General features: G+C 35.7%; 3 protein-coding genes across 3 annotated transcripts; 1 reads left to right on the forward strand and 2 right to left on the reverse strand.

Moving 5' to 3' along the window:
• Positions 1-15710: 15710 nt before the first annotated feature.
• LOC107818023 (uncharacterized) lies at positions 15711-18896 on the reverse strand. Its single transcript, XM_016643931.2, has 2 exons — positions 16219-18896; positions 15711-16124 (listed from the first exon to the last, which is right to left on the reverse strand). The coding sequence occupies exons 1-2, from the start codon at positions 17373-17375 to the stop codon at positions 15812-15814; spliced, it is 1470 nt and encodes a 489-aa protein (XP_016499417.1). The 5' UTR covers positions 17376-18896; the 3' UTR covers positions 15711-15811.
• Positions 18897-27848: 8952 nt separating this feature from the next.
• LOC107818022 (fructokinase-like 1, chloroplastic) lies at positions 27849-30595 on the forward strand. The gene is made up of 2 exons (XM_016643930.2): positions 27849-28702; positions 29628-30595. The coding sequence occupies exons 1-2, from the start codon at positions 27935-27937 to the stop codon at positions 30318-30320; spliced, it is 1461 nt and encodes a 486-aa protein (XP_016499416.1). The 5' UTR covers positions 27849-27934; the 3' UTR covers positions 30321-30595.
• A 2577-nt stretch (positions 30596-33172) lies between these two features.
• LOC107818021 (O-fucosyltransferase 19) lies at positions 33173-36918 on the reverse strand. The gene is made up of 8 exons (XM_016643929.2): positions 36183-36918; positions 35495-35567; positions 35334-35404; positions 35150-35238; positions 34926-35058; positions 34488-34720; positions 33926-34402; positions 33173-33831 (listed from the first exon to the last, which is right to left on the reverse strand). Exons 1-8 carry the CDS (start codon positions 36807-36809, stop codon positions 33576-33578), a joined length of 1959 nt encoding a protein of 652 aa, XP_016499415.1. The 5' UTR covers positions 36810-36918; the 3' UTR covers positions 33173-33575.
• Positions 36919-72089: the final 35171 nt, after the last annotated feature.

Raw genomic sequence — 72089 nt, forward strand, 5'->3', positions numbered from 1 at the left:
TTTTTTTTTTTTTTTTTTTTACTGTCGATATATATTATCTTGATCTTGAACCAACGCTGCTCTCACAATTTTCTCCACAAATTTACTATATTAATTCTTAAGTTATTTTCTGGTCTTCTACAAAAAAGTTCATTAATAAAATTAGGGGAAGAATCATGGTACAATATTTTTCCCTACAAAGTTACTACATACGCTAAGCAGATTGCAAGTTGATTCCCTTCCTGAAGATGTTAGATAAGTCCACCTTATTGAAGCTTTCCAGCAGCAACCTGCAAATCCATTATCATATGAGAATTCGTGAATATTATTTTGTGCAAGCATCAATAACATTTTTTGTGAGTAGATGCTAACATCAAGCAGAGTTGATTAAGTTCTCTTGCGATTTTCAGTCCTTATCTTAATCGTGGCTTTAGTCACAGGGTGGTTTATCTCCATATAGTCCTTTTTAATCACTTAAGAAAAGCGAACATTCCCATTATTTGCAATATATTCTTTAATCCCAAGAATGTAAGAATTTCCATGCTAATTATTAATGCATTCAATTTTTTCATCCTCAGTGGAAGAAAAGTTCATAATTGGTTGAACTATTTGTTGGACTTTAAGCCATTGGGCTTTAAAAGAGAAGAAGTGTGAATTGGAAATGGAGGGAAATAAAATGGAGGGAAAATGAAAATTTGAAGAAGTGAATGTAATAGCAGTTCCTATCAATAAAGTGAATGTTTCTTCTTACTTACTTGAGTCGAACACTTTATGGCATTCGCGTTTAGGTCACGTAAACTTCAAAACATTGCGGAAGATGATAAATCTAGAAGTATTGCCAAAATTTGATTGCATTAATTTCAAATGTCAAATATGTGTGGAATCAAAGTATGCTAAGCATCCTTATAAGTCCGTTGAAAGGAATTCAAGTCCTTTAGACTTAATTCACACAGATATTTGCGACATGAAGTCAACACCATCTCGCGGTGGGAAAAAGTATTTTATTACTTTTATTGACGATAGCACGAGATACTGCTATGTTTATTTACTTAATAGTAAAGATGAGGCAATTAATGCTTTCAAGCAATACAAGAGTGAAGTTGAAACATAACTAAACAAAAAGATCAAAATGATAAGAAGTGATAGGGGTGGCAAATATGAATCTCCTTTTGAAGAAATTTGTTTGGAAAATGGCATTATTCACCAAACAACTGCCCCTTACTCTCCACAATCTAATGGAATTGCGGAGAGGAAGAATCGAACATTGAAGGAGATGATGAATGCATTGCTAATAAGTTCTGGCTTACCACAAAACTTGTGGGGGGAAGCTGTACTTACAGCTAACCGGATAATCAACCGTGTACCTCATAGTAAAACACAGTCCATTCCTTATGAAAAGTGGAAAGGAAGGAAGCCTAGCTTGAAATACTTCAAAGTGTGGGGGTGTTTAGCTAAGGTACAAGTTCCTAAACCTAAAAGGGTTAAGATAGGTCCAAAAACGGTTGATTGTGTGTTTATTGGATATGTAACCAATAGCAAGGCATATCGTTTTCTAGTTCATAAATCAAAAAATCCTGAGATTCACATTAATACAATAATAGAATCAGATAATGCTGAATTCTTTGAAACTATTTATCCGTATAAAAAGGAAAGTGAAGTGACCTGCCAAAAGTCAAAACGACCTCGGGAGGAAATAACAGATGGTATGCCTAATGAAGAAAATCCAAGAAGAAGTAAACGTCAAAGGATATCTACTTCATTCGGTCCAGATTTTTTGACTTTTCTGTTAGAAAATGAGCCTCGTACCTTCAAGGAAGCAATGTCTTCCTCAGAAGCACAATATTGGAAAGAAGCTGTCAATAGTGAAATAGAATCTATATTGAGCAACCATACCTGGGAATTGGTTGATCTTCCTCCAGGTAACAAAACGTTGGGTTCTAAATGGATTTTCAAGAAGAAAATGAAGGACGATGGTACTATCGACAAATACAAGACAAGACTTGTTGTCAAAGGATTTAGACAACGAGAAGGTCTTGACTATTTTGACACATACTCGCCGGTAACAAGAATTACATCTATTCGGATGCTAATAGCGTTAGCCGCCTTGTATGGTCTTCAAATCCATCAAATGGATGTAAAAATAGCCTTCTTAAATGATGATCTTGAGGAAGAAATTTACTTGAACCAACCTGAGGGGTTTGTGGTTCCGGGAAAAGAAAAGAAGGTGTGTAGACTTGTTAAGTCTCTTTATGGACTAAAACAAGCACCCAAGCAATGGCATGCGAAATTTGACCAAACAATGTTGTCAAATGGTTTTAAGATTAATGAATGTGATAAATGTGTTTACATTAAGAAAATTCCAAATCATATAGTCATTGTTTGCTTATATGTTGATGATATGCTAATAATGAGCAAAGACATTGCCGACATTCAAGCTACTAAGTGTATGCTTGCTAGTAAGTTTGATATGAAAGACTTAGGAGTTGCCGATGTAATTCTAGGAATTAAAATCCAGAGTACTCCTCAAGGTCTAGCTTTGTCTCAATCACATTACGTGAAAATGGTACTTGAAAAATTCAAACACTTGGAATTTAGAAGTGCAAGGACTCCAATTGACTTAAACCATCATCTTATGAAGAATAAAGGCGAAAGTACGTTTCAATTGGAGTATGCTCGTGTGTTGGGAAGTCTAATGTACATCATGAACTGTACACGACCCGATATAGCTTGTGCAATAAGTAAACTTAGTCGATTCACAAGTAATCCCAACAAGCATCACTGGGTGGCTATGAAACGAGTTCTGGGATATTTGGAGTATACCCAAGACTACGCTTTATACTACAATAACTATCCTGCGGTTATTGAAGGATATAGTGATGCTAATTGGATAACCGGCTCATCAGAAACAAAGTCCACAAGTGGATATGTGTTTACTGTTGGTGGAGGAGCAGTATTTTGGAAGTCTTCCAAACAGACATGTATTGCTCGCTCTACAATGGAATCAGAGTTTATAGCATTGGATAAAGCCGGTGAAGAAGCTGAATGGCTTCAGAATTTTTTAGAAGACATTCCGTTCTGGACGAAACCTGTGGCTCCTATTTGCATACATTGCGATAGTGAGGCTGCAATAGGATGGGCAGGGAGCGTTATGTATAACGGAAAGTCTCGTCATATACGACGAAGACATAATACCGTTAGACAACTACTTTCTAGTGGAATTATCACTATTGATTATGTAAGATCAAAGGATAATGTTGCGGATCCACTTACAAAAGGCTTAACTAGAGAGGGAATTGAGAAATCATCTAAGGGAATGGGACTATGGCCGAGGACAAGTCAATATGGCGGTAACTCTACCTAGAATTTTGGTTGTTCCGAGATCTAGGTTCAAGGAGCTCAAACAAAGTTATGATTGACCGGTTCAACATTGTCAAAATAAAAACTTTGGTCCATTCTCGTGATGAAGACAATGTTCAGTAACAAGGATAGAACTTTACACGTTCTTTAATGATTACCTAAGGTTGATGAGGTATTTATCAAATAATGTCAATCTAAAGGATTACACGTTTAGGAATCACCTATGTAAGTGTGAAGAAGAAGCCGCTTCAATGAGAATTCTGTAAGGCCAATTCTCTACGCACTTATGAAACCAGGCGGTGTTCATGGCTAAAACGAACACAACAATGAGAACCAAAAGATGGTTAAGGGTTGGTTGTGTGACATATGGCTGTCTAGGTATACACTAAAGTTCGATGGTTCAAAGATATCAAATCTACCGATTGACCGAGTATATCCGACATATGTTCACTACGGAAAGTTCAAAGGGAAACCTACTTATCCAGATGCAATTAATCCTTACTTGCAAAATCACATAGCTTTCATCTATGATCTTTCTTGATACAGCCATTCCCATTCATGTGGGGGATTGTTGGACTTTAAGCCATTGGGCTTTAAAAGAGAAGAAGTGTGAATTGGAAATGGAGGGAATTAAAATGGAGGGAAAATGAAAATTTGAAGAAGTGAACTTTTGTCTTGCACTTTGTCCCTCATTGGTGAGGGACAATCACATTTATGTGCTTATATATAGATTCACTTCTTAAAGCTCTTAAAAGGAGTTGAAGAGAATGAACCCTCGCGCCGTTGTCGTCGCTCGCTCAGCTCGGCTTTGGCTTTGGCTTTGGATTTGGATTTGGATTTGTCAAACAATCGATAAGATTATTTTTGGACAAAATTTATTTAATTATTTAATAATTAATTAAATGCCAAATCACTGTTGAACGTTCAGAGGGCCTCGCTGGCCGCAGTTTTGCCGCGATCGCGGTAGAATCACGACAGTCAAATTCAGAGAGGCTTTCTTGCCGCGGTTCGACCGCGATCGCGGTAGAACCGCGGCAGGCCGCGTATTTTCTGAAAAGGCACCTTTCCAGACACATCTTCTGATATTTGCCTATAAATTCTGAGGCAAGGCTGCATCTTCCATATACGAAAAACACTCTAGAAGTTCTTTCTTTCTGAATATACTGCATCCTAATTCGCAGTCTCTCTCTCTCAAATTCGTAAGTGTGTTTTTGCTCCGTTCTTTGAGTTCGTTGGTATCCTGCAGTTTGTATTGCCACTGTTGCAGGAAGGTTTATTCCGTTTTATCCTGGGAGGATTTAATCCATTACCTTGGCAATGTGTGAGGGGGTTAAAATTCCTTAAGGACGCACAAGAAAATTGTGGACTCGGAATATTTCTGATTCTTTACTGTTTTATATATTTCTTTATTCTTCTAACATTTTTCTGATTTTTGTTTCAACTCAGTGACGATCACAGTATTTTAGTGACCTTTTTGATCAGTTTCTGATCAGCCCTGCAATTCATCAACTCTGAATTAAGAGCGTTAATGCAAGCCATTTTTTTGTGGAGATTGTATTTTGGTTGAAAATGTGTAGAAAGTAGTACTTGTGGATAGTACTTAGAGCATAAAGGAGCACTAGAGGAATTCCCAATTGGTTTTATTCTTGATAAGGAGATGCTGCCATTTTTGTCTATGGTATATATACAGTTGCTCAACTTAAGAGGAGAACTGCTTTAAAATGTTCCATTCTTCTTTTGTTCTGCGCTACTTTATATATGCATCAATGTGAGTTTTAAGTTGGTTAGTTGCCTTTGAGCATATGATGTTTATTGACCTTGAGAAAACGTATGATAATGTCCCAAGGGAGGTTCTGTGAAGGATTTGGAGGCTAGCAGCATTCTGGTAACGTACACTAAGGGTGATTAAGGATATGTATGATGGTCTAAACTCGGGTGAGGACTGTGAGAGGCGACTCAGAGCATTTCCCTGTTGTGACGGTGTTGCACCAGGGATCGATTCTTAGACTGTTTTTATTTGCCTTGGTGATGGATGTGTTGTCGCGACACATCCAAGGGGAGGTGCCTTGGTGCATGCTATTTCCCAATGATATAGTATTGATTGACGAGACGTGAAGCGGAGTTAACGCGAGGCTAGAGGTTTGGAGACAAACCTTGGAGTCTAAAGGTTTCAAATTGAGTAGAACCAAAACAGAATACTTAGAGTGCAAAATTCAGTGACGGGACCCATGAAATAGACGTAGATGTAAAGCTTCATGCTCAAGTTATCCCTAAGAAATCTAGTTTCAAGTATCTTGGGTCTATTATCCAAGGTAATGAGGAGATTGACAAAGATGTCGCACATCGCATCGGAGCACGATAAATGAAATGGAGGCTTGTTTTTGGTATTTTATGTGATAAGAATGTGCCACCAAGACTTAAGGTAAGTTTTATAGAGTAGTGGTTCAACCAACAATGCTGTATGAGGCTGAGTGTTGGCCAGTCAAGAACTCCCATGTGCAAAAGATGAAAGTAACATAAATGAGGATGTTGAGATGGATGTATGAGTATACCAGGAGAGATAAGATTAGGAATGAAGTTATCCGAGACAAAGTGGGAGTAGCCTCCTTGGAGGACAAGATGCGAGAGTCGAGACTGAGATGGTTCGAACATGTTAAGAGGAGAAGCATTGAACCTCCCATTAGGAGGTGTGAGAGGTTGGCCATGGCAAGTTTGAAAAGAGATCGAGGTAGGCCTAAGAAGTATTGGGGAGAGGTGATTAGGCAGGACATGGCGCTGATTCAGCTCACTAAGGATATGACCCTTGATAGAAGGGCGACGAGGTTGAGGATTAGGATAAAAGGTTAGTAGGAAATTAAAAGTTTCTTAGTTGCTCACCCATAATCTTAGTAACACGCATATCCCTTCATATTCTCAGATCTTTATTGTGTTATGTAGTTTTGTTTGCCTCAAGTATTGTATTCTTTGTTGTTATTATCCGGTACTACTTAACTTTTGTGTCCCCCTTTTTCTTCTCTCTTCCTTTCTTGCTTTCCTCCTCCTCCTCCTTCTTATCTCCTTATTCTCACCCTTTCCAAGCTGAGGGTCTATTGGAAACAGCCTCTCTACCTTCATTAGGTAGGAGTAAGGTCTGCGTACAGATTACCCTCCCCATATCCCACCTGTTAAGAACACACTGTGTATATTTTTTTTTTGTTGTTGTTAGTCACCTTTGAGCCTAACTTAGCTACAAAATCTAAATTACAAGGTAAGAATTATGTGAGACCACAACAATCTATTTCTTTGACCAATATGGAACAATCAATGGGACAATCTAACCTCCACAGCATGTTCAAGATATTGGACATTTAAAGCGTGAATAATATGAGTGAATGACAGAAGTAGGATACTTTAGTGCTACTATTATTTTTTTATCTCGCTTGCCCAATGGGTGAAATTTTAAGTTTAACAAGTGTGGTCCCTCGCTTGCTCGCAGGTAATACTTTTGACTTTTAACCTTAAAGATTTGCCCATGGGGTACTAGGGGTCAAAATATCAAGATCATCATTTTCAAGGTCATGGGATGTAATTGCCTTGAATGGTATATCATAGAACTTATTGAATAAACCAATAACATGAATGTTCTTGTTTCATAACACTTTAATAAAATGAATCCCGATTTTAACTCAACTCTAAAAGTGCTCATTAAAAATGCTCCTTACGAATAATTTTTCCATTTTAATATAGGACATGTTACCGCTTTTAATGATGGAATCAATCCCACCACATGTCAGTGGTATGAGAGTTAAGTTGTATTTCTTTCATTCCTTTCAGAGACGTATCTAAGATTTCAAGAGTATGGATGGACCATGAGCACCAAAAATCCAAGTTCCCAAGAGGGTATTTGAGAGATGTATTTTTGATTTAAGAAAATTAAAAGTCAAAGAAAGAACTAAAGAAAGAAAAGAAAAAAAGAAAAAAGAAAATGTGTAACCATTAAAAAAAAGGAGATAAAAAAAAGAAACAAAAGAAGTGTGTTTCATTAGAAAAAGCGGCAAGGACATGGGATTCAGTCCTATTTATTACTAACGATTTGAAATAAGAAAGATTACAGGGATCGAACCCCTAACAAAAGAATAGAAGGTGTACCTTCTTACCAGTGAACTAAAGTTCTCATCTAAGCTTGGATTCACCCATGTTAATTTAAATGTTTGAGTTGAAATTCACTGATACTATATATGATTTAGGGAGAGGAGAATGGGTCCACGTGAACAAACCCCATCCTATGTTCATCCGTCCCTAATCCCTTTCCCTTCCATTACAAAAAACCAGGGTAATTGCGGCGGTTTCATTTGCTTATAGTGGCGGTTCAGAACCGCCACAATTGTTATTAATGGTGTCCTACTCACCCGCCATAATCGCTTCCGCCAAGGGGTGTAATACGGTGGTTTTCGTCTAACTACCGCAATATGCAGATAAAACCGCCACAATATGCATTGTTAAGTACAACTGTTTACTTTGTTTATTGTGGCGGTTTGGAACCGCCGTAATTGCTATCCTCTCCCTTTCAAATTATAGCCATTTTATACTGCCATAATTGTAATATTTTAATGTTAACTTTTCAATCCTTTATCCTTTAATTTCTACTGCATAAAATCCATCATAATATGTTATCAAACACCCATCATAATAATTAACATAAATTATAGTTGATACTTAGATAAACAAAATATCATTAAAACATACTCAAAATACACATCACCCAAGATTCAAGTTTAAGGTGCATAGAGTTAAGAGAGTTACTCAATAGTTACAACACAAAAAAACATAGTTCATCCTAACAATAATTACTAATTATTGTTTGCTCCATTTTCATAGTTACTTCCGTCAAAGGATTTTCTAGGCCCAGTTGGTGACAGAACACCATCTCCAACGCCATCTCCAATGCCATCTCCAACGCCATCTCCTAGATTGGGTGCCTGCATAACATAATATTGAAATTGGAGGAACCAAGATTCTAATTCTTTGATATGGGCTGAAACAATATGAGATCATAATTGAAGAAGTGGCTGAAACAACATTGAGGCTTGAGACACCAAAAACTTCAATAGATTTTTTGCTCAACTAAGTAATGTTGAAGACAATAAACAGATGAAGAAGATAGCTACGGTACAATTACAATAAAAAGTATAGGGGTTGGAAGAGTGGAAATAACAACGGAATTTAGGTTGATTTGAAATAGGATCAAGTTCCCAACCTATGTTATAGACTTACAGTTAAATTAGGTTGATTTGAAACAGGAAAATATACTTCATATATAATCACTGCTATGTTGACCATCAACCAAATATACTAACAAGCCACCTGCAACTTACCGTGTTACACATTCTTGAAGCAAACCACCAAAGATTCTCTTTATATAGCCAGTATGATATTGTTTTTACATATTTTCAGCAAATACATCTTCTCTTATACTTAAGCACAAACATTGGATTCAAGCACATAAGTTGAATAATCAAATATATATATAGGACAAAGATATTCAAAGTGAAATTGTTACACTGCTGCAATATATTGAGGAAATAAAAGCAAGTTAACTGTTAGAAACCAAAGAAGTACTATATTTCATATCTAGAAGAGAAGATTACAAGGCCTATTTATAATACTAATTCACCTAATCTATTAGTTGCCATACACCTAATTACACCTACTATACAACTCATATACATGTGCTAGCTATGATGTAGTACATGTGTATACATGTGCTACACAACTTGTATTACACCTACTATACAACTCATATACATGTGCTAGCTATGATGTAGTACATGTGTATACATGTGCTACACAACTTGTATGTCAACACTCCCTCTCAAGTTGGAGCATATATATTGATCATGCCCAACTTGTTACAGATATATTCAACTCGAGCTCCATTCAAAGCTTTTGTGAAAATGTCTCTCAATTGATCTCCAGTTCTAACATGACCTGTAGAGATGAGCTTTTGTTGAATCTTTTCACGAGAAAAGTGACAATCTATTTCAATGTGCTTAGTCCTTTTGTGAAATACAGGATTAGAGGAGATATGAAGAGCAGCTTGATTATCACACCACAACTTTGCTGGCAATGTAGTTTGGAAGCCAACTTCACTTAATAGTTGATGTACCCATACAACCTCACACACAGATTGTGCCATAGCTCTGTATTCTGCTTCCGCACTAGATCGAGATACGACATTTTGTTTCTTACTCTTCCACGAAATCAAGTTTCCACCAACAAAAACGCAATATCCTGTCGTGGATCTCCTATCGGCTTTTGACCCTGCCCAATCTGCATCTGTGAAACACTCAATGTTAGTGTGTTCATTATTCTGATATACTAGACCCCGTCCTGGAGATCCCTTTAGATAACAAAGAATCTGCTCCAGAGCCGCCCAATGCCTGACTGTTGGGGAAGACATAAACTGACTCACAATGCTGACAGAGTATGCGATATCGGGACGAGTTACTGTAAGATAGTTCAGTTTCCCAACCAATCTCCTATATTTCTCTGGATCTTCGAATAACTCACCGTCTTCTTTCACGAGTTGTGTGTTAGGAACCATTGGCATGCTGCATGGTTTAGATCCCAACTTTCCAGTTTCAGCTAACAAGTCAAGAGTATATTTCCTTTGGGACAAGAAGATGCCTTTCTTGCTCCGTGTAACTTCAACTCCCAAAAAATACTTTAGTTGCCCTAAATCTTTCGTCTGAAATTGAGTGTGAAGGAAAGACTTTAGACTTGAAATTCCTGTAATATCACTTCCAGTAATAACGATGTCATCAACATATACTACCAATAAAAGAATACCATCATCAGACTTTTTATAAAATACCGTATGATCGCAATTGCTTTTCTTCATCCCATATTCTAGAACAGCCTCACTAAATCTGCCAAACCAAGAACGGGGACTCTGTTTCAGCCCATAAAGAGATTTTCGAAGACGACATACCTTTCCACACCCCCCCTGAGCAACAAACCCAGGTGGTTGCTCCATATATACTTCTTCCTGAAGATCTCCATGTAGAAAAGCATTCTTTATATCAAGCTGATGCAGAGGCCAATCATAAGTAGCTACCATGGAAATGAATAACTGAAAGCTAACTTGGCGACCGGGGAAAAAGTATCCAAATAGTCGACTCCATAGGTCTGTGCATACCCTTTTGCAACAAGGCGTGCCTTAAGGCGAGCTACTATCCCATCGGAGTTAAACTTAACAGCAAATACCCACTTGCACCCAATAGCTTTTTTGTTAGTGGGCAGATCGGTCAACTCCCAAGTACCATTCTCATCTAAAGCCATCATCTCTTCTATCATTGCATCATGCCAACCTGGGTAGGACAATGCTTCACGAACAGTTTTAGGTATCCTAGCAGAATCTAATGATGCAATAAACGAGCTAGAAGAAGTAGACAAATGGTCATAAGACACAAAAGAAGAAATAGGATAAGTACATTGTCGTGTACCTTTGCGAATGGCAATAGGAAGATCCAAACTAGGATCTAAAACACAGGAGGTTGGATCTACCGACAAAGCAGAAGTAGGTAAAGGATCGGGTTCTGAGGTTTGTTGTCGCCTGGTATACACACTAAGAACAGGTGGCTGCTCGGATGGTCAATCGAGGGAAATGGGTGACTGAGGAAGAGGTGTTGGAGAACTAACTGGATATGTGATAGTGTAGACCAAAGTATCATTTTCTTCCTCAGGACTGTTATAAACATATGAAGAAAAGAACGGATAATTTTCATGGAATGTGACATCGGCAGACACTAAGTACCTTTTGAGATCTGGAGAATAACACCGATAACCTTTCTGAAGACGTGAGTACCCTAAGAACACACACTTAAGGGCCTTTGGATCTAATTTAGTTACCTGTGGACGAACATCACGAACAAAACAAGTACAACCAAATATTTTGGGTTCAATAGGAAATAATGGCTTAGAGGAAAAAAGAATGTTGTAAGGAATATTATCATGAAATATAGAAGATGGCATACGATTTATTAAAAAACAAGCTGTAGAGACGGCATCAGCCCAAAAACATTTTGGCACTTTCATTTGAAAGAGGAGTGCTCGGCCTACCTCAAGAAGATGTCTATTTTTTCGTTCCGCAACCCCATTTTGAGAAGGGGTGTCAACACAAGAAGATTGATGTAGAATACCATTTGTAGCCATATTATCTTTAAACAAATCCGAAAAATATTCTTTTTTCATTATCACTCCTTAAATTACGAACGGAAACATTAAAATGAGTTTTTATTTTAGCACAAAAAGCACAAAAAATTGAAAACAACTCCAAACGATTTTTCATTAAATATAACCAAGTAACACGAGAATGATCATCCACAAAGGTAACAAAATATCTAAAACCAGTTTTAGAGATAATAGGACATGGACCCCAAACATCGGTGTGAACTAACTCAAAAGGTAAGTCGACCCGTTTATTGACTCTAGAAACTTTAGGAAGGCAATAGTGTTTAGCAAACTGACATGACTCACAATCTAAAGAGGAAATACTCTGAAACTGAGGATATAACTTCTTCAAACTAGACAAGGATGGATGACCCAATCGACAGTGTACATCAAAGGGAGACAACACAGTTGAACAAGAAATGGATTTCGGCACCTGTGATTCAAGAACATAGAGACCCCCAGACTCAGAACCTTTACCAATAATCTGCTTCGTTGTAAGATCTTGAAAAAGACAATAATTGGGAAAAAAATGAGACACAACAATTTAGAGTACGAGTAAGTTTACTGACAGATATTAGATTGAAAGAAAAATCAGGCAAATTTAAGACGGAACTAAGGGAAAGAGAAGATGTTGGGTTAATAGTGCCAGACCATAAAACATATGAGGTAGACCCATCAGCTAAAGTAACTGTGGAACATTGGGTATGTGACTGAAAAGTGGAAAAGAGTTTAGAGTTACCTGTCATATGATCTGTGGCACCAGAATCAATGACCCATTTGGATGACAAAGAGAGGAGACACTTAGTGGTTTTACCTGACTCGGGGATAGTATTGATAGGAGGAGATGATGACTGAGATGGTGAAATAGTCTCGGAAGTGGCGATGTTGGCATACTGAGATCTTTTGTTCTTATTCTGAAGCTTCACACAATAACGTATGGTATGACCGAGCTCATGACAATAAAAACATTCAACTTCCCCTTGCTTTAGGTCTCGACTATCGGTACTCCGATTGCGATTACTATGACTCCTATTCTTTTGGACGCGGCTAAGCAGAGCACCACTATCGATCGTGGCTGTCGGACCTGGATGAGACTTTTCAGTACGCAACACTCTTGTAAAGGCCTCTTTCAAAGAAGAGATAGCAGTCCCAGATAAAATCTGCGATTTGGCCCCTTCAAATTTGGGAGAAAGACTAGAAAGGAAACTCATAACCGCCAGTTGTTCACACTGAGCCTGTTGTACCTTCACATCTGGACTAAACGTCAATATAACATTAAGCTCATCATACACCTTCTTAAACTCTGAGAAGTAAGTGGTGAGAGAGCGATCTTGCATGGATGGATGGTAAAATGCCTGACACATATCATACATGCGAGACAAGTTTCCTTTGCTAGAGTACAAAAAATCTAAATAATCCATTAGATCCTTCACATAATCACAATGAGAAACTAGATCATTTACCTCACTGTGCATCGAATTCTTGATTTGGAGAAACAATTTTGCATCCTCCTTTAACCAGACTGATTTAGTCTCATTCTTGGGTGGATCATCAACCAAGTGGTTCTCTTTGTCGATGCTCCGCAAATAGAGACGAATCGTCTTACTCCAATCCATGTAATTGGAACCCATGAACTTATTCTCCGTAATTTTGGACATAACCGGAATGACATCAACGGTAGGTTTCGTTTCAGTCATCTTGCACCCGAATAATAGCAGAATCAAATAGTCAAGAACAGTGCAATGAAATTTGAATAGTGAACAGTGAACAGTGATATTTGAACAGTACAATGAACAGTGCCAGAACAGTGATCTTGGAAAATGAAAGTTGTCAGGAAAAAAAAATTCTGACAGTACCACTTTGGTCAGAATAATGAGTAGAAAAATCTGTAAAGAAGCGGCCGGGGCAAAAAATGGCCGGAAATAGTGAAATAGAATCAAAGCAGCGAAAGACTGTTCTGAACAAAAATAATTCGAACGGGGAAAAAAAAATTCCCAACAACAAACTGATGAAAAAACTTCAATGCTCTGATACCATTTTAGAAACCAAAGAAGTACTATATTTCATATCTAGAAGAGAAGATTACAAGACCTATTTATAATACTAATTCACCTAATCTATTAGTTGCCATACACCTAATTACACCTACTATACAACTCATATACATGTGCTAGCTATGATGTAGTACATATGTATACATGTGCTACACAACTTGTATGCCAACATTAACAAATGGATTATCTACTTATCCACAAAGAAAGTAATTTCTGAAATAAAACAACTTATTATACTCATACACACCTTCAATCCACTATTCTAAGCAACATTTCTATCCAAAAATTTAGGTTCCTACAAGAAGTTAGATCTGGTTGTGCCTAAAACTGTGAAGGAGAAATTCTAAGGCTTGGAAAGATAGTTAGAAGCATCACAGAGTATTCACAATTCCGGTGTTATATCCGGAACACTTGCACAAGGCAGCCACATTGATGTCCAATCTTATTTGATGGATCTCCTAGATAATTTGAAACCAGCCCAGGTTTTAGAATCTCAAAGGTACAGAACATCAACGTCAAAAATGATATAGCTATTTAATGGATACTTTTAGGACTAAAATTATAGATTGGTGCAAGATGAGATGTACCAGCAAGTAGGGTCACTGATGTCTAGAGAACAATTATATGATCTCCTATAGCTACTCTTGAAAAGCAAATGTTTCCTTGAAACTGTTAACTAATCCAAATCCAGGAACAAGTATCCTTTTCATCTTAACTTCCTGTTTATAAAATGACTCAATGCAGCTTATTTAGGGAGCTTGATGTTGATTTAATTGACATAAGTGCAGTGCAGCAATTATATTCCAAACAGATACAGTACAATCACCAGAACAATAGATAATACATGAACAATTGGTCTCCCTTATTGCACATAATGTCATTATCCTGGTGCTAAATATACCAATTTCTAACTAACAACTCAGAAGATACAACCAAGTATATACCATCAGAGAACAATTATCCTGAGTAATGCTACTGTTAAACAAGTTCCATTTGTCACAGTTTCAACGAAGGCATTTGTATCAAAATCGGCCGTTGAAGTACCAGTAGTTGATTGCTGAAGTGCCTCTTCATATGTCAATGCATTAGCTAAACTTGCAGTGAAAACTGAAGAAAGTATCACTAGACCCCCTTGAACTTTTCTTGATAGACCAAGAAAAAATAAAGAGAAGACTTACCTGTGAAGGAGTCGGAAATAAGTGAGCAAACTCCTCGGGGATATTCCTATTTTCATTTGAAATAAGCTTGTTAGCGCATTTAATTGTGCTCTCATATTTGCCATCTCTTGCACCCATTGTGGAGGTGGAGCACTAGTGCTAACTGTGCTCATATAAGAACCACCACCTCGTCTTGATGTTTGCTTGAATACTACAATTGGAACTGCATCCATGCCTAAGCCTCGAACACGACCAGGGTGCTCGGGACCGAAGACTACACCAAGCGCGTCATTCGGTGAAATTTCTGCCCGAGTTTCTGGTCTTTGTCTTCGAATTTCTTCAATTCTTTCCGACACGAGAGACAAAATATAATTATAAAAGCTAAGGATCGAGTCAATGGGTAGATTCTGAAGTGCTGGAATTACTTGTATCAACAATAACTTCATTTCTTTCAATCAAACCAGATAGTGTATGGAAACTCCACAAACCATTTCAACTAAAAATCATATTGGATGCATGATTTATGGAAAAGCCTTTAACATGATAGGAAACCTTAATCTAAACCCATCTTGTCAAATTGAGTAAGCAAATAGTTACTAATGTTGAGAAACTCACTTAAGATATAGACAATCAACAAAATAAAAATCTTAAGAATGAGGGGTTTGCTCAAAAGGGGAATTTTCTCCAGACAGTATGTGCTTCAATAGATACAGATCACAAATGAAGTCTTCATCGAAAACACTCCTATCATGGTGACCTTTCTTCAGATCTGAAATCGTTACAATTGCATAACATCATAATGAAGGAGTAACAGCCCTGGGATTAAACTATATACAGATTCAGGCCTCTGCACAAACACAATATTATGTTCAATAGAAGCACCAGAACATGTTGGAAGCAGATTAATTTCCGTGCAAACATCAGAACATGCGGCTAAAGGTGCATCCGCACATAAGCTTTAAATTCACTACATGAGATTTTGATATAAATATAACAATTAACATAAGTTTTCATGTATTTAATGCATTTTTTATTTAGATTTGCCTTAAATACTCACGTAATGAATGGCATGACTTGTGGACAATTTAGTAACACATATAGATGTGCTTGACGTTTTTCCATAGGTGACAACTCAAATGTTACAGCTCCTAGTCCGTTACCAACTTGTGGGAAAATACTAGATGAATTCGCCGAGCCTCTATCCACCGGAAAATTGTCAACATGACGTGGCCTATTAAATCTTATCTCAATCCCTTCAATATACTGGGAACAAAAAGTAAGAGCATCTTCAGCTAGATATCCTTCAGCTATAGAGCCTTCTGGTTGTGACATGTTTCGCACATAGGATTTGAAGTGTCCCAAATACCTAAACAAAAGACCACTAAATTAGTTGATGGATACAAATTAACATCTATTCTTAAATAACAAGCTCCAATCAAGCAATGAGAAATATTGTTTACCTCTCGATAGGATACATCCACTGACACTGTTGAGGTCCCCCAAGTTTTGCTTCATCAGCTAGATGACAAGTTAAATGAACCATGATTGTAAATAATGTAGGAGAGAATAACATTTCCAGGTGATTCATGGTGATAAAATACCGAGACTGGAGCCTGTCAAGGTCTAAGGGACTTAAGCTTTTGGCACAGAGTTGACGGAAGAACGAACTCAACTCTATTAATACTGCAGTCACCTTGTCTAGTAAAACATTACGTATGGCAATTGGTAACAAGTGCTGCATGAGAATGTGAAAATCATGCCTCTTCATTGACTTGAGATTTTGTTGTTTCAAGTCGACACATCTTGAAATGTTGCTAGCGTATCCATCGGGCATTTTGACATTTTTTAAAGTCTGCAAAAATATGTCTTTCTTAAATCCACTTTTCTTTGTATTTAAAAGAGTGAACAAGGCTGGACGATAGCTTCCATTCTCATCTGCCCAAAGTTCATTCCTTATACCCATTTTTCTAAGATCATTCCGAGCTTTAAGATTGTCTTTTGACTTTTCAGTATCATTGAGCAAAGTATATATCACATTCTCACACACATTCTTCTCAATGTGCATAAGGTCTAGATTATGACGCAACAATTTAGATTTCCAATAAGGAAGATCAAAGAATGTGCTTCTCTTTCTCCACTGTTTCAGTCCATCTTCAGCAATAATTTTTCCTCGAGTTCTTTTACCTTTAGCATTCGACTCAGGTACTTTCTCAAAACTATTATTGATTCCCTCCATTTGTTTCAATATGTCTGACCCTGATAATGCTATTGGTGGCTCCCGTTGCTCTATTTTTCCATTAAAATGGACGCGCTGCAATCTAAACCGATGGCCGCTTTCAAGAAAACGACGATTACCCATGAAACACCATTTTCTACTATGCTTCAGCCGGCAAGAGTCTGTATCAAAGTTACATGTGGGACAAGCAAACTGAGTGTATGTGTTCCATCCAGATAAGTTGCCAAGCCCAGGAAAATTACTAATTGTCCACATCAAGGCTGCTCGCATTTTAAAATTTTCATTCTTTGAAGATTCTAATGTCTGCACTACATCGTACCACAATTCTCTCAACTCTTGGATAAGAGGTTGTAAGTACACGTCAATGTCATTGCCGGGCATTTATTTTCCTGGAATGATCATTGAAAGAATGAATGAAGTTTGTTTCATGCACTCCCAAGGAGGACGATTGTATGGAATAAGAACCACATGCCAAATACTATAGTTTGTTGCCATTGCTCCAAAAAGATTGAAACTGTCACTAGCTAGGCCTAGTCGTACATTTCGAGGATCTACAGCAAAATTCAGGATGAAGCAAGTCAAATGCTTTCCATGCTTGAGAATCCCTTGGATGCCTCATCAATCCATCTTGGTTACCCGCAGAAGAATGCCATCTCATAGACTCAGCAATTTTAGAGCACATGAACAATCTCTGCAGCCTTGGCTTTAGTGGAAAGTAGCGCAAAATCTTTGCGGGCTGCTTCTTTTTATTGTCCTTCCACCTAGATGTCTTGCACTTTTTTCATTCTTGTAAGCCTTCATCTTTCCCAAAATATAACATACAATCATTTGGGCAAGCATGGATGGTATAATTAAGACCAAGTTTGTTGATGGTTTTTTGACCTCATAAAAAGAAATAGGAATTTTGGCATCTTCAAAGTCATCTTTTAACAATTCTAATATCATACTCATCGCTTTGTCAGTCATTCGACACAAACACTTGATACGATACAATTTGACTAGAAAGGACAATTTGGAAAACTTCGTGCACTCTTCATATAACGGTTGATTGCCATCTTCTACCAGCTCATAGAACTGTGCATATTCTTCATTATGCCCTTCATTAAATGCTTCTTCACTATTCATAGGCTCACAAGACACACCAGGCTCATTGACATTGTTCCCTCTGAACCCAAATGCATCGTTAATCATGGTTACCATTTGATCTTGGGGCTGCAGAGTTTCTTCTATGACATGTGTGCTCTGAAACGTTTGTGGCATAGTTGGATTTGATTCTTTACCATGCAAATACCAAACTTTATAATTTTTTGAAAAAGGCTTACAAGTCAGGTGTTCTTCAACTACATTTCTTCTTTGCCACTTGTTAAAATCACATTTCGGACACGGACACTTAATACACGCCCATCAATAGACCCATACTCAAAAGCAAAATCCAGAAATTTTCTAAGCCCATCCGCGTATTCAAGTGTATTTCGTGGTTTGCTAATCCAAGATTTATTAATTGGCATGGCTAGAAAAGAAGATATAAGATAACATCACAATATAAAAATGAAAAAGCTAGTTCATAGCCACTATATGGAAATCAAAAGAATAGTAATCACTTAATCTCACTTTTTAACTTCTGAAGAATAAACGGAAACTAAAGCGAGAAATAAACAAAGAAAAGAACATGTGCAACTTATTCAGGGAAAAACAAAAACTACAACATGCATGAACTATTCATATCGTCAAATTAGTTTTGTTTATACCATCAACATGCATTATTTGATACGTTTTCAGTGAAGTAACTTGTCTTTAGTTCACAAATGAGCAATACTAATATTTTTTCTTCAAATTGTACAGCTAATATCAAATTGACCAAGCAAAAGAAAAAAAAAAAGAGGGATCGTTAACGGATTCAAAATCTAAATCAGTGAAATTCAAACACATTACCTAAATCTGATCTCCTTACATAAAAGCTAAAGGATTTGGGAGAATCGTTAACGTATATAAACGTCTTACATTACAGTGATTTGGGGGAATCACTTGTTTAGAGAGAACGAGAGAGAAGGTGTACAATGATTTGGGGAATCGCTGTTTTGGGGATTTAGTTTACTCTGTTTCGGGTTTTTGAACGAGAGAGAAGGTGTTTGAAATTTTGAATGGATATATTACATTATATTACGGAATAATAACATTAAATGAATTATTAAAAATTTTGTCTAACTAGCGGCGGTTTAGAACCGCCGTAATTGTTAAAAAAATGCCGGTTTTACATTACGCACTAATGGCATCTAGAACGCCGTCGTATTATGATACATATTACGGCGATTTTGTTGAACCGCCGTTATTTAACCGCCACAATAATTCCGATTTTTTGTAGTGTTTTTCTATAGTTTTGGACAAAGTTGGATTTTACGGGATCTTTTGAGCTTAAAACTCAAAAAAAAAAAAGTAGATAACATTGAAAATAATAGATAATGGATGTCCATGCTGAGCCCTATTATATTTATGTATCCTCCATTCGTCTTATTATTTTACAATAGTGATTCCTTATTTTTCATGCATATATAAAGTCTTTGTAACAAATGAAAAAACCACACAATTGAAGGGAAAAAAAAAACTTTTTTACTCTCTATTTTTTATTTATGTTTTACTAGATTATTTTTATTTCATAACAGATACTACTATTTTTTCTTTCTTGGATCTCAATATTCCAAGCCCATAAAGGAAAATACACGTGTAACTTTAGTCAACAAAGGCAAAATTGTTTTGAATACTGTATACTAAGATGTGATTTCTTTGATTTCTTTGCAACATGACATTACTAATGTGCCTGAACTACAAGATATTAATTATTCTAATACTAGTATTTAATATTAATTCCCACAAGACCCAGCATACGGGGAAAATCAAAATATAACATGGCTTATCAAACTTCCTTCTGTTTCTTTCTTGAAATATGTGTTTACCCTCAAAATCGGATAACAATTGAATTTATAAGTGGCTTTAAAGATATGTAGATTGAATTATAAGTAAAGCAAATAATAATAAAGTAAATTCAAACCGTGTGACTTGAATAGTTATAGCCTTGAGAGAATAGATCTCACTCGAACTGAATATGATTTAAATGATATCAAATACAGAAGAACAGTAGTTTGCAGAAAGAAAATAATATTATTAAGCTTTGGGATGCTTGTTACCATATGTATTACAAAGAATCACACCCCCTTTATATAGTAAGGGAGTCCTGCTTTAGGTATAATTCTATAAAAGGTAAGAAATCTCATGATTTGCTAATAAATCGGTCTCTCGTTGATACGTGCCGAGATTCTCGCCGTGATATCCGATCGGTTGCGGATATTTCGGCCTTCCACTATTGGGTCTGATAATGTTTCCTCTGATATAATTATGCCCCGTAGTAATGTTTGGGGTTGTCATTGTATTTATAAAGCAGTACATAAGTGTAAGAGACAAGAATACTCTTATTTAGAAGGGTAATATACAACAATTCCTACGCTAACATGGTAAAAGATATATGTATATTATCACGCCCCCCCCCCCTCCTCCCCCAATCGAGTGTGGGAACATGCGAAGGTTGTCTCAAAGAGTCTTAAATCGATGAGAGGATAGGCCCTTGGTAAGAATGTCAGCTAGTTGGCGCTCCGTTGGAAGATAGCGAACAAGAACCAGAGCTACACGTTCCCGTGCGAAGTGAAAATCATTTGCAAGATGCTTTGTATGGGAATGATATATAGGATTTATCGTAAGATATAAGGCACTTACATTATCACAAAAGATGAGTAGCGCATTAGAGAGAAAAATATGCAAGTCTCGTAGCAGCTGGTGAATCCATAATACTTCAGCCACAATGTGAGCTATGGCACGATACTCAGCTTCGGTACTAGAGTAAGAAACAGTATGTTGCTTCTTAGAAGACTAAGAAATGAGATTTGAACCAAAGAAAACCAAAGATCCAGTGGTAGATCGACGAGTATCAGGACAACTAGCCCAATCAAAACCCGAATATGCAGTAAGAGAATAAGTAGTAACTGGTTTCAACAACAACCCAAAATCGAGAGTACCGGTAATATAACGCAAAATGCGTTTAACATCAGCAAGGTGAGTGGAAGTAGGAGCATGTAAGTGTTGACTAGCTATATTTACCGCAAAGGCAATGTCTGGTCGAGTCAGAGTCAAATATTGTAAAACACCCACTAGACTGCGGTATAAAGTACCATCAACAACAACAGAGTCCTCAATAGTGGCAAATCGAGAAGAGGATGGGGTGGAGACAGACTTGGATTGTAACAAACCAGCACGGTCAAGAATATCTCGAGCATACTTACTCTGAGAGAGATGCAAACTATTCGCCAACCGAATGACGCGAATACCCAAAAAATAATGAAGATCACCAAGATCAGTAATAGAAAAATCAGAGTTAAGTAATCTAGAAAACCAGGATATTTAGTTAGGATCGGAGCCCTTCAGTACGATATCATACACATATAATAACAAGAAAAGATATTGACTACCAGATGAATAAACAAACATAGATGAATCTGCACAGCTATTTTGAAATCCATGTGATAGTAGAAAGGAACCAAACCGACTAAACCATGCACGGGGCGCCTGTTTGAGACCATATAATGCCTTATGTAGTTTGCAAACATAGTCTGGTCGGACAAAATCAATAAACCCCTGTGGTTGCTCCATATAGACAGACTCATGCAAATAACCATTAAAAATGCATTTTTTACATCGAGCTGATGAATAGACCAACCACGAGAAATAGCAATAGAGAGTACTAGGCGTATAGTTGTGGGTTGAACAACAGGACTAAAGGTCTCACCATAATCTACACTAGGTGACTGAGTATAGCCCTTGGCTACCAATCTCGCCTTACAACGATCAAGAGAGCTCATCAGACTTCTGTTTAACTCGATAGACCCATTTACAGCCAACAACATTAATACCAGATGGACAAGGAACAAGAGACCACGTCTGGTTTACAAGTAGGGCACTAAACTCTTCTGCCATCTAGCATCCTTAGCTGCAGAGCTGAAACAAATAAGCTCAACAGGCAAATTAGTCAAAGACATAAAATTAAGAGCATACTGTGGATTTGGTTTAACCACACCACACTTAGATCGAGTAATCATGCGCTGAGCAGAATCAGAGATTGAAGGTGATGGCTCAATAGTGGAGGTGGATATAGGACATGAATCAGTACTAGACAACGGTATGGAAAATGAGTCTAAGGAGCTAGGAGGAAGGGATGATAAACTAGGAGATTCAACAGAAGAAGAGGGGGACACGGAAGTAGTGGTAGAACTAGTAGACTCGGGTGCAATAGGTGTAGGACTAGGTAACGCAGCAGGTATAGGGAGGAGAACACGGGTCACAGAAGGACGAGGAGGTAGAAAAGCAGTACATAAGTATAAGATATAAGAATACCTTTATTTAGAAGGGTAATATACAACAATTCCTAGGCTAACATGGTAAAAGATACATGTATATTATCATCCTCGAGCTTACTCGGAATCGAGATTGGTTCCGGAGTCACGGGCTCGAAGATCTTGGAGACGTATGTTCTGACTTCGTATTTTGGTTCGATGGAACCTGGTATCGATCTTCAATCCATTACTTTTCGGTTCCGATTCGTCACGCAATAGATGAGCCCGATTTCGACCGTATACAATATTCTTTTCCAAAGGAACAGAAGGTTTGAGCTTATCTTGTAATCCTTTTCTTTTGAATACTTTCTACAAAGCCAAGAACGTTGATTATGATCCCATCGATTACGACTATAGAGTAATGGGCCTCTATTAAATTAATTTGACCAAATTAGGATTATTTTTTTTCCGTTTATTTATGCGACGCTCATATTGGAGAGTGGATCAAAGAGAATGATATGTAGATTTTTAGGCTGAGAAGCTATTGAAGTAGTGTAATGTCACCTTAGATAAATTTTATATTGGAGTGAGAAAAAAGTAAATAGTTTAATTAAATATAACACAAGTTGACATGGTAGGCACGCTTTTGAGCTCAATGATAGTGTAGCCCAAGGGATAAAATGGTTTTTTCTTTCTGTAGATACAAAAATCTGGCACTATTTACCAACTTTAATTGGTTTTTTAGATTTTCAAAAAAGTAGCGAGAGTTATTTCAAAAAATATATACAATCAGGTCAAAACATACAACTTGCATATAATTACATATAATTTTTTAATGTATACAATCTGGTCAAAATATACAACTGACATATAACTTTCATATAATTATTTAGTTGTATGTACAAATAAAATACACCGATATATGAAATACATACAACTTAAAAATATATTGTTCTTCTTCCTCTTCGAGTTTTAATGAAATTTCGACCAAAACCAAGTCTAATTTTACCAAACTCCCCTCATGATTAGGGTATAAACTCCAAAGGATATTCTCAATTATTTGCAACAATACTCAATCCAAATAAATAATAATTTTGCAAAATTTAATTTTCAAATTCAAAGTTGTGAAGCTTTTTAATGGTTATTAATGCACATTTTTGATAAATTTTATATTTATTATAAAAAATTATACTCGATGTAGCTAAATTTAGTTTGATATAAAGAAAACTATTCTGGTCAAAAATCAAAAGTGTGTCTTTGTTTGGCTTTACGATTAGGGATTCACGAAACCAAATGCACAATTAACTAGCAATCTGTCGTCAATGGCAGGACACAAACATGAGCTTTTGATTGGAAAAAGAAATAAAAAGTTGAATGTTACACCTACTATAACTAACACTAATAATTCTCTCATTACAGTTCACTAGATCACATGTTCTGTTTTGGAAGAGAGGAGAAGAGAACGAGAAAGATTGGAATCCAAAATGGGAAGATTAGTGGGCGTTTGGACATAAGAATTGTAAAATTTCAAAAAAATTGTAATTTTTTTCAAGTGAAAATGGTATTTGAAAATTTTGTGTTTGGACATGAATATATTTTGAGTTGTTTTTGAAGTTTTGTGAGTGATCTGAGAGAAAATTTTGAAAAATAACTTTTTGGAGTTTTTCAAATTTTCAAAAAATTCCAAAATGCATCTTCAAGTGAAAATTGAAAATTTTATGAACAAATGTTGATTCCGAAAAGAAAAAAAAAAGTAAAAATTTCTTATGTCCAAACAGATTCGAGCCCGTTTGGACATAAGAAATTTTTTCCTTTTTTCCATTTTTTTTTTACTTTTTTTCAAAATCAGCGTTTGTTCATAAAAATTTTAATTTTTACCTGAAGATGCATTTTGGAAATTCTCGAAAATTTGAAAAACTCCAAAAAACTGTTTTTTAAAATTTTCACTCATATCACTCACAAAACTTCAAAAACAACCCAAAATTACATTCATGTCCAAACACAACTCTAAATTTCAAATACCATTTTCACTTGAAAAAAAATTTCACCCTGTTTTAGAATTTTACAATTCTTACGTCCAAACGCTAAGTCTAGTGTCTTACTTTGTATACAGTTGATAAATATAGTTAACATATAAGTTGAATACAAATAACACAATGTCATACTAATATAATAGAGCTTAATGAACAATCGAACAATCACAAAGCCATGCTAATTCAATAGAGTTTCTAGGTCGTCCACTATAATAGCTAGATTGAACATAGCATGGAATCCTTCTGCATCTACAGTGATATTGGAAATTCACTCACTTTTATGCTTCATACGCAATAACCTAGGAAATTTTATTTTATGCCTTACACAACTGACACTGGGTGTGTAAGGTTTTTTTTTTTTTTTTTTTTTTTTTGCAATTTTATGGATTTAGAATTTTATAGACTAAGAGTGTAAAATATGAGTCCACAAATTTATGAGATAAAAAGAGGCCTCGTACCATTAATGGCAATATGGCATACCATAAAGTTTTTCCAACAAGTTAAAAGTGAAGCTTGGTGGTAGCGAAGAAGTCATGATGTTAATGAAGGGTATATTTGTCCACATCTTAAACTTAGAAGGATATTTCTGCAAAACTTTTTTTTTGTTTTGCTAATGAAAGGAATACTTTATATTAAAACATAGTAAGATTAGTTATTACATAACATAGGGGCAGACCACATAGTGATTTTTTCTGATTTGTCTTTATTTAAAACATGTAAAACAAAGTCCGAAGGTGTTTCTCAGAATATTGTGTTATTTCCCTCAGTTGTTGTTGGTTGATTGGAGCATCTATACTTTGTGAAAGTGTCAGCCACAGAGTTGCCTTCCCTATATATGTGAGTTATTTCTTCCAATTCAACAACTCAAAAAGATAAAACTGCAATCATTAAGAAGATGTAAGGCAACTCTATAGCTAAGGCAAAACTTCTAAGGAGGGAAACATCAAAGACCGGCGCGGAAGCAGAAACTGACAGAAAATAGGGCACCATAAGGGATAATATTTAATTTTTGGCCTTTGGGACCAGTCACCTGACCAATTGACAAATCTTCAAGGTCAAAAGTTAGAATTTTTTGCTATGGAATAAAACTTGTTAAGCTTAAAATTTTGCCCATTGGTCAGGTGAACTGCTCCAAAAGTCAAAAGTTCAAGACCAACCGGTCATTTGTGTCATTAACCCACGTGGAAGTGTCATACTTTTGTAAATCAAGGGGCTAGCGCACAAATAGTCATTCTCAGGGATGCTATTTAAAGATTAGTCAATATTTATTTTGTCTTGAAGTTTTAAATTAAAATTTTTAACTTCATGACAATTCAAGATATTTTTGTCCTAAAAATTTAAACTGAAAAACTATAATTCAGGATGCACTGATTAATTCCTAAATAGCAGCCCTTTAGAGTGGTTGTCTGATGTCATTTCTACGCAAATCATCTCTTAACGTGGGGCATTTGCATCTATACCCGTTTTTGGGGTCACCATTTAACTTATACCCGCTTTGCAAAAAAAATTGCAAGCGTACCCACTTTTCGCGTAATTTCAGACATACGAGTCTGAAGTAGCAAAAATTTATGTCTGAAGTTTGAACTTCAAAATGTTTTGCCTGAAGTGTAGCAAAACTTCAGATATAGTTTGGTCTGACTTGCAAAGGCAAATCACGCAAACTTCAGTTCAATAAAACTACAGCATGTTTTGGCTGAAGTTTTTATTTGTAATTGCTGAACTTCAGCATTCTAGTAGCTGAAGCTTTGTTCTGTATTTGCTAAACTTCAGCATGTTTTAGCTGAAGCTTTGTTCTGTATTTGCTGAACTTCAGCATGTTTTAGCTATTTGTGATTGAACTTCAGCATTCTAGGGTTGAAGTTTATTTTGTATTTGCTGAACTTCAGCATTCTTAGAGCTGAAGTTCTAAACAACAATGAATTTAATAAATCATTATTAGCAGCGATTGATTCTGTTCATTTCAAAGATTAAAGAATGAAAAATATTTTCGACATGAAAACAAGTTACTACAGATAAATTAGAACCAAAAACCAATGTGTCTATAAAGCTAAAATATCTAAGAGGTTAAATTATTGTGAATAAGACCAAATTAAACATAATGGGACAAGCAAATATATATGAATCATCAGGCTAGAACGCATAACAAATCTCAAGTTTCAGCATTTAGAAAACGAAGGAGGAGAAGGAGGAGGAGAAAGAGGCCTGAAGTTGTTTAAACAGTGGGTACAAGTTAAAATTTTTTTAAAAAGTAGATATAGGTTAAATGGAGGCGACCAAATAGGATACCCCGCATAATTTTTACCTTAACGTTGGGTAAATATTGTGTGGGGTAGCCACTTTTTACAGTGATATTTACTTTTTATCCAACATTTTTAATGCTTAGCAATAGTAGCCACTAGTCTATTAAAATTAATATGAAAAGACAGTGTTACCCTTTCTAAGTTTTTATGATCGGTGGGATTTTCCTTACTTTTGGGCTTACTATCGTCTTCATTGTCATGGCTGTGATTCGAGTAAGACAAATTTGGCCTCCAAATGAGATTCCTCCGAAGAAAACGTTGCTACTGTCTTACTTTCTCAAGAAGAAAACGTTGCTACTGTTATGTTTGATCTTTAGGACTTTTCTTGTTAGGATAAAGATTGAGGAAAAATAGGTATGTAGCTTAAAAATGTGAGTGTGAAGAAGAGAGAGTTGGAGCTACAAGTTGTCTGAAAAAATGGAGGAGGGTCGTCGAAGTAGGGAGATTATCAGAATTTTAAAAGTTAAGGACACTTGGTCCTGAACTTAGACTAACAAGCTCAAAAGTTAAGGACAATAGGTCCTGAACTTACAGTTACAAGTTCAAAAGTTAAGGACAATAGGTTCTGAAGTCCTGAACTTAGACTAACAAGCTCAAAAGTTAAGGACAATAGGTCCTGAACTTAGGCTAAGAAGCCCAAAAGTTAAGGACCACTTAGACTAACAAGGTCAAAAGTTAAGGACACTTGGTCCTGAACTTACAGTTACAAGTTCAAAAGTTAAGGACATGTAATCCTGAAGTCCTGAAGTTAAGTTCAAAAGTTAAGGACATGTAGTCTTGAAGTCCTGAACTTAGAGTTCCAAGTTCAAAAGTTAAGAACATGTAGTTGTGAAGTCCTGAACTTAGAGTTCCAAGTTTAAAAGTTAAGGACATGTTCAAAAGTTAAGGATATGTAGTCCTAAAGTCCTGAACTTAGAGTTCCAAGTTCAAAAGTTAAGGACATGAGAAGAAGGGTATTTTCGTCTGGGCAGTTAAAATTTATTAAAGTAGTGACTAAAAAATAAAGACATTTTAAACAGTGACTTAAAAGTAAATACATATATTATTAATGGCTAACCATGCACTTCCCCCCTAACGTTGGCTTTGTTGGGCCTAAATTTAATTGCATGAACTCGACCCGACAGGTAAACGAACCACCCAAAAACAACCAGGGTAAATTATCAGAACCCGATAGAAACTCAAAACCTCTACCTCCTAGAGAAATGGATAAACCCTAACACCAAGAAGAAGCCATGGCATCAATCCATTTTCTTCCGCAATCTCTTCCCCATCACTCCCACAATTCACTAACCCACTTCAATTTTTCCTCCATTTTCTTCTCCTCTAAACTTCCCCACAGAAAAAACACACTAAAATGCTCCAGCAATGACCACTCCACCACCACCCAAGAACCCCCTAAACACTCACCTCGTGGCCCCAAAAAATCATCAAGAACAGCTAAAAAAACCTCAAAACCCCAAAAAGATTCAAACTTTGAAACCAACATTGAAAAATCCAACACCCAAATGGAATTGTCAAAAAATGCTGATGACAAGATTGAAAAATATGATGATGGGGTTGATTTTCCATACCCAAACCCACCTTTAGTCATCTGTTTTGGTGCAGCACAAAAGGAGTTTGTGCCAACAGTGAGAGTATCACATGAGCAAATGCACCAAGATAAGTATTCAGAGTGGAAAATGTTACAGTGGAATCCACCTGAATTTGTTAGAGCTCCTGGGGGGCCACCTTCTAATGTTGCTATATCCCATGTTAGGCTTGGTGGTAGAGCTGCATTTATGGGTAAAGTTGGAAATGATGAGTTTGGTCAAGAAATGGTTTTGTTAATGAATAAAGAGAAAGTGCAAACTCGGGCGGTTAAATTTGATGATAGTATGAGGACTGGATGTACTCATATGAAAATTAAGTTTGAGGATGGGAAAATGAAGGTGGAGAAAGTTAAAGAGCCTGCTGAGGATTCTTTGTCTAGCTCCGAATTGAATCTTGATGTGCTAAAAGAGGTAAATTGAGTTTTTTATGGATAGAGTTGTAGTAACATTGTCAAGCATGTTGCTTTTTTCTATTTTTGGTAGTGGTGTTTGGCTTTAAATGTTAATAGAGGATGCATGAACCTAAGTTGCTTCGTGAATGAACGTATTGGTATTGACCTGTCTAGGCAAACTGGAAAATGTAAGAACCCAATGGCTTCATAGATGTAGCAAATTTCCATATAAACGATTGTCAATAGGTATATTTGAGTCAAACTATTGAAGAAGTGCACTGTTTGTTAGTAGAAACTATTGTGCAGTCACTGATAGTTTTAATGCTCTCTCCCGTTCTGAGGCTTGCCTGATCTGTTCACTCTGATGACATTCCTTTGCATAGACGCATTTGTTTTTGTAGAACAATTTGATTAAAGATGCATAATTCTTGTCAATCTATTTATTTGAATATGACACTTGTGCTAATTGTATGTACTCCTTTTACTTGGAGGTAGTGAAATTGTAGTTCCCTATTCAATAAATTCTAGCGTCCTGTCGACTAGTTGTCATTGGCAGTAGTAATATTGTTATGTCGTTCCTTGTTTGACTAGTTACCTTATCTTCCCGAAACAATCAAGACTTTTAGCTTGATACTGGCCGATCCTTCAATAGTGATAGGCAATTCGATAAATTATCAGTTTTCTTTCTGTTGCGATCAGTAGGGAAATTCTTTTCTTCTGACGGTTATGAACCAGAAATAAGATGCTGTATCATGATAAGTTGCATATTACGTGTTGGATATTTTTAATACAGTGCATGAGCCTACACTACGGAAAAGGATATTTGTCTTCTATGAGCATTATCCTTTCAGGTGTTTACGTGCTTTAACAAGTTTTCTGTCCGGGTGATGTTGGGGCAAGTATTTTGAACAAATTTTGTTGAGATTTTGCTTTCTCTCTTGCAGGCCAGGATATTCCACTTTAATTCTGAAGTCTTAACATCTTCATCTATGCGTTCTACTCTTTTTAAAGCAATTTCATTATCAAAGAAGTTTGGCGGTCTTGTATTTTTTGACTTGAATCTGCCATTGCCCTTGTGGAGATCACGTGATGAGACCAGGAATTTAATCAAGGAAGCCTGGGAACAAGCTAACATCATTGAGGTCTCAAGGCAAGAGCTTGAATTTCTTCTTGACGAAGAGCATTACGAGAGGAAAAGGAATTACAGACCTCAATACTTTGCGGAGAATTTTGAACAAACCAAACAAAGAAGAGATTATTATCACTATACTCCTGCGGAAATTGCCCCCTTATGGCACGATGGACTGAAACTTTTGTTTGTTACAGATGGGACACTTAGGCTTCATTATTATTCTCCTTCTTTTGATGGCGTTGTGGTTGGTACAGAAGATGTTCTCATAACACCATTCACTTGTGATAGAACTGGTTCTGGTGATGCTGTTGTTGCCGGAATAATGAGAAAATTGACGACACAACCGGAGATGTATCACGATCAAGATGTTCTGGAGAGACAGCTTCGCTTTGCAATTGCTGCGGGCATAATATCCCAGTGGACAATAGGTGCTGTTAGGGGTTTTCCCACTGAAAGCGCCACACAGAATCTCAAAGAGCAGGTCTATGTACCATCGATGTGGTAGTGTCATAATGCCAATTCCCAGACACTGTATCTTGTAGCTGCTACTGAAAGCAGATCTTGTTGTAATTAATCCTACACTTCACAAATAATAGGGTCTTAAGGAAGTAGATTCAGGATTATAGACCAAATTGAACAGAAGATGTAAATCGTTTTTGTGGGTGCATGATCTTTGGAGACCAGTCCATTTGTACTTGAACCGTGATCAGCTAGGAGTCGTATTGAACTATTGATTATATTGTGCATCTCATGGTTAAAGGATGCCATTAGATTCTACGATGCTGTAATGAGTGCACATTTTTCACCATTATCATTTTGTGGCTGGCTTAGCTCATATTATTCACTGTAATGCGCACGCTATCATTTAAAAGAATGTTAGAATGATTGTTAAAGTTGCTGCCATGTGACCAGGAGGTCACAGGTTCGAACCGTGTAAACAGCCTCTTGCGAAAATGTAGGGTAAGGCTACGCCCTTCCCCGGACCCCGCACATAACGGGAACTTAGTGCACCGGGCTGCCAATTTACGTTGAATGATTGTTGAATTAGCCTAATCTTCAGAAAGTACATCAGGAGGTGCTATTTCAGGGTGTTGTTTTATAGTGGAGAATTCAGAAAGGATGAAACTCCAGTGACCACAGAAGACTGTTGTTTGCTTGGTTATCTGTTTTTTCTTCTGATCAGGCCAAGAAAAATATAAGGCAAAGTTGTTTGGGACTGCTTAATTGAAGTTTTTAGATGTCACTTAATAGAACCATGTGACTTGCTTAATTTTAAGTGGTCAACATGATAACACAAAAGTGGAAATATGGTGGCATATGGACTGATCTTGCCAAATTACATTTTCACCTTTGTATTTAATGAGTTTGGTTCTGGAGCAGAATATGTTTGATTGATATTAGGTTGAGGCAAAAGATGCAAGGCGATTTCTTCGTATCTGTCTAAGCCTTGGGGAACTGAGTTATTCGGTACTTATGCAGTTATGCTGGAGGAAGATATGAGGTACCCAATGAAATAGTTGAGATGCACCCTTGGGTTTGTCAAGTTCTTTCTTAGGTAGTAGCAGAACTTGCTTTATGTTTGTCTAGTATATTATAAATGAAACAGTGCTCTCAAGAAAAAGGATGGGATAAAGCCATGCATTATTTCTATACAAATAAGCCAAACTCTCAAGTTCCATTTATGGTCCCTATGATTGTAGCGTGATAGCATTCTATCAGTATTAAATTGTCTCACATGTCCATTCTGCTAACTTCACATGGTCTGAAGTAAACTTTTCCTAAATGCCTTGCTCTTGCAGGTAGATATCTAACCTCAGTATCTATTGTGCTTTTTTGGTATGCCTCAGTCATAGTAATTTTATTTTATGTTCAGTCTACGAAAACCAAATCAGAGGGAAGAGAAGCACTACTTTTCAATATTTTACGTGACATCTTAAATTTTTGCTCTTCTTAACTCGTATTCAAGATATTTTGTTGAACTTGATTTTCAATGATTGTCACCAAGAAGTAATGGTTATAGTATTATTATGTACTAACTGACTTAAAATCTTAAATTGGCCCTGAAGTAGCACTTCTCGTATCAGGCTAGGCCTCTTTAGCTGAGCAGGTGCCGTAGATATGCTTTATTAACATAGGGGAATGGTCACCAGCATTTCTTAGCCTGGCATTGATAATATCTACATTCAATTATGCCCTGAAGTCACGGTCGACCAGTGCGCTTCTTTCACGACATGCTATAGGCTAATTTTGTTTGTCCGTTGTGAGTCCTATTAGACTAGTAGGTAGAAATGTTTGTCATGGACATCTAGGAACTGAATAAACTTTTGCAAAACTTAGTTGGTAGGACCACTATTTACTGTTGTCATGCTTCAAGCTTAGTTTTGAGGTGAGGAGCAATGGCCTAAAGAATGCCATTGAAACTGCCACAAAATTAAAGCAAGCATTGTGAATGGCTATCTTTATAATAATTACTTGTGAATACAGTTTTTTCGTATGAAGGGAGTTGCACAATTTGCTGAGGAATATTTGCAATAATGTAGGTGTACAAGAGTCTTATGCTATAATAATCTCATTTTCATAGGTTCTATAGACCAAACGCCTACTTCTTTATTTGAGAGGAAAGAAATCATACTTAAAAAGATATATATATGAGACACATTATATGGGTTTTCTTAAACGTTGTGGAGTAAAACATATAGATTAAAAATATTAGTGTTAGAAAAAGTTAAAATTAAGAGGAATTAACTGCCTATTTAACAAAATGAGCCTTACAACCACTTTCCTTTGCTTGCTAGTGGGACAGTTACGAGGTATTACCGAAACTTTTTTGTTTATTTGTTACATGAAAGCTACTTTTATCTCCCTTGCTTAGCATCGTAGAATATAACAAGAAAGATATTTTACTTCTACTAGGAGACATTTACCTTGAGGCCGTCGGTGTTTCTTGTTGTTTCAATTAATATGATTTGAGGTGTTTCTTCAAGTTATTATAGTGATTTATTATTTTTTTAATTGTGATGCCACTTAGGAAAAATCCTGCTAATGCCACTAGTTCTACTTGAATCAATTATTAGAATGAGCGGTTCAAACTGAAACAGAATCTTGATAAGGTGGAATGATCCAAATAATTTTGTTTTTTAATAACCGAGAATTTCCCAAGAACTAGTGTGTATTATTCGAAGCTTAGTGGAAATAAGCTCGTTCTTAAACACTTAAATACCAAAGGTGATGTATGTCTAATCCACACAACAAGTGATGCGCTGTTACCATTAGACCGAAGCCATGAGGGCGGAATAATCCATCTAGTTCTTTAAGCTAAAAATGAAAGGCAACGCAAAATAACTGTCTAGTAAAAGATGATAAAAAAGAGTAATTCTGCAACTGTGTACAAAGACCTGTATATCATTTTCATGAATCAGTATACATATTGAATCCGTGTTGAACCTAAATGTGTAAACTAATTACAAAACCAACTCGAACAAAATAAAAATAATAAATGAATTAAAATTCTATACTCCACACCTAAAGAATAATTTGAGTATATCTCTGTATATGCTTTCTTTTTGTCCATCTTATAAACCAACCATCTCTGCTTCCAAGCCCTGCTTGCTTGCTACAATACTCTCTCTTTGTTTCTGCTCGCCGCGCAGCATGAAGGGCAAGTAAGAACCCGACATCTGGCAGCCACTTATAGGCCAATTTGTAGTATATTATGGTACTGATATTGGACTAATCTACCACATTATGAACATACATATCCCTATCTTTGTGAAGTAACCCTTAAACTTGGTCTCTTGTTGAGTTGCTGTTTACTGGTTTCCTCTTCGGATCTATTACATAAACAACCTGGTAAAGGATTTGCATAAAAGTTCTCCTCTAATCTTGGCGATTCACCGGCTTGTCTGAGGTAAGGAGCTCCTAATCTATTGGATTGTAAGACCTTAACTTGTGAAGCAAACTCTTCCCAAGATATCGCACCCTTATCCAACAAATCGATCAATCTTACAAAGTTGAATCTGAAACAACGACAATACTAAGAAATGTCACTAATTTGATCAAAGTTAAGTGGTGAAAAGGGAAGTATATAGAGCATTAAGGATGATAACAAACCTGTCGGGGCTAATGGTCTTTCGAAATCCTTCAAACCTTCTATGACCTTGTACAGCCTTCGCCATATTGCCATCGTATGTGTAAACGAAAACATCACTTTCGAGGGCTACCATATAGTCTACAGCAGCAAGACGGTTTTGATAATTCTTGAAAGCCTCGAGTTCTTCCTTTGTTGCAAGGGTTGAGTGAGAGAACACATTTGGATAGTGTGAACGAAATTCATCCATACTGTTGTTGCCATAAATTTCCCCTGCAACGATGTATATTCTGGTCGTGGAGGGATAGCCCATCGCCTTAAGAAATAAGGCAGCTTCCCTCGGGGACATAGGGCAGCCCCCTTGGAGTCGCTTTTCCTTGCTGTCTATCTCTTTCTCTTTCCAATGTTTCACTTCATACCTCATTTTACGAAGTTCTTCAGCCTCTTCAGCTGTTAAATTGTTGCTGCAGCCAGTAAAGGCTAGCATGTCTTTTTCATATCTGCACGTTCAAGCAATATGCTAAGCTACTCATCGATCAATGGTTGAGAAAATGTCAAAGAAAAACCAAGTGTTAGATAGATTACCTTAAATGGAGAGCAATATATGATTCACCATTATCTCTAAGTCTATCCACCAACTTCTTTCCAAAGTCCTCTATCTCATCCGTGTAACGTAAAGCCTGATAATTGGCTCTACAGCGAAGCCTTTGAATAGACGATGCTAGGCCATTGTTAGCAAGTCTTGAATCTGTGTGGGTAAATTGTATCACCTTGTGCTTCTTTAGCAAATGAAGTATCTCTCCTCTATAGTAACTAGCCTGCAACGAAAGCATCATATTTTAGTTTTAGTCTCCCGGAAACAGCCTCTCTACCCTTTTCGGATTAGGGATAAGGTCTGCGTACACTCTACTCTCCCCAGACCCCACTAGTGGGATTATAGTGGGTATGTTGTTGTTTGTTGCCACGAAAACTAAAAGCTAAAGCTAGCTCATAAGTAGTACAGTACTAGTTTTGTTTACAAACCTTTGACCAAGAAACAGGTGCCTTATGAAGGGGTTTCACAGCTGCATATTTGGGAGGTAAAGACTCAACAATCTCAATATCATCATTTAAAACTTCAATGAAGTGTCTCCAGTCAAAAATATCTTTAAAATCACTGCAACAAACGAGAAAATATTAGAACGAAAACGAAGAGGCCCTAAAAAGGGGTCATTCTAAACTGATCAGAAGAAAATAAAGAGTAGTACCTAGTATCTGTCCAAAAGGATTCATGGTCAAGAGAAGGAAGAACCAGAGTAGCATTCATTATTTTTGCAATAGCCACCATATCACATATCTGCAGTAATCCACTAAACATAATTAGCAAAACATTTTAGCTTCGCGATTAGCTAAAAACCATTAACAGATTGAGGCATACAGCTTTTCACTCACCCCTGTTCGCATTTGGTTCAATCCTCCATTCGCATGAACTAAGATATAGCCATTCGTCGATGAGCCAGTTCCTGAAATAATTTGCAGGTATCAGAATGCATAAAGAATAAACTTCACAAATTAACAACCCATAATTTCAGAAATCTAAAATCTTGACATACTTATTCTATTCCTTGGCCGAGAAATGCATTGGTAATGATGATCACTGTTTGGCTTCATCCATATTTCTGGTACCTGTCAAAGCAATCCATACAGACAAGTTAGTTAAAAATTAAACCTTAACAGTTAGATGTGCGTGGAAGACACGCATTCGATTTTATCCTGATATAATGCTACGAGAAATAACATATATCTGTTGAGGTGCACCCAAGATAACTAGAACACTACCTTTATTTTTTCTTTAAAAAGGAAGAAATAAAAAAGGCCAAGGGCTATAACGGTCAACTAATCATTAGACAGCCACCATCATAGTCAACATTGCCAATAACCAACTGGCAAATGTTCACAATATTCCACACTGTTTTTGTTGCCGCCCACTTACTTGGATTTTACCGAGTCAAACAATGAACAGAGATTTCCCCAACCTCTCAATTTACCCACTCAGTTAAAAACTAAAAAGGTAAAAGTAAAAAAAAAAACTTCCATCCTGAAAATTCATGACAAAGTCTCAGACCAAAATACAGAGAAAAACGAAAATTACAGCTCCCATATTCTAAAATTGGATTACATAAACACCAAATTAAATTTGGGTAGTAAAGATTCAACCTTTAATTCTTTTTTCCATATTTTTCAGAATTCTGAATGAGAATAAACATTAAAAAAGGAAAAAAATTCAAAATTAATACTTACAGGTATTTCTTTCATCTGACGTTTTCTCACAAAATCCCCAGCAGCAGAAGAAGAAGAATCCGTTTCAGAAACTACCTTTTGAGCATTAGCCAAAATATCATTCTTGAAATTATGTAACATAAAAATACCATTTTCTCTTCTCATTAAATTCCCATTTATATCTTCTACATTGCTACTCATCATCATAAAAGAAAACTTGAAAAATACAGATGCCACCATAAAAAAAAGGAGCAACCCAAAAACTGTACGGCCCATATTCTTCCTTGATCTCAAAGACTGCATAATTGTACCAACGTTTAAAACCCATTCTTCTACTCTAAATACAATATTTTCTGGTACTTTTTTACGTACCAAAAAATATTTTATTAACGGATGATAATGATGGTGATGGTGATAATGAATAATATTGGCGTTGATATTTTCCGTGTTATTATCATCATTATCTGAGAAAATACTGTAATCTGAGGAGGCTATATGTTGTGTTGTATGGTTTGATGATTTTTCGGGGTCCGTCATGGTGTCGGCGATACGGCGACGGTGGTGGGTGCTGGGTGCGGTGGTTATGGGGATAACAGTGGCGGAGTTGGTGGTGGTTGACGTCGTGGTGGTGGTGCCACCGGTTGACATTTCACGAGAGGAATTTGTATGACTAGTGTTTACGAGGAAATCAAAGAAAGTCAAATAAAGAATATTTTTTTGTGAGAAAATTATGTGTGAGAGACAGAGAAGGATTTTCCAATTTGTGAACCGTTGCTTTGTTTGTGTGTATATATATTTACAGGGTGGTGGGTTTGGGTGGGGGGGGGAAGATTAGTGGGGTGGTTCCTTGCTTTTTTTCCTTGTGGGTCTTATTTTATTTTATTCTATCAATTACTTTCGCATGAGAGGTTTTTCAATAAAAAGGAATGACTTAAATTATATATATTGATAGTTTAAAAATATTTTAGTTAACAGTAAATTATGAACCTGGAATAATTAATAAATTGTCCTTTTTATTAGTATTACTAATTAATATTTATCAGGAAATACCTATAATTATTTAAGAAGTGACTTTAATACGTATTATTAATAATATTAACAATATTACAAATTAATATTTATCGCATAAAAATATTGTACTCCATCAATGGTCTTGTGATTGGGCATAATGTCTAAAAGAGAGGGAAAAAATACTTTCAACACATACAAAATTTGCCCTTAAAATTTATGGTCTTATGATATTTTCATGGCTATGAAAATAAAGATAAAACGATGTTACGGAGTATTTCATATGAAATAGAGGTGATATTATGTTCCAAATACCGAAAACGAATGAATAATGAAAAATTATAAAGTTGATATTAATTAATTAAAAAAACGTTGTTAATTAATTAAACGTTTTACATCGTGAAAAGATTTTACTAACTTTTTTTTATTTTTCTGAGACAAAAAAAAAATTCAGTGAATAATTGAGTTTTGGAGTCATTAGGACTGACAATTTGTAGTACGGTTTGTGTCCAATCAAGAAAGGACTTTATCAAACGTTAAAATACTGAAAAAAGTTATGTCTGAAATTGGACTCTTTGGGAAAGTGAATTTGTCATCTTAGAAAGTACTTTCTCCATAAGATGAAAATTTAACTGCCCTTTATAACTTCCCATAAGAAATTTTTATCAAGAACAAGTAATAATGCACTGGTGGTAAATTATAAGGCGACATTTGCTTTTGTGATTCATTATACATATTATTTTAGTTATATGATTTTTTTCACAAAAATTAATTAAAAAAAATATCATATGAGATTTTTGTAAAATTACTTTTGTTATTTAAACGGTAAGTAAATATAAAAGATTGTTTTTTCCTAATATTTAGTGAACTATGCCTTCTTAAATACTTCCTCGTGTTCCAAATGTTGGCCGTCATTGTCACCTACGTCTACTTTAAAATATTTGCAATTTTAAAATAGTAAGAAGTCATTTATACTTTTTTAATTTAAAAAAATTGTATTATTTTAATTAATAAACTATTAAATAAGTAAGACATTTAGCGCGAGATAAAATATGGTTTAGACAAATACTTTAAATTATAGCTTTTAAAAATTTAAGTGCTTTTTATGGCTCTTAAAAGATTAAAGCGTCTTTGTTACGGGAAAAGTCTCTCTAGCTAGGGCAAAAGATGTACAATTTTCTGAACTTTTAATATATTCTTTTTCCTCTTTCTTTTTGTTTTTTCGTCTTTTCTTTGTGGAAGGAGAAAAGCATGGTTACTTGATACAGGAGATAAGACAACGGATTACTCTGAATATCGACCAAAATTAAAATTAGTTAACGTATTAATTGTGGAAACTCTCATGAATGTTACTCAACCCCCACCCCCCCACCCCCCTCGCTCTAAAGGAAATGAACGAGTATAGCTTAAGGCAGCTACATTTTTGGTTTAAAGAATTCTGGAGCTATTTATGACTACAAAAAGATATAGAAACTTATGACACGCTATTAGTTACACCAAAAGAAGTGAACACTTAGTTTGATTTCACATAGTAATAACCAATAGTAATGTTTTTTGGTGACTTGAACGGATTTGTTTTTAAAGTTTTTGCATCTTCTTACGAAAAATATTCAATAGCCTTAATCATAAAAGTACTTATTTAAACAATTTTTTATTTATCTCTTAAATATCTCAGTTAATCAATACTTCATTAGTGGGAGTATTAGTGACAAATTTAGAAGAAAAAAAGGTAGTGATACTATATATGTTTCTTGTTTTTCTATACATTTATTTTCAGAAAAATTTAATTTGTTAAAACGACTAATATTTGGGATTAGAGAAGTATTTCGTGTCATTACCCGAGAACTTTAGACAATTTCATAAATACTTATGACACTGTATCCCATCGATAAAAATTTACCCATACCTAGTATTTATATCAAACTAGTAATAACACATGACATGTGTATTCCGTATACTCCTTCATCACCTAACTACGATGAATTACAATATATTTTCACCTTATTTATTACTTAACTATATTAATTTGGTGAAATATCGGGTGCACATCAGACTTTTAGCTAGAGCCTTAAAAAAAATAGTAACTCGGTGTACAGAATATTTCATATTCACGTAGGGTCCTGAGAAAGGCAGCATCCGGAGCAACTAAAGTGTCTTGAAATATAGGAAGTAAAATCAACACATTTAATACAATACAAAGAGTCTTCCATACTTTTAATGGAAAGTAAAACAAACTAGATTTTCATAGTATACGTATCTAGGAAATAGGTTATCGTGGTTGACCTTGACAAGTTCTAAATTAAGTTACTTAAAGAATTTTCCATCTTAATAGAAATTACACAGAACGCATTGTAACTGCATTTTCTTCTTCTTAAAGGTTTTCTAAAATAAATTCTCACCTCATAATTGCGTTGCCATGGGGTAATACATATTTGATTTTCTTTCTTTTCACTTGGAAAAATTCAGTTGCGTATATAACTGTATTACAACAAGTTTGCCCCTTACGTAGTCAACACCTTTAAATGGTAGTAAAAGATATGGTTTCTTTCTAATATATTACATTATACAAATTTTATCCAAAAAGTATATCACAATACCATATAAACTTTATCCAAAAAAGGGGAAAAAAACAATGACAGTAGAATTGAACCATATTCCCTATCCTATTATCTCCGGAATTTCCTATTTTCTATATATATACCTCAAAGATAAAATTCCAGAATACAGAATCTATTAATATGGAAAAAAGAGTACGTAAATGTTGCACTACACTTCTAATTATCGAAATAAATCTTTTGTAAATAAGATTTACAAACATTTCTGGAAAAGAAAATTAGATAAATGAGAATGCATATTCTGATTAAAATGTGCTAAAAGACATCATGAAGATATCCTACTCGCGATCGTCTCTAAATAGAATTATTGAACGTTAAGGAAGTTATTATATTTTTGCTTTCTTCGGTTAATATAGTTACTTGGCATGCACTATCAATATGTTTTCCTTAATTAGCAAGTTATCAACTAAATTATAACTAACTAATCACAATTATTTAGTGTGATTAAAGTGTTATTCAAAAAACGTGCAGAAGTAGAGAGATTTCGTACTTGATCGTTGTTCAGAAAAGTAAGTACTTGTTTATCTTTCTTTTACTACATCAATTTCGTCATTTTTAAGAATGATTAATAAAACATAAGAGGAAAAAAAGAGAGAGTCAATTGATGTTGAGCTTAAAGTATATATATTTCTATGTATATCGCCTCATATTTTATTTTTGTTTTGTGAATTTGGGATGTTAAATGCTATGATTTATATTAATTAGAAGTGTTTTTACTTGTAGGAATGATTCGGGAGCAATTGGGGGCGAAACGCGCAAGATTTGAGCCAAAACGAACAAAACCGAAAAAATGTGCTTTGGGCGTCACAGGCAACGCCTGGCGCCACCTGTGGCGTTGGAAACAGAACTGAAAAATTGGGCAGCGCCCTGGTGGGCGCCCTGCGCCAGGCTGGGTGCCGTTGACGTGGTTTTTATCCTATTTTGCCCGGGACACGGTTTATTCGGCCTTAGACCTATCCAACACGTATAAAAGAAAGACTAAGCCTATTTTTGAAGGGAGAGACACACTTTGGAGGAAAAATACACACAAGAAACATCCAGGAGCAAGAACATCTGAGATTTCTTCACCTTTCTAGTATTTTCAATTATTCAAAACTTATGCAATTGTTTGATTACATCATGAGTGGCTAAACACCCATTGTTCTGGGGTTGTGATTTAGCCATGAATATTGTTATTTGATATTAGCTTGACCTTGATTATAATTCACCAATATATGGTTATTTCTTCAATTCTGTGATTAATTTAATTGTCTGGCCAGCAGTTAGTTTCTATTTACTATCTATGTTATGCTTGGGAAAACCATGTTTAGATTAGAGAAGAATTGAAGAGAGCATGATCTTAACCCTTACTCTGAGGGGAGGCGACTTTGTGATTAGGATAGGAATATACCTAGTCACCGTGCTTAATTAAATATTGTAATCTTAATGCATTCTTAATAGATTGATTTCATAGGAATACAGGCGTTAATCTATTGAGAATAGGTGAGTAGTACTTCGGGAGAAGGCTATGAAAGCATTTATCGATTAATTAGCAACCATGAGTGAATTATATGAAAGGGAGAGTTAATTAGAACACAATACGAATGGTGAATCGATTACAACCCTGGAATACTTGTCTCTACCGAATACACAACTAGGGGCATACAAAAGAAACCGACAAACCGCACCAAACCGATAATCCGAGTCAAACTGAAGAAAAAAACCCGACTATTGTTTGGTTTGATTTGGTTTGGTGTTAGAAAAAAAAAATCCGACCATAATTGGTTTGGTTTTAATTAAAAGAAGTCAAACTGAAATCAAACCAACCCGACATTATATGTAGACAAGTTTTAAAAATATTTTATACATAAAAATAATTATTGTAATCTAATTTATAAATATAGTTTAAACTCTTTAATAATTCTCTCTTTTAATATATTATTTCAAGCTTGCACTTAGAACTTTTGAATGATCAAATATATTTTATAGCCCATAAAAGTAGTAACTCAAATAAAACCCAAAGCAAAATCAAATCAATACTAATGCTAACAAAAAAAATTCAATTCAATACTATAAATGACAATAGTATTGGATATTTATTTTTTTAGTTTCACATTGATTTAGAGAGTGAAAACGCATAACTCACTTTTAATGTTATTTAGTCATGTAATTAATACTTAGTATTTATTAGTCGTACTTATTTTAACATGACTTAGTACTTTTAGATTATGTATATTTTTATTATGGCTTATTAATTTGCAATATTTATCTTATGCGATTTGTTGAGTATTTTAGCATAATTATGACTTATCTCATATTATTTTGTATTATTTTATTGGGTAGCATCTTATATAGTTGTATCTTACTAGGACCTAAGAATATTAGACCACAAATTATAAATTTTATGCTGTGAAGATTTTGTCGGAAAAAACCCCGAAAAATCCGAAAAACTCTAGAAAACCGAAAAACCCGAGAAAAATCGTGATTGAAAAATTCCGACTTTTGTTGGTTTGGTTTGGTTTGTAAATTTAAAAATCCGAGACAATTGGTTTGGTTTGGTAACTGAAAAATCCGAACCAACCCGGCCTATGTACACCCCCTATACACAACAATCAACTCGTCACTTGATAATTTAGTTATTATTTAGAATCGTAGTATAATATAATCATATTACTGGACTTTGATTTTAGCTGGATTGAATAACAATTTTAGTGATTTAGTGAGTGGTTTATACAAATCTCTGTGGGTTCGACACTTAACTTATTATTATATTACTTGTCGATCACGTATACTTGCGTATGCATTTGGGAGCAACACCAATCTACGATAACTGAATGATGAGTGTGAAAATAAAACTAATTAGGGTAGGCAAATAGAAGTAATTTGTATATTTAGCATGATTTCATGCATAATTTCCTCGATTTTGCTTGCAGTGTAACAAGATTTACAATATACTCCCTCCGGTTCAAAATAAGTGATTTTTTAATTTTTTTTCTTGTGGTCCAAAATAAGTAATTTTTTCAGATTTCAAGAATGAATTAATTATTTATTTCCTACATTGCCCTTGGAGTAATTAATGTTGGAATATATGTTAGGAGTGTTTATGTGAAGAGACAATAAAGGTTAATATGGTCAATTTCATTGCTAATTAATGTTAAAAGTTGAATTTCTGAATATACGTGAAAACAACAAAAAAAATCACTTATTTTAGACCGGAGGGAGTACTATATAAATTTAATCGGTTAAAAAAAGATCATCTTAATGAAATTTCATCAACTTAAAACCCGCTTTATACATCAGTGGTGAATTTCTCTATTCTCTTATTATTTTTCTTTTTTTTTTTCGAGGTTGGTGGAGGGAGAGAGAATGTGGCAAGCGAGAATTAATAGAAGATAACCGTACAATAAAAATTAAATAGTTATCTGTAAGATATAACTCTACCTGTGAACTATATTTATTTTTCCACATTCTTAACGTAATGAATAGTGTGTTTTGAATGATTTTATATTAGTCGATAACTTTATTTTATTAGAAGAGATGGAGATTCTTGAAAAGTGAATAAGAACAAGTATATATGTTTTTTAGTTTCTAACGTTAACCTGAAGTTGTTTCAGTTAATGGGTAAAATATAATAGTATTTGTATTGAATAGCACTATGATATAGTAGTGCCACTATTTTATTTTATTTTAATTCTACCTACGGCATTAAAAGCACCATAAGTAATAGTTTATTAAATATTTCTGATGACTTGCGATCGAGCACTATGATATAGGCCGCTATTTTATTTTAATTAATCTATCTACGGCAACAAAAGCACCATATAGTATTATATATACTCCATAACGGAATTTAATCGTTGTAATTTAGTTAACTTAATTATCAACACAAATGGTTGCTAATTAATTAATTAAGTTCAACGGTTCGACTTCTTTTACTTGTTTGACATTGCTTATAAGTTAACAAATTATAATCAGCCAAAACGGTACAATTAATGTGTATATTTTATTTTCTTGATTAGTGAGACATAATTTTAATCCAAGAAAATCTAATATATAGCCAAAAATTACAGTCGCAGGAGATACAAAATAAATTGCCCCTTCATAGTAGTGTTTTTTTGGTAAGAGGAGAAACCTACGGCCGCTAGAATCTCTGCCACGGTCTCTATTTTTCGGGTGAACACTTTATGCGCACTAAGTAAACCTTCCCTGTGCAATAGACTGAAACAGCACAAAAAATGTAAGCTGCACTAGGCAAGCCCAGTGCGATATGCTCAACCCAAAACGCATTGAGTGGGATTCATAGCAGTGTTAATCTAAAGTGAATGGTGAGAATTTTTAAAAACTACTCTAAAGATGGCTTTACTGTACAAACTTTGAAGTCATGACTCATGAAAAGGTTGAGTCCGGAATCAAAATGTGGTTCTTTTAGACAAGTAGCATCTTAATAGGCGTAAAAAAAATGACATTTTTATATATAGCGCTCAAATACTGAGCGCTATACATTAACGTTAACTGTGCCGTTAATGTATAGCGCCCAGTATTTGGGCGCTATACATAGAAAGCTGATACTAACAGGTATAGCGCTCAAATACCCGGTGCTATACCCCTTTTTTAAAAAACGAGTCGTCTTCTTCAAGACGACCGTTCTGCTTCTTCTTCCTCAATATTTTATATCTTCTTCTTCTTGGTCCCCCACTCCCATACCCGCTGGCCCACTATTTTTTAAAATTTTTTTTTTGGTCCCCCGTCACATAAAAGGTAAAGAACGTAGGTCCCACATATGAGTAGAACTTCGTATTATTGTTGATTCACACTTTCAGAGTCAAAATTTCAATTTATTTGCTTTCCGAAAATTCTAAATCGAGGTATTTCGATTTTTTTTAAGTTGAAACTTTTATAATAATGCATATTATTTGATTTGTATGTGTTCTATTTCGGTTTGTGTTTTTTTTGAAAAACTAGTATGTTGAATTTATCCGGATTTAATATTAGTGTTTTATAAAAAAAATATAAATTTGTCTGTTAATATCCTGATTTATATATATGTGTTTCATGCCGTTTTGTGTTTTATTTGCAATTAAATTTATTTGTTGTTTTTGTTTAGTTTAGATTATTTTTTAGCGTAGTAAAATCTAGATCTTTTTAGCGTAGTAAAATTTAGAGCCTTGTAGTGTAGTAATGTGTAGTATTTTAGCTTAGAATTTTTTTGTTTAAGTATCTTATACTGGTAGTTGAAAATGCAAACTTTGTACAATTAAGTTAATAATTGTATCAACACACATAATTACTAATGTTAATCTGGTGTCATTGGACCTCAAAATATCGAGCCCGGAACCTATATATATATATATATATATATAATTTGTACAATTAAGTTATTAAAAAATATAAATTTAAATTATAAAACAAACACATAATTATTAATGATAGTTTGGTGTCACTGGGCCTCAAAATATCGAGCCCGGAACCCATATATATATATAATTTGTACAATTAAGTTATTAAAAATATGAATTTAAATTATAAAACAAACACATAATTATTAATGATAGTTTGGTGCCACTGGGCCTCAAAATATCGTGCCCGGAACCCATAGGTGTATATATATAAAATTTGTGCAATTAAGTTATTAAAAAATTGAATTTAAATTATAAAACAAACACATAATTATTCATGATAGTTTGGTGCCACTGGGCCTCAAAATATCGAGCCCGGAACCTATAGGTATATATATATATATAATTTGTACAATTAAGTTATTAAAAAATATGAATTTAAATTATAAAACAAACACATAATTATTAATGATAGTTTTGTGCTACTGGGACTCAAATATCAAGCTTGGAACCCATAGGTATAATTTTTGTATAACGCTAAAAATTGTGTATCTCAAAAAATTAGTATTTAATATACAGAATAAAATACAATTAATGTTGTTTTAATTTACAGTTGACGACATGGACGCGACTATATATCCCAGCCCTCGGACGTTGGATCTATTAGCCCTACAGCCCCAACATAGATCTGAGTATATATGGGACGGACAGTTGCTTACGCAGACTTTTCGGGCCAGTAGAGTGGATCTATTGTGGGACTTTTTGAGTCATAGAGATCTACATCCCCGTGTGGTCCATTACCTGGAGGAGATGAAATTATATAAGATTATTAGGATTGGCCAGATACAGCTCAACTGGGCTTTGACCACGACCTTGATTGAGCGGTGGCGACCGGAGACGCACACTTTCCATCTGCCCATCGGTGAGGCCATCATCACACTCCAGAACGCTGAGATTTTATATGGCTTGTCCGCTGATGGCTTACCAGTTTTACTGCCTCCGACCATGAGATATTATTCGCGACAGTCTTATTGGGATATGCTGCACATGCTCACGGGTTTCAGGCCGGAGGACGAGACTGTAGCGTCTGGGTCCAGTCGTATGCAGTTGGTCCCCATTAGAGACCACCTGGAGCAGATCCACCATACTATCACCGGCGAGTCAGCGGAGGTAGATGTATAGCGATATACGAGGCTGCTGTTTCTCCTTCTACTTGGGGGGGTCTTTGTTCCCGAACACTTCGAGGAACCTAGTGAGCCTCCAGCAAGGGGGCGTTGAGGCTCCTACTGATGATGTTGCTGCTGATATGGCAGGTGGCATGCATGAGACGGACATGCCCTCTTACAGCCTTGGAATTTATTGCACTCCAGAGCCATCGCAGGTGACCCCATCGGGTCAATTATTGATCACGGGCTCGGATATTTAAGGAGTGGATTGGGGTAGATACTTCCCAGGTCCGTCTACCACTGATGAAGATCGACCGACCCGAGATTTTTATAGTGGGCGCCGACTGAGTTATGCCTCCACATCACATGCGCAGGTATGAATTTATTAGTATTGAATTTGACTTTGTTTTAACTGTAAACTTATTTATTTTCTTTAACTTTATTAATTTTCTTTTTAAGGCTTCATGCGATGCTGCGACAGATGACTACATGTAGGATCCAGACACGATGATGGTAAGACAATTTAAATTGTTATGTAGTTTTCTATACTAAGTTTCATATTATTATGTAGCCTTCTACTGGACCTGACAGCACCACCGATACATGTCATCCTGTGCCGCATCCGGCTATAAGGAGACGACTTGATGATAATGATCCTAATAATGCACCTGGGCGGGAGAGGATGCACCTCAGGCCAGCGGCTGCATTGAGACACACCGGATGCGGGACACATTGATTCGGCCTTCCTTTTTTTTTATTTGGTGTAAATAATATTTTTGTATACATTAACAACAATATTTAATCGAATATGCCCATTACTTTTTTTAGTTCCCCATTCGTTTGATAGTTTCATATAACAACACAAGCACTTAAACTTAACTTCCACTTCAATTAGAATAAAATTTAGTACAACAAACAAGGAAAACATTACTACAGCACAAACACAAGCACAAACACAAACATAGCATGTCAACATAATAAAAATACATGAAATATGAAAAATACACTAAACATATACATGCCAATGTTTAGCCCCGGTTGCCATTTATTCTCTGCTCCAACCACTTAAATCGTTCTTCCAGTTGTTCTTTTTCTTCTTCTACCTATTTCAGTTTCGCCTTCACCTCCGCAATTTCCCGTTTATATTTTTTTTTACGTTCCTTTTGTGCTTCACAATTCCATTATGTTTTCCATTTTTCTTCTCCCACCTCCTTCAGTTTCGCCTCAAGTCTGCAATAATTCTATTGCTTTCTTTTTCATGTTCCCATTGTCTTAAACACACATTATGAAGATACTACAGTTGTTCTCTGTAGCATTCCTGATAACATGGTTCATCAACCCATTTCTCAAAATCACAAATAGGTTCGCCGGGAACCTTGTAAAACTGGTTCATACAGTGCCAGTAGCAGCGTCCAACTTCACCACCGTCCCAACAATTTTGCATCAAGCATGCTTTTCCACACTTTTACTTTGGTGGACGAAGAGGTTGAGCCATTTGTGAAATATTTGCTTTTAGTAAAAAAATCTTACTTTTAATGAATATTTGCTTTTAGTAAATTTTGAGCACACAAAATAACTACAATGAGCCCGTTATTTATAGGCGAGACAACACCCACATAATGTAGTGTTTAACCGCGCTAAATACATAACGTACTATGTAATGGCGCTATATTTTGCGTGCTAATATCATGATGTTGACAAGATAACTTTATGTCAGCTGGTCAGCTTTTTCAGTTCGACAAGATAACACACATAACGTAGTGTTCAACCGCGCTAAATACATAACGTACTATCTAATGACGCTATATTTTGCGTGTTAAATATCATGATGTTGACCAGACAATTTTATATCAGCTGGTCAGCTTTTTCAGTTCGACAAGACAACACACACATAGCGTAGTGTTCAACTGCGCTAAATACATAACGTACTATCTAATGGCGCTATATTTTGCGTGTTAAATATCATGATGTTGACAAGACAACTTTATGTCAGCTGGTCAGTTTTTTCAGTTCGACAAGACAACACACACATAACGTAGCGTTCAACCGCGCTAAATACATAACGTACTATCTAATGGCGCTATATTTTGCGTGTTAAATATCATGATATTGACAAGACAACTTTATGTCAGTTGGTCAGCTTTTTCAGTTCGACAAGACAACACACACATAACGTAGTGTTCAACCGCGCTAAATACATAACATACTATCTAATGGCGCTATATTTTGCGTGTTAAATATCATGATGTTGACAAGATAACTTTATGTTAGCTAGTCAGCTTTTTCAGTTTGACAAGACAACACACACATAACGTAGTGTTCAACCGCGCTAAATACATAGCGTACTATCTAATGGCGCTATATTTTGCGTGTTAAATATCATGATGTTGACAAAATAACTTTATGTCAGCTGGTCAGCTTTTTCAGTCAACAAGACAACATACACAAAACTGTATATTTAACCGCGCTAAATATACAGAAAATTTTATTAAATTATTATTTAAATAGATAAAATGGAAAGTACAAACCATAATTAACAAGCATAATTTTAATTCATAAATCTTGCAACATAGACATAACAACTAATTATTACAACATCAACTCATGGGTAGTTAGGTACACTAGAAGAACACCCACTACGAGCTTGATTAGTTTTGCCACCCAAACCAGCTGAAGGACATTTACGACAGTCGTGTCCTGTTTGCGAGCATATACCATATTTGCGTGCATAAACGGTATCACTAACATCCATTTGGTTCGGTATATGCGTTCTCTTCTGCACCTTTATTTTACGCAAATAAGACTTGTTATACACCATTTTAAATGGTTCCGGAGGCCAATAATGCTCAGCACCCACTGACTGCAAGTGACCACTATATGTGTTTAGATACTTGGAAACACTATATTGTTGATCAACATAGTTGGTCTCCGCATAACCAACACGTTGAAAACACTTGATGGCATGTGAGCAAGACATGTGGTAGATGGACCATTTCCCACAGGAGCATAACCTTGCTGATTCATTTATAATATGTACATTATTACCTCAATTATTATGGATAGCAATGCAAACTTCAAAAACACCTCTTTCGTTATCATACTGCAAAAATGAATGCCAATGTACTCGCCATCTGTATTTCTCAAATCTCTACATCGACACTGGCATAAATTCAACACCCCTTTCCATCAATTCCGTTGCAACTGCAGATCGTTCAACAAACCTCTCCGACATCTGCTTGAACGACATCCGCACCATGGCTGTGACGAGCAATCCTCTTGCCGACTTCAATAACTCCTTGAAGGACTCTAACACGTTTGTAGTAAGAATTCCCCATCGTCTGCCACCATCCGCATGCAAAGTCCACTTTTCCAGGTGATGTCGCATTAACCAACAATAGGCCGCCTCGTCTTCTTGCCTGATAGAATCCATATGCCTCCAGAATTTATGTTGGTGGTGGTCTGTTGCTGCCATCCGCATCAAATCATGTAGATCCTTGTTGGGATATGCCTTCTGGAAATTGTCCTTGAAGTTCCTCACACAGTAACGGTGGAATGCATAAGGTTCTTGCCATGCAGGCAAGTTCTCCACAGAACTTAATATACCACCATGCCGATAAGATATTAGACAAATACCTGAACGATGTTTGACAACGAGCTCTTTCAGGTGGTTTAAAAACAACGTCCACGTCTCTGTGCTTTCATTGGCACAAATAGCAAAAGCTAGAGGAAATATCTATCCATTAGCATCCACTACCACGACTATCAATAGCTTGATATCGTACTTTCCATAGACATGAGTTCCGTCTATGGATATTACGGGCCGTCAATGCGAAAAACCATCAATTGCTGGCTTAAACGCCTAGAACACGTAATTAAATATGTATTCTGGTGTTCCCGAACTCCGCTCTAGCTTCCATTCAACAACTGTCCTAGGGTTAAAGTACTGTAGTGGGGCCATGTACTTTGGCAGAGATGCAAATGACTTATCCCAATTACCGTAGACAATTTCAAACGCTCGTTTGCGCTCGAGAAATGCCTTTCTTTTCGTAATGGTATGGCCATATTCCTGGTGGACTGATGTAATGCACTATTTGATTTTATACCTTATAGACGCTTCGAGGTGCGTAATAAGTACAAGAGAAATCAAGTTAATATCCAAGTTGAAGTGATTCCCGTTGAATGTGTCCATTTCGCATGTGTGGGTGGGAATGTATTTACCCACTTTCCTCATACCTGTCTTCTTCTTGGTCGCACGCAACATCCAAGTACATGGCCAAAACCACATGCGACAAACAACCTTGTATACCATCGGACTTGACTCCCATACCTGCATCTCACGACACTTTTTTACGTTGTGCATTTTACAAGCCCTGCTTACGTGCGCTTTATCAGGAAAAAACATCTCATTTGCAAGCACCGTTGGTCTAGACTCATCCCACATTGCTGTTCGGATTTCATCAAAATCCTTTGTAAGAGCTTCCACATCCGGTATGGTTGGCAAGTTATCAATGTAAGGAATCTCCCTTGAATGAAACGGCACTTCGGACTCGTATACTCTTCGTCTAGGGGGTCTCTCTTCAAATCAGGTCCTTCCTCCTCATCCTGCGCATCACCATTCTCACGAAGAAAGGGTGTCTCGTCTCCGGATTCATCGGCATTGTTATCGTAATCACTGTTCTGTTCCTCACTCTGTGCATCTGCTCGATCTCGATGTACTACGTCGTTTTCGGGCAATTGAGTGAGTACGGGTGGTTCAACTTGCTCGTTTTCACTGCACAACCAACAAAAATATAAGCTACAGAATTAATAAATGCTTTCTATATGGCTATATCACTTCACTAACAAGTCGTAATGTGATGAAATTCCATGATGGACGTTTTCAATTAGGTGATGACTATCGGATGGGCCACTTGTAAAATTCATATCCGGTCGGTACCCCCTATTAAATATATGAGCGTTAATATAGATTCAATACACCAAATATATATATATATATAATTAACACAAATGAAAATTGAAGTTTACCACTCGTCTTGTTAATTATGAAAAGCAGGGTATAAATTATTTTTTCGCTGCTCATTCGCCGGCGATGATAAGTTTAAATCAAAGAAAACTCTTTCATCCAGAACTTGTCCGGCAAAAATTGCTCCAGAATAACCACCCGATGACTGGGGGTTATCTCTACTACGCACAACCTCGTTATTTGGAATGTCTTCGACCTTCACGTACATCTCCAACTTTGTGATTACAAGATTCCCTGTATTCATCCGGAGTCCTCAGAAAATCACTCGAAGTTTCATCATCGTCGATGTTAAACGCCGAGTAAAAATCAACCCCTTGCGGAGTGACGAAATACGGATATCTTCCGGTTACTTTAAGTATCACTGAACGTTTCCTCACACTCATTTTTTTGCATAACAACGATATCAATTTATCGTACTCCATTGTAAGTGGCAATTTAACATGACATTGAGCAGGTAAACTGTAGCCCACAAAGTTATTCTCCATCACAACCTCACCCCCTCCCAATATAATGAAACTCTTATTCTACGTTCTTCAAACATAATGAAAAAATGATGGAGAATTTAACAACAATAAACGTCTCAACAAGAGTATGGAAATGGCTAGCCGGGAAATTTCTACGCTATACACCTTTTGAATAAAATTCTATACAATCTCAACCTCTTTATATAGGAAATGGCTAGCCGGAAAATATTTTATATATATATATAGCGCCCAAAAAGTGGGCATTATATGCTTTTAAATTATTGAAGTCAGGAATTATTGGTGGGGCCAGAAAAAGGTGTATAGCGCCCAAATACTGGACGCTATACATAAAGTTTTATGTATAGTGTCTAGTATTTGGACGCTATACCTGTTAGTGTCATCTTTCTATGTATAATGCCCAAATACTGGGCGCTATACATTAACGGCACAATTAAGGTTAATGTATAACGCCCAGTATTTGAGAGCTATATATAAAAATATCATTTTTACACCTATTAAGGTATTACTTGTCCAAAAGAACCACATTTTGGTTCCGTACTCTGAAAAGGTTGATACTGAAATTTGTCCGACTTAAAAGGGAACAAAATACGCCATAAAATTACTTTGACCACCTTTCTAATGTCAAATAGGTATGTACGTATCTATATTATATTAAAAGGAGAGTAGTATGCATTGTGGTTAAGCCAAGTGGCAAGCTAAAATGAAGCCACTTGGTAATTTTAGGACAACATTAATAATTAGAAATTATAAATGAAAACATAATCAATGGAAGTAGTTTAATGAATCTTATACATAATCTAAATAGATCTTAGACAAATCTAATTTATATATCTATATCTATATTAATATTTATATATTGATCAACTCATAGATTTTCTTCTATATTCGCTAGAAATATGGAGGTAAAAAATTAATTAAAAAACTATAATAGAAAAAAATAAAAATATAGAGATACGTAAATTGAGATAACCTATGACTATTTATATTTTGGAGTAAGTTAAAATATAAATAAAACTAAAATTTACTTAAGATATTAAAGATTTATTGAGTTTAAAAATTTAATAAATTCAAGCAGCAAAATAAGATCTTATTAAATTGTACATTATTTATAAGGTAAGGAAATAACTAGAGATAATGTGAGGATATTTATAAATCATGAGTTTAGAAAATAAAATTAAAGTAAATATATAATACTTAAAAATATTATTAAAATTTAAATAATTTAAAATTTTCAAGCAATATTTTTAAATCAAAATAAATATTTATTTTATGATTAAAAAATTATATATTTATCTATATTATATTAAATAATAGTAGTTGATAATGATATTAAATAAAGTTACAAGTTAATGAAAAGCCACATAAAACATAGTAAGACTATATATCAGATTAAACAAATAGTAAAATTACGTTAAATTACTAAAAAATTACTATTCGAAATGAAAGGGAAAAACTATTTGAATGTGAGATTAGAGTTCTTAAAACTATGATGAGAATGCTCAAACTATGGATAATACCATAAAATTGAAATCTTATTTATGAAAAATAAAATATAAAATAAAAAATAAAAATTTAAAAATAAAAAATAAATTTTCATATAGGCAATTTTACTAATAAAAATTAAAAATTAAATTTGTATCTTAAAACTAAAAGAGAAAGAAAATTTACATAAGTAAATAATATGATAGTTAAAATATTGCTACAACATTCAGATATAATGTGTTCAAAATAATTATAAAATATTTTTTTATGATTAAAATAAAATTTTAATATAGGTAATTTTACTAATAAAAATTAAAAATTAAATTTGCATCTTAAAGCTAAAAAGAAAGAAAATTTAACTGCAGCTAATACAAAAATAATCATAAGAGAACTCAATACATTTGGATTATAATAATCAAATAAATTAATTCAAAGTTACAATTTAAAATAAAATATGATATTATTTTGGTTATAGGTGAACTAGTAATATAAAAACTAATTAAAATATTATAGTAGAGAAGAGAGTGTATAAAAAATAGAGATAGTGTGAGGATGCTTGTACTTTAAATTAAATAAAAATAAATAAATTAAATAATTAAAATATATTTTAAAATATTACTTATAAATTTAAATGATTAAAAAATTTTGAATAAGAGGTTACAAGCATAAAAATATACCAAATTTCAAGAATAAAACATTTATATTTATTAAGGACTATTAAAGGATAATAAACAAGACATTAATTTAATTATTAAGCTAATAAAAACTTATATGATAGTATAATAATATTAATTAATAAATAATACAATAACTATAAGAAAAAAAAAAGAATTTGCATAAAAATGATGTGATAAATAAGACATATTTGACTTTCAGTCTTTCAGATAAAAACAAAGTGATAGTAAGAATTTTTTTAAAATAATATTATCTAATGTGCTCAAACAAGACATATCACAACATGATATGTTTAGTATTCTTTAATATTGACAGCAAAATGAAATGCAAGTGTCATACCTCCTTTTTACCTGCGCCCGCAGGGGCGTAGAAGGAGTTTTTCCAATAAAAGGACAATCAGAACGGGATTTATTCTTATTTATTCAGAGTCGCCACTTGGGAGATTAATGGTGTCCCAAGTCACCGGTTGAATCCCGAACCGAGGAAAAGATTGACTCTGTTAACAGTCCGCGAACCAGAAATCCGAGTAAGGAATTTTGTTAACCCGGGAGATGGTGTTAGGCATTCCCGAGTTCCGTGGTTCTAGCATGGTCGCTCAACTGTTATATTCGGTTTAATTATCTGATTTTAGTACGTGTTCAAACCTATGTGCATTTTTAACCTTAACCGCTTTTATTCATTTTTTAGGAAGATTGCAACGTTATTAAAATACGTCTTGAACCACGTCACATAAATTGTGACGACCCGAAGGGTCATCACCGTAGTTCTTCCTTGTTCCGCGCTTTCGAGGCCTTGAAAACCTCGCTTTTAGTTGCCTCGATTGGCGTGCGCAGTTCGGGCGCGTAGCCGGAAAATTTTTATGTTAGAATATGTGAATTATGTGAAACATTTGATGAATTTTGGTATTAATATGCATAATGCTGACTTTGGTCAACATTTTGGGTAAACGGACCCGGACCTGTGATTCGATGGTCCCGGAGGGTCCGTAGAAAAATATGGGACTTGGGCGTGTGCCCGGAATCAAATTCTGAGGTCCCAAGCCCGAGAAATGAATTTTTGAAAGAAATTGTTTTTCTGAAATTTGATATGAAAATTTGAAATGAAAAAGGGGTTAGAAAATATAGGTATCGGGCTCGTATTTTGGTTCCGACGCCCGGTACAAGTCTTAAATATGTGTTAAGCACTATCTGTAAAGTTTGGCTAAAAACGGACGTCATATGACGTGTTTCGGACAAAAAAATGGAGAATTTGAGTTATGGAAGTTGAAGAAAGAAAATCATGTGTTTGAGGCTTGATCCTATGTATATAATGTTATTTTGGCGATTTGATCGCATGAGTAAGTCCGTAAGATGTTTTTAAGGTTGTGTGCATGTTTGGTTTGGAGCCCCGAGGGCTCGGGTGAGTTTTGAATGGGGCCCGGGAGGTCTTGGACTTAAAGAAAATGCAGGTTCAGGTGTTGCAGACACCAGCGCGGCCGCGGTCATTTCCGCGCGGTCCGCGCTGGAGCCGCGCAGCCGCGATGCCTTTCTGTGCGGTCCGCGTGGCTGAGTCTGAGGGCTAGGGTTTCCGGTTAACCACAAACAGTGCGGTCTGCGCTGGAAGGGTTCAGAAAAGCCCCAATTTTTCTCCCACTCGGCGCGGCCGCAACACATTTTTGTGCGGTCCGCGCCAGGTCCTCAGAAAGGTATACAAGTTCGAAAATCTCAGTCATTTTTCACTTTTCAAAAACCCAGAACCTAAGAGGCGATTTTCCAAACAACTTTTCTTCTCCAAAACGATTGGTAAGTGATTTCTAACTTAATTTCTTTATCCCTTAACATCTTTTAACATAATTTCAACTTCAAATCAAAGATTTTCAGGGGTGAAATTGGGTGTTTTGGGTAGAACCTAGGTTTTCTACAAATTGAGAAGTTGGACCTCAATTTGGGGTCCGATTTCAAACAAATCATATATTGGGATTCATGGGGGAATGGGTAACCGGGTTTTGGTCCGAACCTCGAGTTTCGACCACGTGGGTCCGAGGGTATTTTTGACCTTTTTGGGAAAAACCTAGAAAAATCTATTTTCATGCATTGGGGATGATTCATTTAGTAATTATTAATGTGATTAAGTAACTTATGACTAGATTTGAGCGGATTGGTGGTGGAATCAAGAGGTAAAGCTATTCTAGAAGTGTGAGTTAAGCTTGGAGCATTCGAGGTAAGTGTTTGTTCTAACTTTGGCTTGAGGGAATAGGATTAGAATGATATTTGCTACTTGCTAATGTGGAGTACGGTGTATAGGCATGGTGACGGTTATCTATGCACCGGAGTCTAGCATGACCGTGAGTCTTGATTGCTTTTAATTCGAATAATGTGACACAAGCTCCTTGTTTATTTGATAAGTTTCATATAATGTGGACGGTTAAGGAAGAATGATTTAAAAGGAGAATGTGTTGTGAATACTCCCTTGCCGGGATGTGTAGACTGATATATATATTCTCCCTTGTCGGGATATTTTGGGCTGTTAGCTGTACCCTTGTCGGGTTAAAGGTATTGAGTTGTTATTCTCCCCTGAAGGGGTCTACTATATGAAGTCAGATATTATGAACTATATTATGAGATCGTGTGGCACGCCGTCCACTTATATATGATATTCACGCGATCGTGTGGCACGCCGTCCACTTGGTTATTGGCCTCTGTTGCCGGTGACATATTGTGCACTGTGATAAAGATGAATTGGGATCGTGTGACACGCCGTCCACTTATATATGATATTATGGGATCGTGTGGCACGCCGTCCACTTGGTTATTGACCTTTGTTGCCGGTGACATATTGTGCAATGTGATAAAGATGAATTGTGATCGTGTGGCACGCCGTCCACCTATATATTGTTAAAAGGGATCGTGTGGCACGCCGTCCACTTATATACTATATTATGGGATCGTGTGGCATGCCGTCCACTTATATATGATATTATGGGATCGTGTGGCACGCCGTCCACTTATATATGATATTATGGGATCGTGTGGCACGCCGTCCACTATATATATATATATATATATATATATATATATATATATATATATATATATATCATGGAAACCGGAGTTTCTTCTGTTTATTTTCGATATTTCATTTTTATCTGTTACTCCCCGATAACATGTCCCCTCCCAGTTTTACTTTGTATTATCTTGTTATTGTTTTCTTGCACTTGTTGTATATATCTGTACAGGTTAATTGTGGTAGGTACTGTCTAGCCTCGTCACTACTTCGCCGGGGTTAGGCCAGGCACTTACCAGCACATGGGGTCGGTTGTGCTGATGCTACACTCTGTGCATTTTTGGTGCACAGATCAGGGAGCAGCTTACGGACCGCAGCAGTAGGACTTCTGGGAGCTATCTTCAGTCCAGGGACTCTCGAGGTAGCCTAGCTGGCGTTCGCGGGCCGAAGTCCCTTTCCATGTTTTTTTGTTTGTTTATCTTGTATCAGACAAACATGATGTATTTTCCCTTCAGACATTGATTGTAGTATTCTGTAGTAGTCCGTGAGCTAGTGACACCAGACTCTGGGTAGCATTTTGGTTCAAACTTCCGCACTTTTGGTTTTCAGTTGCTTTAGATTTAAAGTCTCCCGCTTAGATTTTGTCTCGGTTATTATTTTGTTTGAAAGAAAGCAGGAAAGGTGTTTTAAATATTTGGCTTGCCTAGCTCCGATAGTAGGCGCCATCACGACACCCGATGGTGGGAAATTCGGGTCGTGACATAAATGCACCTGTGGTCTTTGACATATTTTAACATCGTTGAGATTTGGACTTGGGTCACATAAATGCGCACCCGAGTTTAAGAAGGTAATATTATTAAATGTCGGGCCTAAAGCAACTAGCGTATTATTAACTTTGGGGAGGCCATGAAATTCGCTAAATGGCACGTCCCGAGGTCTAAAAATATTTTTACTATAATTGAGAGGGCCACGCAATGTTGCGCACCTCATTTATTTTAAAGCCAACCTAAAAGAGCTATGATTTTTCTATTAAGTATTGTCTCTAAAAAAAGGCCCTGATTAATTAGCATTGTTAATAAACCATCATTGAAAGTATTACATCACAAGGTTAAATAATAAAAAAAAACTTTAATAAACAACCTAGTATCTTTAGCAGATTGGGCTTCAAAATCAGCCCAAAAGAAGGAGAATTTTTTAACCTTACAAGAGGGGAAGGGCTGTCTGACGCTGGGCCTTAAGCAGATTCAGGCCCAGATCTTGTCCAAACAAAGGCTGTCACGTTTAGGCTCTTAAACGAGCCTAGATCCCGTACTGATTTTATTTGAATCTTAGCCTACTAATTTTAACTCACAACGGGCTCAATTATTGGTGAACACATAATCATTTTTGAATTCATGCTAATTTCAACATGCTAACTTTGAATCATCACAGGCATATCCGCTGATTCATACATGGTTAACCAAACTTGCTGAATCTGTCACACAGCTAAAATGAGTAAAACAAATTTATTTTTTGGCAGGCACTTAAATTCAAATCTGTAATGGCTAAGCAACACACATTGATTGTTTGCCGAAACAAAAGCAAATTTGTTGAAACTGAACTCAAGGTTATTTAAATCTGCACAACTGGTGACTTATCTCTTCATTTTAAATGACCTATATGTTAGGTAACTTTTGAATCTCGATTTGGAATTCACCAGTGATACTAGAATACGTAAAACCACGGCTTAAAATCTTCGTCGAACTGTGAATTCATTAATTGAATCACAACTCTTCAACAACACTCATATCTCATAGATACTCTGATGTAGAGTATGAGATGAGTAATTCCAGTCAATATAAATTCTAAAGTACTGATTATTTATAGGAAATTAAAATACACTAGGACTAAACTAATGAAGCAACATACAGATAATTCTAGTTTGAACAGTCCAATTATAAATACGATACAAAGTTTCAAGTAAACGTGACTGTTTTACACCTTTAAACCAAAACAAAACAGAAAAATTCAGATATCAACCCAAGCAGTACTTTATCATTTAATCTCCAAATCAGACCTACATTGATCCTTTACAGTTCACACGAGTCAAGGGGAGTACCTGGATTGGAGGAAACAGAAGAATAAAGAGGAAGTCAGCAGCAGTACAGTAGTAATACGAGCAACAATACAAACAACAATCCACAAACAGCCTAGTAACATATGCAGCAAATCCAGGTGAATTTGAAACCAGTTAAAACCAGAACACTCAAACTTAAACAACTCAAACGACCTCAGAAATGAAACCAGAAAAACATACTACTGCAACACTACACCCAAACTCATATCAAGCTATCTCAAAACCTGTTTGTATTCAAACTTTGAACTCTTTTCTCTCTCTTTTCAGACTGCTTTTCTCTTCTAAGGTCTGCCCAAAAGAAAAAACCAAGACCAGACTCAAAAAAAAGGATCCCCTCTTACCTCTGTCCAGACCCCTATTTTATACCAAACACTGACCTTGCCCCCCCTCTCAAAAGCACTCAGGCAGAATCCCACTAATTCTTCTCATGATCTTCTTTTAATTCCACTAGAGTATGTCTTTTCCTTATTTAATGTTCAAACAGGCATGGGCCACATATTTTAATCAATCCCTTTTAAGCTTTCCCCTACCATTATATTTTGTTCCCCATTAACACTAAACAAATGCATTAGTTTAATGTTAATTAAGTGCTTTACTGACAGCCCACTTAGCAAGACCATTTTGCCAACTTTTAAATCCCAAAACTACCCCTGAAACCCCTGTGTATTACTGCCCTGCCCTAAGCTTCATTGATCTGTTATTAAAACTCTAAGGTCTGATTGGAGAAGAAGAAGAAGCAATGAACAAAAACTAGATTATAACTAAACTAAACACAATTAAAAGTAACAAAAATAGAACAAGAAAGAAAGGAGAAAAAAAATACCTTAACAAAATAGAAACTAGACGAACCCAGGTCGAACTCTTGACTCGAACGGACCTTAATCGAGTGTTCTCAACGGAGAACACTTCGACTAAGGTCGATTAGACGCCCAAATTCCTTTAATTTCGGACAAAACCCAGGTTTGGTCTTTATAGGGGTCTTGGTTCCATTCGGGGTTCGAATGGTTCTAGCAAGATTCGAACCAGGCCAAAGGTATTTTGGGCACGAGGGAGGTCAGAGGGTGCCGTGGTGTGAGTTTGGGACTGGTTGGGGTAGGTTTAGGTTTTGCTCGAATCTTCGATTGAAGATTCGAGAAGCTAGAGGTTGATTCGAGGCCAACGATTAACGGATTCGTAGTGAGGGTGGTCAGATGGATTAGGGGTGTTAATTTGGTGACCGGCGGCGTTGTTGCCGCCGGATTTCAGGCGAAGGTGTAACAATGGCGGCTAGGGTTTGGTCTGGTTCGTCTCTGATCATGAGAGAGAGACAGATGGGGCGAGGAGGGGTTTGGTTTGGGGGCGTGGGGTAAGGGATTAGGGTTATATACGAGAGGGGGGCGTTTGATCTTGGCCGTTGGATCAATCACGATCAATGGCCTCGATCATTTTACTAATAGGAAACGACATCGTTTGGCCATGCTACGAGACTGGGTTGACCCGGGGTGAAATGGACTGGGTTATGGGGGAAGCCTGAGACCGATAGATCAAAAGGAACAGATGGTTCAGATTTAATCACCTGAAATGGTGTCGTTTGAACTAATGTTGGGGCTGAACTGGACCGTTTGATCTGTTTGATCAACGATTCAGATTTGAGACGCCTAAACGGCGTCGTTTGAGTCATCTAAGAGATCAGGCATATTGGACCGGGTAAATGGGGTGTTTTAGGCCTGATTTTGGGTCCAAAAAAAAATGGCCTAGTTCCGAATGTGTTTCTTATTTCACTTGTTTTTCCTTTCTATTATTTTCCTTTTTAATTCCTAATTACCAAAAATTCTAAAATAAGTTGTAAAACCAAAATTAAATTAAAATTATTAATTAAACCTAAATAATAATTGACACACAAGATTAAATATTAATTAAAAAATAAAATCACACAATTGGATAATAAAACGACAAAAATGCAACAAATACATATTTTGTGATTTTCTTTCTTTTAAAACAAAACATGGTTCAGTTAATTCCTAAGTGCACAATTAAATCCTAAATGTGCATGCAACATATATTTTTATATTTTTAATTAATTAAAACAAGATAAACATTCATAGACAAAAATACAAATAATTATCCAAAGATGACACGCAAATTTTAAAATTGTACCTAAAGGACATTTGTTTTATATTTTTAATTTCTTTTGGAGTAGTTTCCGTGAAGCAAAAATCACGTGCTCACAGCAAGTACTACAATTAAGGATTATGCTAATACAAATATATATAAAAAAATAGGTTGTCCACTAGGAGATTTGAACAATAATTTCACATCCTTCTTCATAATTAATATCTAATGGTATATAACTTTTATCTCAGAGGTTTATATTTTAAGGTTATTCGCACATGATTCAAACAACCTACATCACAATTTGATATGATTTTTGTCCGCACAATGCGCAGGTACTAATACTAGTTAACTTTTTATTGTTCTCTCCTACATTGCCGAGTTTCAAGGAGAAATGACTAAATTTTCTTACTGGATTGCAAAATTTATACGGATTGTAAATTATACTAAATGTTACTTCCTCATGTCCATAATAAGTGACCAATTTGCTTTTTTATTTTGGTCCAATACAAGTGTCTATTTATATAATCAAGACAAAATTTAATTTATTTTTACAAAATTACCCTTATGTACTTATCCCTAAAAAAGTTTTCTTACTCCTCACATTAAATATTTAATTAAGGGTAATTTAGTCATACTATGTATTTTATATCGAATTTAATATTTTTTTAATGGGCGTGCCAACAACAAATTGATCACTAATTATGGACCAGATAGAGTATATTTTGGGTAGAGATACTCTTCAACTATCTTTACTGGACGCAAACCAGTTTGTGTAATTGGCATATACTTTTTCAATACTTTGCAATTACCGTGTGTTAAATTGAAGAGTATTGCGGTTAAAATTTATAGGCATCTTTTAATAACACATTTGCAAGAACTCTTTACATGTCGTTTGGTACGGGGTTGGTATGGGGTATAAGTAGATATAATGCTGATATAAAAATTTAATACAATTTTAATATTTTGTTTGGTTAGCAAATTTGGTATAAGTTATCCTGGAATTAAAATTAGTACCGAAATAATTTATACCTTCTTAGAAATTATGCAAATGTCATTTTTAATACGACATACCAAACAGTGGATAAAAAACAATACCACAATAACTAATCCCAGCATAACTTATCACAGCACAACCCGCATTCAAACCAAATAACCCCTTAGTGAAGCGATAACAATACACTTAGGGATCGTTGTGTAGGGTGTATAAGAATAGTGCGGAATAATGTGTATTAGTAATGCATGTATTAGCAATGGAAGCATTAGTTATGCAAATATTATTTCTTATCTATTGTTTGGTGTGGTGTATTAAAATTATAATGCATTGCATACTTTTTTAAAAAACATAGTTGCTTACAAAAATGCCCTCCATATTCTCTAGCTTTAAGGGACTTTAAGGACAATTTTGTCTTTAACCATGCTAATGCATGCATTAAAGCCTTGGTATTACTAATGCCATGGTTTTCTATGCATTACTTATGCATAGGATAATGCCAAGTATGATTTATATATTAGTTATACACAAGTTGAAAAAAGGTACGTCGTTTGGTATGAGGTATAATTAAGTAGATATACCTCAATCTACGTATCACCAGCTGATAAGAGCTAAGATCTTTTAATCTGTTATACTAGTTAACAAGAAAAAGATAAATAGAGACATAGATACGTATATTTTTAAGAGAATTTTCGATCAATTTGATATGAAAAAAATAAGAACAAAATTGAGCATTAAAAAAGTTTGGAAGAATTTACGAAAAGGGATGAAAAAGTAAGTAATTTCGGAGAAAAGAACATTTTGGTGGGCTGATAATTGATGAAACCGCGTGAGACGTTGCAGTTCAAATGCTTTTATCATATTTTAATTTGATGAGCAGTACCTTTTAATTCTCCAATTTTGTCGACTGGTGGTATTCGTACGTCTGCGACGGTGATGCAAACTGGCGAACCTTCTCCCAAACATGTTCAATTTTGATTGTTCATTTCTTTATGGCCCACGCGTCACATTTTGTTTCTTCTCTTCATTATTTCAATTTTTCACCAACTGATTGGATCTTCCTTTTTATATGTCACTAACTAATAAAATAATTTCCTTTGTGCCAAACGGTTGAGATTAGAATTGCACCTTTTCCATTCTTTTACATCAGACAGATTATTAGTACATAGAATTTTAAAGAAATTGATCTTGACAAGTACAACTCGATCCTAAGTTAGAAAACCATATTTGAGCTTGACAAGTACAACTCGCACGTTAGACACCCATTAAAGACGTAAACATTAACCTTTGAGCTGGACATGAATACATGTCGATGATCGAGGAAAGAAAATGTTGGGACATTTAGATAATGTGAAGCTTACTTCCTTAGCAAAAGAATAGGATATAAATAAAGAATTAGAACTGAAAACATACTATTTAGTTATCAAAAAATAAATAAATTAAGGTTACTACTGAAGATTGTAAATATTTGTTAATTAGAAGCTAACAATGCCGCAATTAAATATATTTGGAGGTAGTGGCAAAAGTAGAATTTTCATTAAGAGAATTCAAAAAAAAAAAAGGTAAACGCACAAAAAAACTAAGGGAATTCAACGCCTAATATACAACAACAACAACAACAAAAAATCCAGTGTAGTCCCACAAATGGAGTCTGGGAAAGGTAGAGTGTACATAGACCTTATCCCAACCTTTAAAAGGCAAATATCTAATGTGTGTACAGAAAAAAATATTTAACCTTATATAAACAATATAATTTTCCGGCGTTTGTCTAACCCTTCCGCCAACCTATCTCAGCCCTTGTTTGGAGGGAGGCAAATTAGTGTTTAGATTTTTAGCAAACAAATGCAATGGACATGAAAAAGATTTGCTAATCTTAAAAGATGTGTTCAAGAAAAATAAAATTTATTTTCAGATAATTTAACTCGTGTAACTTGGCAATGTATAAAAAAGAAAAATATATGTCGATGAGAAAAGCACTGAAGTGTCTTGACAATTTCCTCTAGAATGCTTGAGCAGGAGAGTCAAATGTCATATGCAAGTGTGGTCAGCATGTTTAGCCTCGAAATCGGATAACAATTGAATTTATAAGTGGTTTTAAGAATACGTAAATTAATTTGACAAAAAACGATAAATTGAATTATAAAGAAAACAAATAATAATAAATTAAATTCAAATCGTATGACTTGAACAGTTATAGCCCTGAAAAGTAAATCTCGCTCGAACTGGATATAATTCAAATGATATTTGATACAAAATAACAGTATCTTGCAGAAAGAAAATGATATTATAATGCTTTGAGATGCGTGTTACAATGCATTTTACAAATAATCAGATCCCCTTTATATAATAGGGCAATCTTATTTTAGGTACAATTCTACAAAAGATAAAAAAATCTTATAATTTGTTAATTAACCAGTTTCTCATTGATACATTCCGAGACTTTCGCCGTGATATCCGATCGGTTACGGATATTTCGGACTTTCGTTATCTGGTCCGACAATGTTTCCTCGAGCACATTCGGAATCGGGGTCGATTCGGGGGTCATCGACTCGGTAATCTCAAAGACGGGTGTTCTAACCTCGTATCCTGGATCGATGGAATTCGGGTCGATCTTCAATTCATTACGTTTTAATCCCGATCTGTCATGCAATAGATGAGCCCGATTACGACTGTATGCGCAACGATCTTTCTTTGGTCATCAAAATTGGATTGCTATAAAGAACGTTAGTAGACCAAAATATATTCGGCTAAATATTCTTTTTTCCAAAACTATGGAATCCCTAGCTCGCAGCTGCTATTTTTCGGGTGTGCTCTGGATAAATCTTGCCCCTGTATAATAATTTGCAAATTATAATAAAAATATAAATTGTACTAGGCAAGCCCGTGTAATGAGCTCAACCGAGAAAAAGTGCAGAAGGTTTCGAATCTATGACCTCTCATTTGATGGATCTCCTGCTCAACCAATTCAGTTGTTAATTAATCTTTACAAGTACGAAAATTTTGAAAATATTTTACATTCAAGAGGATTAGAGACGTTTAACTATTTATGCACTTTAAAAGTTTTATTGGGCTATTTTTATTATTGCTTGTGGTGCTTGGACCATGGCTGTAACTTGTAAGTTCTATTCCGCCGAAAAGCTCTATTTTTTTTAATATTAAGGTTCACTTTATTATATGGGTAGGAATAGGACTTAGTCCTTGACAATTATTTGAAGGACACATGTCCATTTCCCCGCGTATTTTTCCTCTTTTTATTTTTTTTGCGTGTAGGACCTTGAAATAATTCTAGTGTTATGGACCTTCATAAACAAAACTAAGCAGAGTAGTTATGAAGAAAAATGATTTTATTCTTGCATTTATGATATAGTATCTGAATAAGCGTTTGTTAGGATTTTTATTGGTTTGCTGAATCTAGCTAGGCAAGAGGATCTGTATTAGACCTTCTTGATATTAATTTTCAGTACCCATAGTTTACAAGATTTTCATTATGATGTATTAGTAGTCATAGCTTACTCTTTTTTTACGAATTTATTAGGACAAATTTGTCTAACATATCTTTGAAGATATCATTTCATTTCACTAGTATGTGATCATTAATTGTTTGGTGAAATCTTGAATATCAATCAAGATTAAACTGCATTGATATTTAGCAAAACAAATTGATACTACTTGCGGACCCATATATTCTGCATAGCGTCTACTTTCAAAACTATAATACGCAATATGCATGTATATCAGTATATGTATAGTATGTACAAATAATTCAAGAGTTACAAAGGAGAAGTTCCTTTGATGATCAAACCATTTTTCCTTTGAGTTTGTTACTTGGAGCAAACTTAATATAGATCTTCGACGATGTTTCTGGTTCAATTTGTATGTTTTTTGGGGTCAAATGTGAAAAAACTTATTCAACCAAATTAACCATATACACCACGTGCTGATTGAACTCTAGAGACACCTACTAAAAATAACCAGAAACTCTAGCTTCTATGTCATTTTGTGCTCACGGTCAACTACTTAGCCTCTCACTTTTGAGGAAGGGTATAAGTTAAGTAGCAATGAAATAGAATTCTACTAACAATAATAACTATTTAATCTCTCCAAGGTTGTTAAGATTAGAGTTGTAGAGTTGCATTGTAATTATTTAACTAGTGGCCACATTTGTAATTGTGGCTTGGCTATTATTGTAATTGGATAGTTAGGCTGTTAGTTGATGTCAGGATATTAGTTAGTGGTAGTTTTTAGGCGGTTAGTGGAGGATGACAACTGTACAAGTACAATGTTCAGTATATAAACGAATTGATCTTGTGATTTCCAAATAATGAAAATATTTTTCCCAATCTAAAAGTCTCTCGAAGCTTCTTCTTCTCTTTTGAGCTTCAGCTCAAGTTCTCTTCACTAAGCTCTCAATTTTCACATGGTATCAGATCGTAGGAGTCATATTCTGAGGTAATTCACAGTTTCTTATTTCATCCTCTCTTCAATTCTGAATCGAAGAGTCTAGGTTTCTTCGAAATCGTTAATTGTTTGAAATTTTGTTTGAAACTGTAATATTCACTCTGATCTCTTGATAGCAACAAATTTTAGTTCTCTTAGCTCGTGGCTTTCACGAAGTGTGATTATCTGTGTTGTACCTGCTGAATTTCCATTTTGTAGCTTTCGATTCACGGTTAAACCAATTGAAATATGCGATCTAAGTAATGGCTGGAGATATAGAAAATACAGTGGAAAAGGACAGCTTAGATACCTCGAGTCCCCTTTACATGCATCCACCGGAGAGTGCAGGTTCAGTATTGGTACCTGTGGCTTTTGATGGCACAAGATACAGATCTGGAGGAGAGGTGTACTTAGAGCCCTCTCAGTAAAGAATAAGGTTGGTTTCATAACAGGAAAATGTCAGAAGCCAACAATTGGACATGCAACCTTTGATCAGTGGGAGCGATGTGATGATATGGTAACTTCATAGATCCTGAATTCCCTTTCAAAGGTTCTAGCTGATAGTTTGCAATATGTAAATAACGCAAAGGAGCTGTGGCAGGAGTTTGAAGATAGGTGTGATCAAACCAACGGAGTAAAACTCTATCAGCTTCAGAAGGAAATAAATGATTTGAGTCAGGGAACTCTTGATGTAACGGGGTATTATACAAAGATGAAGAAATTATGGGAGGAGTTGAACACACTAAATGCACACGCACAGTATAGCTGCCAGTGCACATGTAGAGCTAAAACTAACATGCACAAGGCTGAGTAAGATAGAAGGCTGATACAATTTTTGATGGGCCTCAATGAGGTGTATACTATCATGAGAGGGAGCATACTGATGATGAACCCTCTTCCAAGCATAGCTCAAGCTTTTTCCATTCTCATACAAGAAGAGAAGCAAAGGGAAGTTAAACCACAAAATCAACAACTAGTGATTGAGTCCACATCATTGAATGTTAATGGTCTAGGAAACAATACCTTTAGGACAAACTATAATCAACACAAATGCTACTGGGAACAACAGCTATGGAAGAGGTTATATGGGGAATAGACCTAGGCCATTATGTGATTTCTGCAAAAGGTCAGGGCACACTAAGGAAAAATGCTATAAACTACATGGATATCCTCAGAATTTAAAGTACAACAATTGCAACAGGGGAAGGAAACTAGCAGCTAATGTGTTTGCAACAACAAGTGATGGAACAAACATGCCAGATGAAGGAGAAAATCATCAAGAGCAAGGTAGAACTATTCAACAATTGAGCAAAGAGAAATATGGACAACTGCTGAACATATTGGAGACTTTTAAGAATGGGAATAATGGAGACAACTCAGGAAACATAAACATGATTGGTGGAGCTGTTAATTTTGCAGGTATGACTGCTTGTCACTCCTATGTTGAATCAAGTAAACAGTCTTATGAAAGCTTCAAAGAAAATGTTGATTCCTGGATTCTTGACTTAGGAGCTACTAACCATATGACCTATAACAAAACCTCATTAAGCAATATTAAAACTTTAGTTTACCTCTTCTTAGTCTCTTTGCCAAATGGTTATAAAGTAAAAGTGACAATAATTGGAGATGTCATTCTCAGTCCTTATTTCACTCTAAAAAGAGTTCTATATGTGCCTAGTTTCAAATTCAACCTAATTTCTGTTCACTCATTGACAATCCAACTTGATTGCATCATCATATTCACTAAATTCTCATTTATTCTTCTACAAGGCCTTTCACTGAGGAGGCCTCTAGAGATTGGTAAGGCTAAAGGCAGCCTCTATCTTCACTATTCAAATTCAGGAAATAACAATTCTTCTACTACAAATAGAGTTTCTACCACATCACTCACACACAGCTCTGCACCTAGTGCAACCACCTCAGGTAGTCACAGTATCAATAATGTACACTGTCAACACCCTTGTAATTCAGCACCTAGTGCATCCATTTCTTCTCATGATTGTTATAATAAAAGTGTACAAGTCTTCCTCAAATCCAATAAAAGTTCAGATTCAGTGTGCAATGCATATATCTCTAATGAAAACTCTGTAGATCTCTTGTGGCATAATAGGCTGGGCCATGTGCCTTTTATTAAAATGAAGGGTATCAATTCCATACCAATAGCCTTTGCAAATAAATAACCTTTTCTGTGTTCTATATGCCCTATGGCTAGACAAACTAGATTTCCCTTCCTAGAGAAAACCACCTCTACAACCAAGATATTTGAAATCTTACATGTGGATATGTGGGGTCCTTATCATGCACCAACTCCTGACAATCAAAAGTACTTCATTACCTTAATTGATGACTATAGCAGGTGCACCTGGACATACCTACTAAGCAGCAAAAGCAATGCCCTGCATGTTATAAAGGCCTTCTATGCAGTGGTCCAAAACCAGTTCAACACCTCAATAAAGACCATCAGAACTGATAATGGTTCAGAATTTGTAAACACTGAAACAAACTATGTTTTTCCAAACCAAGGGAATCACACACCAGAAAACTTGCCCATACACTCCACAACAAAATGGCATAGTGGAGAGAAAACACAAATACCTACTTGAAACTACAAGAGCACTGTTATATCAGTACAAATTGCCCCTAAGGTATTGGGGAGAGTGCATTCTAACTTCTACCTACCTGATCAATAGATTACCATCTACATCCCTCAAATGAAAGTTCCCTTTTGAAATTTTATATAAAAAGAAACAAAATTACTCACATCTCAGGAGTTTTGGTTGTCTATGTTTCCTTACAAACCTGAAACCACACAAAGATAAATTTGAGCCAAGATCAACACCCTATGTCTTTGTAGAATACCCTTTTGGATCAAAATGATACAAAGTTCTCAGCCTAACCACAAGGAAAATACATGTTTCAAGATATGTGACATTTTATGACTCAATTTTTCCCTTTGCATTGGCAGTAAAGCACACTGATTTGGCATCTAAATGTGAGCATCTATCTATCCCTTTTCCTCATATAAGACCTAGCATGAGTCATGTTGACACTGTTAATTCTACTACTAATAGTAATAGTGGTAATTCACATCAACAATTAATGTCACCTGGACTCTCATTTGGAAATGACACTAATGATAACATTCATGAATCTATATCACCGTCTAGAACCTCCAACACATCACCTGAACCTTGTTTTCACTCCCAGAACCAAGAACAATCCTTTCTGAATGATTCACCAATCTCTGCACAATCTGAGCAAACTATGTCCCTAACTCATAACAGGCCTTAAAGAACCCTCAAACTCCCTAGTTATTTGAAGGATTACATATGCAATGCACCCACTCTTAACACTAATAGTAGGAAGCAAGTAGCAGATGATAGTCATAGTTCACCTTCCTTTTCTTTTCACACACATGTCCCTCATTTACAACCTGTATCTCTCAATGCACTGAGTAATGATAGTCAACATTTACTTGAGACCCTTTCTACTGACTGTGAACCTGAGTCATATGAAAAGGCAACAACCATACCTGCTTGGCAACAGGCCATGAACCAGGAATTTGATGCACTTTACTCCAACCATACCTAGGATCTTGTTCCACTACCTGCAGGAAAAAAGGCAATAGATTGTAAATGGGTATACAAAATTAAACATAAGACAGATGGGAGTGTTGAAAGGTTTAAGGCTAGGCTGGTTGTTAAGGGCTATACTCAGCAGGTAGGAATAGATTATACTGAGACCTTCTCACCAGTTGTGAAGATGACTACTGTCAGAGCATTGGTTAGCATAGCAACAAAGAAGAACTTGGAGGTTTTTCAGCTTGATGTAAATAATGACTTCCTACATGGAGATCTGAATGAAGAAGTATGTATGCAAGTGCCACCAGGGCTATCAGTAGACAAACAGAATTTGGTATGCAAGCTAAATAAGTCATTATATGGGTTGAAATAGGCAAGCAGGCAGTGGTACGACAAGTTGACTGAGGCCCTATGTTCCAGGGGATATATGCACTCCATGCTGGATTATTCTTTGTTTTATAAAAGAGTAGGCAATTCAGTGGTCTTTATAGCAGTTTATGTGGATGATGTCCTCTTGACAGGGACAAATTTAGAAGAAATTAAGGCATTGAAAATCTTTCTGCATGAGACTTTTAAGATAAAGGACCTAGGGAGATTACATTACTTCCTAGATTTGGAAATACTATACAAACATGATGGAGTAATAATCACACAAAGAAAATTTACAAGGGATCTGATACAAGAGTTTGAGTGTGCACATTGTCCTCCAATGTCCTCTCCACTTGATCCTTCGACAAAGTTAAAGGAAAATGAAGGGAACTTGCTCACAGATCCCACTCAATACAGGAAACTAGAGGGGAAGCTGAATTTTCTCACCAACACACGACTTGATATTGCTTATAGTGTTCAACATCTCAGCCAATATATGCAGATTCCTCGAGATTCTCATCTCAAAGCTACTATACATGTACTCAGATACTTGAAAGGTGATTCTGGTATGGGGATCTTCTTGTCAAACAATGCATATTATAGATTGAGAGCATTTTGCGACTCAGATTGGGCTACTTGCCCTGAGACCAGAAAGTCTGTCAGTGGCTTTATTGTGTTGCTTGGGGACAGTCCAATCAGTTGGAAATCAAAGAAGCAATCAACTGTATCTTTAAGCTCTGCAGAGGCCGAGTACAGGTCAGCGAGAAAGGTAGCTGTCACGACCCTAAACCCGGACCCGGTCGTGATGGCGCCTCTCGTGAAGACAAGGCCATCCGACACACCCCAAGTCATTTTAAGCAGTTAAAATAATATAAATTAATTCTTTAACATAATAATAATCCCAAAATAAGGTGAATACTACAGTTGCGGAATAGACATAGCCCGGCATCGGGGTGTCACCAGTCATGAGCATATACTATCCGAATAAAGACAAGATAAGTCTACATACTCTATTACATAACTAAAACAGAGGAAATAAGATAGGGGAGAAGCACTGGGCCGCGAACGCCGAACAACTACCTAGTGAATCTCTAGAATCTGCTGGAAGCTCTCAACCCTCGCAAGCAGGACCTGAAGCACCTGAATCTGCACACGGGGTGCATGGAGTAAAGTGAGTACTCCAACTTAGTGAGTAATAATAATAAATGAAGACTGAGCGATAAGAAATCACGTAAAAGCACATCAACATACTATAAAAAAGCAGTATAAAGCCAGTAAAAGCAATGAAACAGTAAAAACACTTAGTTCAGAAGAAACTTCTTTAAAACACATTTTTAACAGTTAAACAATTAAATGAGAAGCATCTAGAACAGATAAACACAAAAAATCCTCCCCTCGGGCACAATGTCAATAGAATCCGCCCCTCGGGCAATATCATGGAACAACACCAGTCCCTCGGGCTATATCTCATATCACAATGGGTACCCACGCTCACTAGGGGTGTACAGACTCCGGGAGGGTCCCCTTACGGCCCAAACGCAATATCAAGCCATCTCGTGGCATAATCAGTAGGCTCTCGGCCTCATATC

Source organism: Nicotiana tabacum, chromosome 10 (assembly GCF_000715075.1).
Source record: "Nicotiana tabacum cultivar K326 chromosome 10, ASM71507v2, whole genome shotgun sequence".
NCBI lineage: Eukaryota > Viridiplantae > Streptophyta > Magnoliopsida > Solanales > Solanaceae > Nicotiana > Nicotiana tabacum.

Excerpts from the sequence above, each read along its gene's own strand:
- LOC107818023 (XM_016643931.2), bottom strand. The coding sequence starts at position 17,375 with ATGCCCGGCAATGACATTGACGTGTACTTACAACCTCTTATCCAAGAG. Across the intron at positions 16,125-16,218 it reads TGGATGTATCCTATCGAGAG|GTATTTGGGACACTTCAAAT; the intron begins GTAAACAATATT and ends TCTTTTGTTTAG.
- LOC107818022 (XM_016643930.2), top strand. The coding sequence starts at position 27,935 with ATGGCATCAATCCATTTTCTTCCGCAATCTCTTCCCCATCACTCCCAC. Across the intron at positions 28,703-29,627 it reads ATCTTGATGTGCTAAAAGAG|GCCAGGATATTCCACTTTAA; the intron begins GTAAATTGAGTT and ends TCTCTCTTGCAG.
- LOC107818021 (XM_016643929.2), bottom strand. The coding sequence starts at position 36,809 with ATGTCAACCGGTGGCACCACCACCACGACGTCAACCACCACCAACTCC. Across the intron at positions 35,405-35,494 it reads TCGGCCAAGGAATAGAATAA|GAACTGGCTCATCGACGAAT; the intron begins GTATGTCAAGAT and ends AAATTATTTCAG. Across the intron at positions 34,721-34,925 it reads CACCTGTTTCTTGGTCAAAG|GCTAGTTACTATAGAGGAGA; the intron begins GTTTGTAAACAA and ends CTTTCGTTGCAG.